At 39.2% G+C, this 72,089-nt stretch overlaps 2 protein-coding genes across 4 annotated transcripts; one reads left to right on the top strand and one right to left on the bottom strand.

The window, feature by feature from the left end:
- The first annotated feature begins 1,147 nt into the window (after window positions 1-1,147).
- LOC124127458 (receptor-type tyrosine-protein phosphatase epsilon-like) lies at window positions 1,148-35,087 on the top strand. The gene is made up of 25 exons (XM_046490853.2): window positions 1,148-1,290; window positions 8,362-8,508; window positions 9,480-9,626; window positions 9,977-10,123; window positions 10,458-10,604; window positions 15,763-15,900; window positions 16,365-16,502; window positions 17,544-17,655; window positions 18,965-19,032; window positions 19,639-19,922; window positions 20,089-20,176; window positions 20,293-20,369; window positions 20,643-20,679; window positions 20,991-21,088; window positions 21,200-21,325; window positions 27,399-27,544; window positions 28,255-28,390; window positions 28,645-28,791; window positions 29,153-29,177; window positions 29,958-30,022; window positions 30,310-30,429; window positions 30,742-30,861; window positions 31,633-31,769; window positions 31,877-32,015; window positions 32,881-35,087. Exons 1-25 carry the CDS (start codon window positions 1,230-1,232, stop codon window positions 32,959-32,961), a joined length of 2,931 nt encoding a protein of 976 aa, XP_046346809.2. The 5' UTR covers window positions 1,148-1,229; the 3' UTR covers window positions 32,962-35,087.
- A 4,249-nt stretch (window positions 35,088-39,336) lies between these two features.
- LOC124125563 lies at window positions 39,337-50,518 on the bottom strand. Of its 3 annotated transcripts, none has more exons than XM_048399931.1 (11): window positions 50,317-50,518; window positions 49,629-49,841; window positions 48,619-48,927; window positions 44,873-45,091; window positions 44,490-44,717; window positions 43,235-43,414; window positions 42,492-42,629; window positions 41,756-41,881; window positions 41,186-41,323; window positions 40,875-41,022; window positions 39,337-39,925 (listed from the first exon to the last, which is right to left on the bottom strand). In XM_048399931.1, the coding sequence occupies exons 1-11, from the start codon at window positions 50,369-50,371 to the stop codon at window positions 39,832-39,834; spliced, it is 1,848 nt and encodes a 615-aa protein (XP_048255888.1). In that variant the 5' UTR covers window positions 50,372-50,518; the 3' UTR covers window positions 39,337-39,831. The 3 variants fall into 3 exon arrangements, with proteins under 3 accessions (XP_048255888.1, XP_048255887.1, XP_048255886.1); XM_048399930.1 differs by having other exon boundaries at window positions 41,186-41,311; window positions 41,756-41,893; XM_048399929.1 differs by having other exon boundaries at window positions 41,756-41,893.
- Window positions 50,519-72,089: the final 21,571 nt, after the last annotated feature.

The following is a 72,089-nucleotide window of genomic DNA, read 5'->3' on the forward strand; positions in this document are numbered from 1 at the left end:
ACGGTTTTCAAAAGGCTTCTCCCGACACTCGGTTGTGTTTACATTGTCAGTCACTGTTTGAAACTGAAACATCGCCGCCTTTCGGGCTATTTACAGTCAGGGTGGGGCTTTTACTGATAACACAAACTCATTGGATTACTCTTGGTATAAATTAAAGTTCAATACCGAATACTACATCGTAGCCCTAACATGTATAAATTTAAAAACGCAATGGCACAGTTTAGATCAGAAAGAGAGAAGATAGCATATGTATTATTTGTAAAGAGAACTATACACAAGACGAATATCATTTTATTTTGAAGTGTAAAACATATGATGATCTAAGAGCCTAATTTACAACACCAACATATTATACCTATGCTAGATTACAACATTTCGAAATACTTCTACTGATTTAACAAAAATCATCATCATGATAATAAAACCACAGCATATAACATAGAATTGTTATCATTTAATATTTGATTGAACCAAAAAACATATCGAACAGTCAGATGTTACCCCTTCACTTATTTTTGCGTGCTCCGTTGGCATTTATGGAGTCAACTGTAACAAGAGCTGTAACTCTCGCCACTGCAGTGCTTCACCGGACTCGTGTGATTCCATCACCGATCTTGTTTGAATACGGTTTTCAAAAGGCTTCTCCCGACACTCGGTTGTGTTTACATTGTCAGTCACTGTTCGAAACTGAAACATCGCCGCCTTTCGGGCTATTTACAGTCAGGGTGGGGCTTTTACTGATAACACAAACTCATTGGATTACTCTTGGTATAAATTAAAGTTCAATACCGAATACTACATCGTAGCTCTAACATGTATAAATTTAAAAACGCAATGGCACAGTTTAGATCAGAAAGAGAGAAGATAGCATATGTATTATTTGTAAAGAGAACTATATACACGAGACGAATATCATTTTATTTTGAAGTGTAAAACATTTGATGATCTAAGAGCCTAATTTACAAAACCAACATATTATACCTATGCTAGATTACAAAATTTCGAAATACTTCAACTGATTTAACAAAAATCATCATAATGATGATAAAACTACAGCATATAACATAGCATTGTTATCATTTAATATGTGATTGAACCAATAACATATCGAACAGTCAGATGTTACCCCTTCACTTATTATAGCGTGCTCCGTTGGTATTTATGGAGTCAACTGTAACAAGAACTGTAACTCTCGCCACTGCAGTGGTTCACCGGACTCGTGTGATTCCATGACCGGGGCGTGTTCAAGTGGACAGTGCCAGACAGGATGGGCAGGAACAGACTGTGCAGGTGAGAGTATTATAATTAATAAATTGGATGTAGATGACCAAATAGTGTCTTGGTTTGACTCAGGATGGCACTAAACGTTGAAAACGTTAGAAAATAAATGGAAGCGTCAATAAACATTTGTGACATGTGTGGCATTCGTGGTTACATTTTGTAAAAGATACTAAAAGATTTTGTACTAGTAAAATTCATTTTACAATACGAAATTTTGAAAAATTCCTACTGATTTCACAAAAATCATGATGATGATGATGTTAAAACCACAACATATAACATAGCATTGTTATCATTTAATATTTGATTGAACCAATAACATATCGAACAGTCAGATGTTACCCCTTCACTTATTCTTGCGTGCTCCGTTGGCATTTATGGAGTCAACTGTAACAAGAGCTGTAACTCTCGCCACTGCAGTGCTTCACCGGACTCGTGTGATTCCATCACCGATCTTGTTTGCGTACGGTTTTCAAAAGGCTTCTCCCGACACTCGGTTGTGTTTACATTGTCAGTCACTGTTTGAAACTGAAACATCGCCGCCTTTCGGGCTATTTACAGTCAGGGTGGGGCTTTTACTGATAGCACAAACTCATTGGATTACTCTTGGTATAAATTAAAGTTCAATACCGAATACTACATCGTAGCCCTAACATGTATAAATTTAAAAACGCAATGGCACAGTTTAGATCAGAAAGAGAGAAGATAGCATATGTATTATTTGTAAAGAGAACTATACACAAGACGAATATCATTTTATTTTGAAGTGTAAAACATATGATGATCTAAGAGCCTAATTTACAACACCAACTTATCCCGCGATATGCCAAGGAGAGGCACGGGCCACCGAGCCGTGGGTGCCCGTGCCTATAATAAAAACAGAAGATGAGGTTGGGTTAAATGGCCGAGGGTGTGCAGGTACTAATGGACTACTTAGCTGCTAATTGTGTATACGAAAATGCTACCGTTGCCATGGCCACGCGCGTGGCCGACGGCGATTGCAGCTAGCGCTGCTGGCCTGGGACTGCTACCGCTGTCCGGCCCCCACGGTAGCATATTTAAACGCTACCATTGCTTGGCAACTCCCACGCTGCCAAAAGCAGCTCCACGCTGCTGGCCTAAGTCAGACTGCCGCTGCCCGGCCCCAGGTAGCCGGCCAAAGCAGATCACACTGCCCGGCCCCATTAGCAAAACCATTGTGCGGCCCCCGCCGCGGACCCAACTGTCAGCTACCGCTTGACAAGACGACTTCCGCCGCCGGGCCCATATACGTGGCAATTGTTTGCCCCAACGTATGTTATTTTACGATTCCCCGGCTGAAAAGTCGGGAAAGACAAGGTTCCCACTGAGAAGCAGGTAACCCCGGAAAGGTTCCCGCTGAAAAGCAGGTAGCCTTAAGCACGAGTATTAATTTGGAAGCAAGTTAATTTGTTACTAGCAGTGTAGCCCACAAGAACCCCGCCACAAAGCACCCGAGTGCTACCCCACACCCACGGCCACGCGATACGCGGAGATAGCATTGTTGCCCGGCTTGCCTATGTACTGAAAGGAAACACTAACCTGTGGAGATAATATCCTTACTGGCGCAAAACGAGCGCCAGGGCATGCAATAAATTGTCCGTAAACACACACAGTCCTTTGTCGCTGAGGTGGACGCCCTCCCAGGCGTACCATGTCTTGTCTGATGCCAGGATCTGGGGATGTGGCACCATTGTACCGCCGAGCTCTTTGACTCGGTTGGCCAGTCGGCGGTTGATATTCTTCCGCATCCCCTCGATCTTTAGTGGGTCCCTGGCATCGTGCCAGTAGCGCCTGGGCAGCATTGAGGATACGATGATCCTGGTGTCAGGAAGCTGGAGTTGTATCCGAAGGATTGATGCCACCATGTCAAGGTAGAGTTGGCTGCCCTTGACCGAGCACAGGTCGTTGGAGCCCAGGTGAATGATGAGGGCTCTGGGGCTGCGCCGTGTCGCCTTGACCTGTGCATCCAGAATGGTGTCCAGCTCCTTCCACCTCATCCCCCCTCGTGCCAGCCATAGCATCCTCGGTTGGTTCGGACTGGTGCCCTTCAGGAGCAAGTACTGCCGTGCCCTGGCCATGTAGCTGGATCCCACCATCCAAACTGTAAACAATAAGAAGTGTAGTAAGTACCATGAAAGACTATTTGAATTAATTGTGCAACGTTGAATTTGTTGGTAGGCGTATGTAAGCATTGTAGCAATCTGATTTCCACCTGCCGTATTGTTGTATGAGGTGTTCGGGCACCCCGTTCATGGCTGCTGATGTGGCTGCCCCAATGCGGAAGGAGTGCGAAGAATAGCAGGCCGTGTTTATGTTGCTGTGTGCTAAGGCCTTTTTTAGGAGTGCCTGGAATTGGTACCTTGTAACGGGGAATGGTCAAAGTGGACGAATGCATGTTGTGGACCGGAGAGGCGCGCCTCCAGGTAGTGCTTGATGGCGACTACCGGACATAGCGGGTTACCTGGTATAGGTGACATTGTAACTGTTGTCCCCATCCTGTACTGATCGGACTTTGAGTGTGGTAAATGGATTGCAAGCTGCTGGGGGTTGCCCGAGAAGCTTAGATTCTGGATGGCGCAACCTGTTTTTGAGGGTCCAGTTTGGACCAGTTCGCTAACCCTAAAGAAACCGAAGAAGGCTGTGCAGTAGACTGCCTTGAACAGCCTGGCTTCATATGCTGATGAGCATACGTGAGGCAGATTGTTGGTTACTACCTGCAGCAGATCTGCAGTGATCGGTTTTCTGGTGTCTGGACGGCCCGCTGATTTGTGTAAGCCAGTTACAATCTTGCCTACCAGGAAATGGTTTGTACAGTCGGTGAGCCCGTGGAATTTGTGGTGCGAAGACAGCGCTGCAATGTAAGTCTTGACTGTGTTGGGGGAGTGGTGAGTGACTGACAGATAAGCAATAAAGTTTACGACCTGATCCAGCGGGACTGGCCACACCCCTTGTAGCTGGTGTGCGGACCGGAACTGGTGCAAGGCATTGATGCCTGTTTGGTAAGTGGCCCATGTATTAGTAGACAGAGATTGTTGTAGGAGTCTGCCGGCTTCCTGCCTCGGATCAGCCATATGTTGCACGGGATAGGTGTGGGGTTCTGGTCCGCGGCTGGTGCTGCCTCTCGGAAGCGTTTGAGCTGAAACCTCGAGAGAGCATCGGCAATAGTGTTAGCAGTGGAACATACATACTTTCCCTTAAACATAATATTATATCGGAGGCACTGCAGGATTAGGCGACGGAGTAGGCTCATCACTCTGGGGGCCTTGGTTGACTGCTTGTTGTTTATTGTTACGACGGCTTGGTTGTCGCAGTAAAAGAGGACCTTTTTGTTTGCGAGTTGCTTGCCCAAGATTTGGATGGCCAGTGTGATGGGGAACAGCTCCAGGAGCGTCAAGTCCCGTGTAGTTCCATCCGTCACCCACTGGGTTGGCCATGCGCCGTTAAACCATTTGCCCTGCATGTAGGCCCAAAAGCCGGCGCCGCCCGCTGCGTCTGAAAACAGCTGGAGGAAATCGCTGTCCACCCATAGTTGGTCCTGAAACACTGAAATGCCGTTGTAACTCGTAAGAAATGTTAACCACATTTGTAGGTCTTCCTTGACCCAGCTGGTAATCCTAATGTGGTGAAATGGTTGCTTACCTTTGCTAAGCAGATCGATTAGCCTGCGGCTGAATGCCCTTGCCATTGGTATAGCCCTGCACATAAAGTTAAGCTTGCCTATGAGGGACTGAAGGGCCCTTTTTGTGACCTTGATGTTACCTGTTGACAGGATGTCTTGGATTTCCCTTGTTGCCTCCTTGATCTTGGGATCTGGGATTCTGATCTGCATTGCAATGGTGTCGATTTCCAGCCCTAGGAATGTCAGTTTGGTTGTGGGGCCCACCGTCTTGTCGTGCGCAATAGGAACCCCAAGCTGTTCAAGTGTATTCACGCATCCGTTGAGGTTGTCTGAGCAGTGGCTGGAGCCTGCTGTGCCTCCCGTTAGGAAGTCGTCCAGGTAATGCATGATCGGACGCGTTGGAAGATGCGATTGCATGCACCATTGCAAGAAGGTACTAAACGTTTCAAATATGGCGCAAGATATGGAGCAGCCAAATGGTAAGCATTTATCGAAATAGAACTCACCTTCGAATCTGATGCCTAGCAGCTCGAAATCGTATTGGTGGACTGGTATAATTCTAAAGGCCGACTGAATGTCGAATTTTGCTAGTAGTGCTCCCTTTCCCAGTTGTTGAACCATATGGGTAGCTTCATCAAATCTGGCGTACACGACGGAGCAGGCCTCTGTGTCTATGAAGTCATTTATAGATTTACCCCTGGGATAGGATAGATGGTGAATTAGACGGAATTCCTCCGCATGCTTACCCAGGTGCTGACCATATCTTGGCTGCTTCTTGGGCACCAGGCCTATTGGGGATACTTGGAGGTTGTCTAGGGGGGTGTCCTTGAAGGGGCCCGCCATCCTGCCAAGGTCGACTTCCTTTTGTAGTTTTTGTTTCACGTAGCCTGCCGTGTCTTGGTGCGTGGCTGATCGCAAGTTTCGTGCCAGGCGACCCGTGCGGCTTCCCTGGAACTCGAGCTTAAAGCCAAAGCTAAAACCTACCCATAAATAATTTGCATCTCTGTAATTGACCCTAGCGTATTGGCGTAACCAAGGTGCCATTTCATTGAGGTCCACGGGGGAAGGGGCCATTGAATTTACCTGCCTTGCCGGGTTGTTTTCTGTTAGGAAAAGGCTTATTGGGCTTGTATGGGGTCGATTGGACCCCATTCCCTCGAAAGCAGGTCCTAGAGCTATGGGAATGTTTGCCACACTTACCGCATTTGTGAGTGTACTTACAGTTAACCCTGCTACAGCCAAATTTATTGAAATCCCAGCATGCCTGACTGGCGATGTCCCCCTGTACGCGTGTCATTGCGCCCCGTCCGCCTGATTCTGGTTGTCGTACCGGCTGTGTTACCATGTACTTCAGCCACAACTCCCCGTCGATGTTGTCCCAGCGTCGTGAGGGGTCCCTTGACATTCTGTGTCGGAATTGTTGGTCGTAGGTTGACCAGGCATCCCCCCCGAATCGAAGTGCCGCCGTCCTTATGGTTTCCATGTAGGACAGCAACCCCTGGGTTGTGCGGACCTCGGAGTGCCTACTAACATATATACACATGAAAATGTGGAAAGCTGAAGTCCAGCTCGCCAGGGACAGACGCTTTGGTTGCTGCTTAATTGGTTTAAAAATTACCTTACCTGAGGAGTCGTACGCCATGGTAATCGTACCGTCCTCGTGACCTCCCTCGTTGTTTGGGAGTATTGTGCCGAGGTCGACATACTCGCCACGCCAGATTTTTTCCCTCACCTGTTGTTTGACGTGCGCGTCTATCCCGTCCGCACGGAAAGAAAGGGAATCCCCGTATCCTGCGGTGTGATTGGCTGGCCAAGCCGCGTCACCGTCGGCCTCGTTGAGGGCATCGGGGATTCTCCCTATGTTGGGCGAAATGGCGGGCGAACTAAAACCACGCCTTACCTGTTGGTTTGCGCTAACCGGGCCAGGCGCTGAATGTTCCAGCAACTGGAGTATTCTTTCCAGTTGCTCGTTTACCTGGGTAGCCGAGTTGGCAGCCTGTGCGGCATTTACAAGCTGCGCCGATTGTACGTTAATTCTGTTGCCACCTTCGATATTGCCGTAATTGGCAGACTCACCCTCAGCTGTTGCCTCCTGTACAATGTGTACTCCAGGGGTTTGTCTTCTGGTTGTCCTGGGCTGCTCGGCTCCCCTCACCAGCTTGTGGTTGACGGTTGCTCTTCTCTTGGGAGGCATCACGAAAGGTCGAGGTGGTGAGTTGGTATTCCACAAGCGTAAATTGTCCCGAGGGTGAAGTTCGGGAGTAGAACGGAATAAATGCGATACGGCGAGTGCTGAAAATAGATCGTATTTAAAGCGTAATCGGCGAAACGGTCGCGATTGTGTAAATGCGATACGGCGAGTGTTGGAATAGATGGTATTCGAAGCGTAATCGACAAAACGGTCGCGACTTGGTACAAAAGAAAGCGATTAGCTGCAGTGACACACGTGTGTACTTGGGGAAGGGTGTCTCGCGAATGACCGAACAAAGGGGCGGGATGATGCTTGCGCGGGATTATTCCCCGGGCACGGTGCCGAGTGGTGGCCCGGGGTGATTGGGTTACGAGGGGTGGTTGGGTTACAGACGTAATTAGCCCATGGTTTGGATACGCGCGATAAAGTCATTTAGTCGTTAGTACTAAATGTAAATATTATACCTATGCTAGATTACAAAATTTCGAAATACTTCTACTGATTTAACAAAAATCATCATCATGATGATAAAACCACAGCATATAACATAGAATTGTTATCATTTAATATTTGATTGAACCAAAAAACATATCGAACAATCAGATGTTACCCCTTCATTTATTTTTGCGTGCTCCGTTGGCATTTATGGAGTCAACTGTAACAAGAGCTGTAACTCTCGCCACTGCAGTGCTTCACCGGACTCGTGTGATTCCATCACCGATCTTGTTTGAATACGGTTTTCAAAAGGCTTCTCCCGACACTCGGTTGTGTTTACATTGTCAGTCACTGTTCGAAACTGAAACATCGCCGCCTTTCGGGCTATTTACAGTCAGGGTGGGGCTTTTACTGATAACACAAACTCATTGGATTACTCTTGGTATAAATTAAAGTTCAATACCGAATACTACATCGTAGCCCTAACATGTATAAATTTAAAAACGCAATGGCACAGTTTAGATCAGAAAGAGAGAAGATAGCATATGTATTATTTGTAAAGAGAACTATACACGAGACGAATATCATTTTATTTTGAAGTGTAAAACATTTGATGATCTAAGAGCCTAATTTACAAAACCAACATATTATACCTATGCTAGATTACAAAATTTCGAAATACTTCTACTGTTTTAACAAAAATATCATAATGAAGATAAAACTACAGCATATAACATAGCATTGTTATCATTTAATATGTGATTGAACCAATAACATATCGAACAGTCAGATGTTACCCCTTCACTTATTATAGCGTGCTCCGTTGGCATTTATGGAGTCAACTGTAACAAGAACTGTAACTCTCGCCACTGCAGTGGTTCACCGGACTCGTGTGATTCCATGACCGGGGCGTGTTCAAGTGGACAGTGCCAGACAGGATGGGCAGGAACAGACTGTGCAGGTGAGAGTATTATAATTAATAAATTGGATGTAGATGACCAAATAGTGTCTTGGTTTGACTCAGATTGGCACTAAACGTTGAAAACGTTAGAAAATAAATGGAAACGTCAATAAACATTTGTGACATGTGTGGCATTCGTGGTTACATTTTGTAAAAGATACTAAAAGATTTTGTACTAGTAAAATTCATTTTACAATACCAAATTTTGAAATTCCTACTGATTTCACAAAAATCATGATGATGATGATGTTAAAACCACAACATATAACATAGCATTGTTATCATTTAATATTTGATTGAACCAAAAAACATATCGAACAGTCAGATGTTACCCCTTCACTTATTTTTGCGTGCTCCGTTGGCATTTATGGAGTCAACTGTAACAAGAGCTGTAACTCTCGCCACTGCAGTGCTTCACCGGACTCGTGTGATTCCATCACCGATCTTGTTTGCGTACGGTTTTCCAAAGGCCTCCCCCGGCACTCGGTTGTGTTTACATTGTCAGTCACTGTTCGAAACTGAAACATCGCCGCCTTTCGGGCTATTTACAGTCAGGGTGGGGCTTTTACTGATAGCACAAACTCATTGGATTACTCTTGGTATCAATTAAAGTTCAATACCGAATACTACATCGTAGCCCTAACATGTATAAATTTAAAAACGCAATGGCACAGTTTAGATAAAAAAGAGAGAAGATAGCATATGTATTATTTGTAAAGAGAACTATACACAAGACGAATATCATTTTATTTTGAAGTGTAAAACATATGATGATCTAAGAGCCTAATTTACAAAACCAACATATTATACCTATGCTAGATTACAAAATTTCGAAATACTTCTACTGATTTAACAAAAATCATCATAATGATGATAAAACCACAGCATATAATATAGCATTGTTATCATTTAATATTTGATTGAACCAATAATATAACGAAAAGTTAGATGTTACCCTTCACTTATTCTAGCGTGCTCCGTTGGCATTTATGGAGTCAACTGTAACAAGAACTGTAACTCTCGCCACTGCAGTGGTTCACCGGACTCGTGTGATTCCATGACCGGGTTGTGTTCAAGTGGACAGTGCCAGACAGGATGGGCAGGAACAGACTGTGCAGGTGAGAGTATTATAATTAATAAATTGGATGTAGATGACCAAATAGTGTCTTGGTTTGACTCAGGATGGGACTAAACGTTGAAAACGTTAGAAAATAAGTGGAAACGTCAATAAACAATATTTGTGACATGTGTGGCATTCGTGGTTACATTTTGTAAAATATACTAAAAGATTTTGTACTAGTAAAATTCATTTAACAATACCAAATTTTGAAAAATTCCTACTGATTTCACAAAAATCATGATGATGATGTTAAAACCACAACATATAACATAGCATTGTTATCATATAATATTTGATTGAACCAATAACATATCGAACAGTCAGATGATACCCCTTCACTTATTCTAGCGTGCTCCGTTGGCATTTATGGAGTCAACTGTAACAAGAACTGTAACTCTCGCCGCTGCAGTGGTTCACCGGACTCGTGTGATTCCATGACCGGGGCGTGTCCAGGTGGACAGTGCCAGACAGGATGGGCAGGAACAGACTGTGCAGGTGAGAGTATTATAATTAATAAATGGAATGACCAAATAGTGTCTTGTTTTGACTCAGAGTGGGCCTAAACGTTGAAAACGTTTTCTAACGTTACATAAGTAGAAACGTCAATAAACATCTGTGACATGTGTGGCATTTCTGGTTACATTTTGTAAAAACGTATCAGTACAATTTATTTTACAATACCAAATTTGAAAATACTCCTACTGACTTCACAAAAATCAACATCATGATGTTAAAACCACAACATATAACATAGCATTGTTATCATTTAATATGTGATTGAACGAATAACATATCGAACAGTTAGATGTTACCCCTTCACTTATTATAGCGTGCTCCGTTGGCATTTATGGAGTCAACTGTAACAAGAACTGTAACTCTCGCCACTGCAGTGGTTCACCGGACTCGTGTGATTCCATGACCGGGGCGTGTTCAAGTGGACAGTGCCAGACAGGATGGGCAGGAACAGACTGTGCAGGTGAGAGTATTATAATTAATAAATTGGATGTAGATGACCAAATAGTGTCTTGGTTTGACTCAGGATGGCACTAAACGTTGAAAACGTTAGAAAATAAGTGGAAACGTCAATAAACATTTGTGACATGTGTGGCATTCGTGGTTACATTTTGTAAAAGATACTAAAAGATTTTGTACTAGTAAAATTCATTTTACAATACCAAATTTTGAAAAAGTCCTACTGATTTCACAAAAATCATGATTATGATGTTAAAAACACAACATATAACATAGCATTGTTATCATTTAATATTTGATGGAACCAATAACATATCGAACAGTCAGATGTTACCCCTTCACTTATTTTTGCGTGCTCCGTTGGCATTTATGGAGTCAACTGTAACAAGAGCTGTAACTCTCGCCACTGCAGTGCTTCACCGGACTCGTGTGATTCCATCACCGATCTTGTTTGCGTACGGTTTTCAAAAGGCTTCTCCCGACACTCGGTTGTGTTTACATTGTCAGTCACTGTTCGAAAATGAAACATCGCCGCCTTTCGGGCTATTTACAGTCAGGGTGGGGCTTTTACTGATAGCACAAACTCATTGGATTACTCTTGGTATAAATTAAAGTTCAATACCGAATACTACATCGTAGCCCTAACATGTATAAATTTAAAAACGCAATGGCACAGTTTAGATCAGAAAGAGAGAAGATAGCATATGTATTATTTGTAAAGAGAACTATACACAAGACGAATATCATTTTATTTTGAAGTGAAAAACATATGATGATCTAAGAGCCTAATTTACAACACCAACATATAATACCTATGCTAGATTACAAAATTTCGAAATACTCCTACTGACTTCACAAAAATCATCATCATGATGTTAAAACCACAACATATAATATAGCATTGTTATCATTTAATATTTGATTGAACCAAAAAACATATCGAACAGTCAGATGTTACCCTTTACTTATTCTAGCGTGCTCCGTTGGCATTTATGGCGTCAACTGTAACAAGAACTGTAACTCTCGTTTTATATCAGATGTATATACGACAGGAAACTGATTTTTTGTGACCAGTTATCTGAATTAATTGATTTGGCGAAACATTAGTGTCATTCAACTTTTACAAAGGTGTTTACACGCAGAGTGATTAGTGACTCGTTTCGATGTGTGGCGGTATCACATATGTTTTTCATGTGAGAACAAAGTTTGTTTTCCCATTACGATATCGGATAAACCACTGATCACCAGGTTTAGGCATGCCTAAAGTGTGTGTGCCAATTTATAAGGGATCGTTATCTGGACAGAAGTCGAGCGGACGCGTGGAGTCATACAACCTATACACCTGCGCCAGGGCACGTCGTGACAATCAAGAGAAGTCTTGTTTCATGGACAGTACAAGATACTCTTTATCGCCTCCATCAACATGCAAAGTGATGCCCTTTTACTGTTAGATGATTGGATGCTCAGTGTCTGAAATGGGACGTCACATTCAAATTCACTAACCATTGAACGATTGATATAAAGACACTGTTCACATATTCACACGGATCCTTTAGAAGATAGTTCTTTTGTATCTTGAAATAAACGGGTAATCATGCATTTTTGATATTTTAGTTTTGATATGATAGTTATATTTACCAGCATGCGCCTCTAAGTATTATCGAGCTAGCTGTAACTAATCATGTGCTGCACGTCACTGCAAGATAACGGCGAACTGTGATGATAAGATACAAGGGCAGTGTTTTGGTGGATGTGCGGATGGGTGTAGACTGTACTCAAGGTAACCTTTTCAACATATTTCGTTACTTGAATAACATATTACAAAAATACATTACGAAGAAAAAAAGAAAACTTTATAGTGCTTTTATCGATTTTTAAAAAGGTGTTTGATTTTGTAAATAGACAACAATTACTGTACAATTTGTTTAATAATGGTATCCTTAGCAAGTTTTACAAGTTGTTGAAAATATGTATCTTAATGTTACATCCACAGTATTATGTAACCATGGGAAAAAGTTTTCCAAATACTTTACCTGCCAGTGGTGTTAAACAAGGCTGGATTATGAGTCCGATAATATAATTCTCTCTGTTTATAAAGAAATTGGCTCTGTATATAAATGATAGTTTTCAGGATGGGATTTTTATTTCGGAGGAAATGTTTAATATCATAGAATTACTATTTGCAGACGAACTTATTTTTGTCGCAGATAAGTGTACTGGTCTACAGAACAGATTACATGTTCTTTAACAATATTATGATAAATGGGGTATGGAAGTTGATGTAGATAAGACCGAAATTAATTTTTTTAATTACGGTGGGCCTTTGTCAAGATATGAAAATGATCATTAAATGACAACCAATTGAACACTGTAAGTAGTTATAAGTATTTAGGATTGATAGTCACCCCCAAATTGATATGGACGAAAGCTTGTATAATTTTTCAGAAAAGGCAAACAAAGCCAAATTTCCAGTAAAATCAATAATAAGGAAATTTGACATATCCTTGAATAATGCATTTGAAATATTTGACAGAAAAATAAGCCCCATCGTAATGTATGGTACTGAATTTTGGGGGTTTGTTTATAGAGACATTGTTGAAATTAACCACAGAACATTTCGTAAAGTTTTGTTTGGAGTTTGAAAAAGATTTCCGAATGCAGCTACATATTGGGAATGGGGGAGACTCCAGTTGAATAGTTCTATTTATTATTTTAGATGTATTATATATTGGTTACAGCTAATTATGATAGATAATGATAGATATCCTTTTCAATGTGATCTGGTGAAAAACTTGTGACAGACACCACCCAAATTGGTCCACCAATGTGAAACATTTACTTCATAGATATGGTTTTGGATATGCCTGGACAGCACATGTTGTAGGTAACACAGATTCGTTCATCCAATTATTTAAGCAAAGATATATAGATTGCAACGTCCAAGATTGGCACTCTTCAACGATAACTAATCCCTGCTTGGTATTTTATTCATGCCATTCAGCCATCCTTTCAACTTGAAAAAATATGTAGTAAATATTAACATCACCAAGTATAGAATTACACTGCTAAAATAAGAGTCGGTTATTTGCTATTCAGAAATATAAAAGCAGGTCTGGTGATGTAGAGAACGAGTTTCTGTGCCGAGAATATAAATTTACTTGAAGATGAAGCGCACGTAATTCTCAATTGTCCTCTGTAATCACAGATAAGAAGTTCATATTTGTCAGCATAAGAACATATCAACACATTAGTTTGTCATGACATGGTAAGCATGTTCAACTCTGATAATGATGTGATGGTCTTTGATATAGCAAAGTACCTTTTTACACATGTTCTGTATAAGAAAAGAATTGTAGTTTTTTTATGATTACTACATATATTGATGGATTGAATATTACAAGTGGTTATCATAATATGTATGCAGTCACACCTTACATATGCTGTAAATGTGTGAGTCACATGACTTTACATGACTTTATCTGTAAAATATTTGTAAAATATTGCCTCCTACTGCATATTTTGAAATAAGATGCTTATTATGAATTTAGCGATGGAAGAATGTTTTTATCTGAAAAAGTATAATTGGTACCCATCGATTGAAATAGGACTTGATGAACTACTTACAGTCTGCTTCAATGACACACTGGCTATTAGATCGTTAGATCGTGAAGATCTATAAGAAAATTAATAATAAGGAGAACACATGTTCTTTCTTGTCAGAAAGCATGTGCACCACTCGTAAAACAATATCAATTTTGTCAGGTCACTTGATGAGTTAACATGTTATTTGGCAAGAATAACTTTCTGAATACTTATACATATAAATGATTACCATTAATATCGGTAGCATGTCACAGTGATCTAATTTGAACATGTATCATGCTATAAGTTCGTTGCTGCACTGAGACATCACTTTGGGCTTACATGCTGTGTAGCACAAGGAAAACTGAAATTACCCCACAAGGTCATACACCTGTAACACTTCAAAACCAAGATAATGAATAAGAGAATGTTCAATATCACCATCTCATTCTTGATTGTCGAGGGTGCTACTGGTAGGGCAGGATATGTTACGTTGTTCCCTCCACACCTGATGTCATCACTTTTACTGCTCTCCGTGGGTAATCCTGTTTAGAAAAGGTCCCCAGCAACATATGCTGGTCGTTAGAGGCATTAAATAGATCTCGGGGTCAGGCTCTGTGACGAAATGATTGCATGTCATCGTACCCCGATCGCGTGTGACGTTGATCATACTGTCAGTCACCGAGTGTTCTGGTCAAGCTGGGATAGTGCTTGTTGTGGCGTTAAACCTTAAACTAACAAACACAGTAACATCATACTTCTTCATGAGCGAATGTGTCTTGCTGATCCCTCATGTTTTTGGTAACGAAAAAGGATTATATTGATGTTTACTATAAATTGTAGACTAATTATATTGATTTGTTAATGAGCGCCGCCATGTTAATCGTTATATATTCTGCTTGCAGTCAAGTTGTGATTCTATGGGCGCCCGTGTTAGAATAACGGAGAAATCTGACCATTTGGAAAATTAAATGTGAACTTGTTCTAGGGCGCAGATACATTCAATCAAATTCATTAAATTTTTTTATGCAAAGATCCAATATAATGTCCCTAGTCTTTATCCAAAAGTATATGATAAGCATTACGATATTATTTTGTTATTAAAGCACATTGCATTAAAGTGTTGTTTTTTTAAGTGAGTATATAGTTTGGTCCAATGTTTGATCTTTGATGAAGAAAATAGATAAGGTCGAAATAGTTATGGACGTATATATACATTATGATTGGTTTGTTTGTTTGTTGTTTAACGCCGCACTTTATGACGGCGGTCTGTAAAATAACCGAGTCTGGACCAGACAATCCAGTGATTGACACCATGAGCATCGATGCACGCACTTGAGATCGATGACATCCACCAAGTCATTGAGCCTGACCAACCGATCCCGTTAGTCGCCTCTTAAGACAAGCATAGTCGCCTTTTACGGCAAGCATGGGTTGCTGAAGACCTATTCTATCCCGGATCTCCACGGGTCTATACATGAAACACAAGGTCCAGTAATTGTATCTCAGCAATCCAACCGTTATACTATGCAATATGTAGCTGAAATATATACAGCTGTTGATCTTCTTATTATAATTAGGCTGTGACAATGGGAAATTCGGGTTGAACTGTGAGAGTGACTGCGGTCACTGTAACGGGACATGCGATGGTGTTGACGGAAGATGTCTCTGGGGATGTACTGAGGGATACAATGGTTCTCACTGCTCTGTAAAATTCAGTAAGTGATCTCATACAGCTCATAATCAATGGCATGATCCTCAGAGAACAGCTGCTGGTTACAAGGCATCAGGAATAAAATATATTTCTGAAATATTCCGAGCACAAGTTCGTGACACAATGTTTACGATGGTTTACATATATTATTTACAACCGAGCATGTAATACAATCTGTGATTTTATTGCCTTGGCCTATGTCAGACAGGTTAGAGTGAACCATACAGAAGAAACAAATTTCTTATTCTAAAGTTAAAGGTGGATTAAAACGAAAACAAAATACATAAACTATCCTGTCCCTTTCTGATTGGAAGAAAATTAGGAGCGCCTGCTAGTACCCAAAGCTTCCTCAAACAAAAGTTTGAAAATTCTTTTCAGAATCTATGGGTAATATCAGCAATCCAACTGTTATACTATGCAATATGTAGCTGAAATATATACAACTGTTGATTTTCTTATTATAATTAGGCTGTGACAATGGGAAATTCGGGTTGAACTGTGAGAGTGACTGCGGCCACTGTAACGGGACATGCGATGGTGTTGACGGAAGATGTCTCTGGGGATGTACTGAGGGATACAATGGTTCTCGCTGCTCTGTAAAATTCAGTAAGTGATCTCATACAGCTCATAATCAATGGCATGATCCTCAGAGAACAGCTGCTGGTTACAAGGCATCAGGAATAAAATATATTTCTGAAATATTACGAGCGCAAGTTCGTTTCACAATGTTTACGATGGTTTACATATATTATTAACAATCGAGCATGAGTAGAAAGCCATGATACCTCTGCAATGCTACATAAGACCATCGCATATTGGAGTATGGCATGCGGCTGATACAATCCATAGACGTTATTTCAATCCTATAACATCTGACGAATGACTGTGACAGTTATCCGCTGTTACCAACTTTGTGCAAGTCATGTTGAGCTAAGTTGTCCTCGGGGTCATATGTGTTGGCACTAGACAACATCAAGACACACAACAAGAAACTGATTCGTCACGCTCTTCATAAGAAATAGAACTTCTAACTGTCCACTTGGTAACTGTTGTATCAGTGACGAAAATAGCACAACTATCTTGGTACTGCTATTGCTATGCTAGTACATGCAAGCAGTTTGATGATGTATTTTAAGTTGTTCCTGAATATTATGTGTATACCAATACTGTGAATTAATATATTTTCCACCAGTGCCCAATCTTTCCAAATTATGTCCAAAGGATCCACCGTCTTTGGTATCAAGTGAACCTGGAATTAAAGACAGTTGTCCGGTGTTTCATCATATTCAACTGATGATGCAATGGTTTCACTGCTGTGTTAATTTCTTGTCAATGTGGACATTGCTGCTGGGACCAGGATAACCCTCAGCTTCGTCTGATCACGATCTCAAAAGTGCTCACGCTTCCAAATGTCATCATTAGCATATATTGATAAACATTTATGTAACGAGGCACAACTGTTTCTCACGTTATCGATTTAATATATAAAAACGTTTCATTAAAGTTTGTCTTTTTTAGGAATATGAATATGTAATCACTTTCTTATCTCCTCTTGTGGTGTAAGGGTTATATTAGCATTAGTGATATTGTCGTAATTGAACTTAACTATAATATACCAGTACATGTTGCACATAGCTCATTTTTCAGCTCGTCTTAATGGAAAAGACACACCAGAATTTCCTGGATCAGCTGTAGTGGGGACAGTCGCAGGAGTATTTGTTGCCATCATAATCGTGGTTGTTGTTGTCGTTGTCATAAGGTAAACCATCTACATCTAGAGCTTCGTCTACCTTCATATATGTATGTATATCCTGTTTATTCACGGGGCGGTCGGGTAGTGGTGAAAGCGTCACGCCGAAGACCCGGGTCCAATTTTCGACATGGGCACAATGTCTGAAGCCCATTTTTTTGTGATATTGCTGGAATATTGCAAAAAGCGGCGAAAAATTAAACTCACCCACTTACTGTTTGTTCATACGTATCTTCTTAGCTGTTGCACACTATTCTACAAAATACGTACTGTACGTTTCAATAGCGGCAATTAGTGGTCTAGAGATTGATGATACGATGATTTTAATAAAAGCAAGACTGAATATGTTCGACTTACTTTCTCTCACTCGGCGCCTTGACATACCTTTTATTTTACGTTTACAATGAGTAGATTAATATGTAAAACAATGAATCCAGATATTTGTGCTTGTCGAAACTCATTTTTGCACACACGATCTTTTGCCGCTCTACGACTTTTCAGATGTATGTATATATGGCGTGATAGAAAAATGCACCTACAAATGCCATGAAAAATGGATAATGGTGTTTCTGTAAGTGACATATGCAATAGGTAATTTGGTCTTAATGAGGTAATAAAACACGATTCGTTAGTATTCACATATTATATAATCTCTTCACGATTGATATAATCTCATATGCTAACAATGTATCAATACGCGCGCCTCACTAACAATAATATATATTGTCTAATTTGGAAACTGGATTGTGACTGGATAGTCTTTTTAATTTTTTCCAAGCAGAATGCACTGGCTATGGTATGTGCATCTACGAACTCTAATATTCTTCGTACATAATAGGCCTACGAAGTCCAATTAATACAATAATTAAATATCTATTCATCGACAGTCACATAATGGTGATAGACTATGTTACATCGTGTATCAAGTTTCTTGAGTTCTATTGGTACAACGACCATGCAGTTCATGAATTGAGCTTTTCCCATATGTACCAATTACTGTTGCAAGGCTTTCAGTACATCTTTGGTTCTTCTAGCCTTACGACCACACAATCATAGTTTACCTATAGAGCTGTTAGTGTATGTGTCAATTAATTGTAGGCCTACTGGGCTTGGTTATGACTTACTTACTGATGTAAGACCACTGGTCAGTACATTCTGTATTTTTACCCTTAGTTCATGATGGTCAGACAGTATTTTTTCTGCGGAGACGTTATTGCTAAAGATATCACCACAACCTCGGGTATTATAATCACTAATAATTTCATGTTGTTTCTAATATGTTACTACCGTATAACAAAATCTGATTTTATTGATGCAGGAGGAGGCAGAGGTTTCTTGACAGCAACAGCAATGAGCAAATTGCAGAGTTTCACCCTAAAGCACAAGGTTAGAACCGCTCAGGGAACTATAACTCTTTTGGTCCATCATGTCTACATAATTTATTAAATAAGGATCGAGACATGTTCATTTAAATGCGGGTTTGCACTAATTCTACAGTCGTGCTAAGGTGCGAATGAGATTTTCAGTGAGCTCATTTGTAAATATTTGAACACGAGTAAGTCTTTGAGTCAAGCTGTATATGTAGGAGGGGTAGGTTAACGAAGAAACAACGAATGGTGAAAAGGGTTTTCAACACAATACACGTGTTCGTTAGTTTCATCGATATGGTACACGTCTGAGACCTGCATGACATCGGGCTTTCCTCACACATTAAGCTGACACGTCGTGATGTAACTGTAATACTCTTCAAAACGGCGTAACACCCAACTCACTCTTAATTCCATGTAGTCAAAGGGATATGTGCTTCTTAGATGACTATGCTGCAGTTTCAGTGTTGAAAAATTTTGATTTAAGCACACCTTATTCAATGATGAAATGGATTACGTAAGAATTATCGCAATATCACACGAATTTTATAAAGGAAAAAGTACAAATTCCCTCTATCCATCGGACCTAATTTATTCATGTGATGATAACTTTCTATCTTTGAAGAGGACGGCACTTATGAAAACGTAACTCTAGATGACAGGAATGCAGTTAATCAGAAACCACTGATAAAGCCCAAACCTGCCACACAGGCCTCGTCAGATAAACAGCATAAATCTAATGACAAAGATCAGGAGGAAGAAGACTTTGATGAAGACGTTCAATCTCCTGAAAGCTGTTACTACAACGCAGACGCCGATGCCGCCATAAGAGACGTCGCTGTGTCAGAACTAGCTGCGACGGTTGCAACACTTAAGGACAGAACAGATGGATTTGAAAAAGAATATCACGTGGGTTTTATAGTTAGAAGTTCATCACATTACATTCCTAGGTTGTCTGAGTGATGTAAAGAGAAACTGTGTACCAAAGCATATTACACAACAATATTTGTCAGGGTGATTATTATTCATGACTTCTCAGATCTGCACTTCCTGTTTGTTTGTATTGTCCATACAGCGACTACCGACTGGATTCACGGCGCCCTATCGAGATTCCCAGAAACCCGAGAACAATGGCAAAAACAAGTTCAGAGGCTACTACCCCTGTAAGTAAAACTGAAATTTGTAATTTACATGAGAAGATATAGGGATTAAGGTTATGTTAAACTCCAATAAACGATGTAGATACCAACAGTTTAAGCAGCTAAATTCTACGTTTCAGACGACCATAACCGAGTCCGCCTGGCATCGTTCCCAGACACTCCCGGGTCTGACTACATCAACGCAAGTCTCATGCACGTCTGTATTGTACTGATATGTTCATATCATTTCATTAAATAGCATGTCGTACTAACTACTTCACTATTACGTTTGAAAGCTCGCTAATCCTGACACGAGAAAAAAATCATCAAGACCAACATATTTCTGGATTAACACCTAAAAGTGTAGCATATTAACTCCCTAAAACAATGTCAAAGCAGCGACTTGTCGGTACACACAATATATCTTCAGGTGATAAATGTGGATGGCTGCAAGGTTTAACTATCTGACTGCCCTGTTGCTTTGTTTCAGAGCTACAACCAGAGGAAGACATACATTGCATCTCAAGGTGAACTGTTTGTACTTGAATGTTTTAGGGTGTATTATTTTTATTTGACAGTTGCTTAATTTGTTGATAGTATCAGCTATACACAAACTTGTATACCTAACCACGATTAAAAAGTAGACAATCATCTTATCGTGTACTTATGTTCATGTTCATTATTATTGGGAAATAAGCCTTAAGGGGAGGTTTGACATGTGTATGGAATTATATCATATACTTAGAAAATAAAAGAAGATGTGAAATAATGTATTACAGTACACCAATCAATTGAAAGCGTTCCTCTTTGAAAACCACCCACCGTTTTGTGCATCTAGCTCCCAACAAGAAGACAGTGGGAGACTTCTGGAGAATGATCTGGGAACAGTCCTGCAGCCATGTAGTCATGTTGACTGGTCTGATGGAGGAGTGTAGGGTAAGATTGAATGTTATGTAAGATTCCATTTCAAATTTTACCAAACCAAACTATCAAAGCATATTAGGTAAAGAAACACCAATGGTCATTTCAATTATTTCTAAATTTTAGATCAAATGTGAACGATACTGGCCGACAGGTGGCGTCATGGACATTGGTCTCTTCAAAATAGAGGTGGAAGTAACACAAAGCCGCGCGAACTTCACAACGAGACACATGAAAGTCACGTCCAACACAGTGAGTGCTGACAAAACCGACTACACTGAATATCTTCAACTTTCCAGTAGTAGTATAGGTAATGATGGTTCTGCCGCAACTCCACTGGAGCTGGATTTATTTACCAATACTGCTACTACAGATGGAATTTTTTATGCTAACATGACTATGCGATTCAATGATAGTCATGATATTAAGTTAAATTGGCTCTAGCTCACCAATACCTGGGGCCAATCATTGCTTCAGATGAGTCTAAATGGTAATAAAAATATTCTTCATTATTTTTATCAATAAAGCGATATTCAACATTTTAATTAAGTTTTTCGTTCATTTTACTAGGAGACCAGACTATATAACTACACTCTTTTTGTAAATTGAATTTTTTTGAATAAAATGATAACCGTATTTGGTTGGTTTGACATCACTGATATAATAAAAACCTTGTGGTAATTCTCTCCATTTACTAGAGCGCATTTTTGGTTAGGGCTACCTTATTTTCGGCTACTTTTTTCTCCAACGAGTCTAAAAACCATATCCCCAAGTATCTACAAAATAGGCAGCAGTGTATAGCGAAAAACGGACCACAACCCCAATGCTAGCTAGAACAAGTAGCGAAGAATTTCCATATAGACATTTGGTAGCCCAAAGTATATAGAGCAACAATGGAGCAAAAAACAATGGAGACAACATACCAAAGTATGGGCCTACGAGCCGCAAAATCTGTAGCACCCAACCTATTGCTAGAAAATGCGTACCAGAGCAATCTAGTACCAGATATCGCCAATGTCGACTATTTGGCAGGAAATCTTGGTAGGACAAATCTACAACCGCTAGAAGGCCTACCAACATTTGTAGACGATTTGTACGCGTTTGGCTATCTACATCGCAAAGAATGTGCATACAGAAGCAGAAAATTGCTATGTACAACAGGAGAAGATAGTTCTGCACAATATATTGTATCGAGAATCTCTACAGCAGTACGAACAAGTATGGGAGAAACTCCAGATGGCGAAAAAAGAGGACATATCCATACAACAACTTTGCATACTATTTCTGCGCATACCGAAACCAAAAATAGTGCCATACGGAGTACAATTGCAAGAATAGAGCAAGATACAGAGCAGAAAGCGAAAAAGAAGTGGAAAGAACTATATCCAGAAGAAGAGGTACATGGTTTGTTTGTAGCAAAGATAGATGTTTCCGAAATACCTATAGACGAATTGCACTCTGCTTTGCCAGATTTCGAAAGACAACTACTAGCACACGGCTATGGTTTGTATTCTATAGACTACACGAGGGACTTTTCGGGTACACTAGATAGCCCTTGTCGAATATCTCTGCAAAGAACATGGTTTCCGAGAACAAGCCGACCTCGCAGCAGCTATGCAAGAAAATACTCCAACTATTCTCGCAAATACGGATAGCGTTGGAAAACACGTTTGTACATGGGTACACACCTACAGCAGCTATACAACAAGAACGAAGTTGTACAACAAAGTCGTGTCTAATTTCGAAGCAGTAGAAATACGAGAACAGCTTGGCGGACATCTTGCAGACTATGTAGACTGTCCAAACAAACATTTGGGCAAGACATTTCTACACCCACAGGTACAATCTAGAGGCTGCACACGTATAGAAGTTTCTTTGTATGCTTGCAACGACGAATTGCGAGATACAGAAACAGCAGACTATTTGGTAGAAGATGCTCTACGGATAGTTTCTCCAGCAAACAACCATTTGTTTTTAGTACAATATTTTGCTATATTTTGCTATATTTTTGCTATATTTTGCTACAAGCATTTGCTTGCTTTTCCTAGGTACAGGATTCTTGGTGCGTGGAATTTCTATGTATAGGATTCCTATTGGAGACAAGAAATCGTAGAATATGTATACGATGCCGCGAAAGAAAAATCTTTCCGAAGAAGAGTTGGAAGAAATTCGTGCCCTTCGTGGGAGCATCTCCGTGGAGGATGCGAAAAGAAAATATGGTATTGGAGTTGGGAGGTTGTATAGAATATGGAAAAACTCGGAGAACCCTGTAGAAAGCACGACACAGGTGGAACCATACAACCCTATAGAGCGTGTGTCTCGCGAAGATATATTGGGAGATATATATAGAGTATTGTTGGATATACGAAACAATATTGCGAAGGAGAAAGAAGAATTGGAGTCCTTGGGGATGGATGTGGAGGATATAGAAGAAGAAGTAGAGTCCTTGGAAAAGAATGTAGAGAAAGCGTAATGGTTTGCCAAATACACAAATATAGCGGGATATATTCCCCTTCCAAATGTTGTACTATGGAAGCTACGGAGAAAAAAGGAAGCTCCAATTGTTCCACCGCAGGACCCTCCCACAAAACAGGATGCTTTTCGAATGCTATAGATTTTCCATTTGGATATTTGCGATATATAGTATAGAATAGAAGAAAATTGTATATAGAATACAAGAAAGGCAATCCTCCACGTTTTCCTTTCGAGGAATTCCATACAGCAGAAGTAGAATATTGGAAGAATAGGCCCTTGGAATTTTCTTCTGTAGATAGAGAGAAACTACGAGATCTAGCCTCCAAAAGACCAGTAGACCATCCAGCATGTATTTTGGGGCACTACAATGTAGATAAAAAGGATTGCAAACTAGTTTTACGTTGTTTGCCTGGTGGTACAATTTGTTGGTAGAGAGAAAGTTGTATATATATAGATATTTGTAGGTTGTTTTTTTTTTCTGTGTATCTATTTGTATGTTGTTGCTGCTATAGGACTAGCTGTTTCCTCTAGAGGTCCAATCTGTTCTATTTCTTTTTCCAGGAAATAGCCGTATACTGGGATTTCTGCATCTGTAGTAGGTTCTCCATCTTCTCCAACTGGCAATAGGAATAGCAATGTGCTTGTGTTTCCTCTGTACGTTGTAGTGGCATATTTTCCGCAAATGTACTCTCCTGGAGGCATGTATAGAGCTTCTGGTGCTTTTTCTACAGAAATAGGATTCCAGGAGATTGTTTCCCCACCAGAATAGAATTATTTTGCAGGTTGTACGCATATATACAACCCTACTTGTTCGCTATCGTCTTTCTCTGGGTTGTTTTCTGCTGTATTCCCATTTTCTTCTACACGCCAAATGTCTCTTGGAATCCAACAAGTTTCTCTTTCGAATTTGTCTACACGGCTTTCTACAAAGTCGTGGCATTTGTCTAGCACTTTTGCAAGTTGTTTGTTCGACCAAAATACAACAACTTCTCCTCCTTCTTTGGGCACAACTACAACTCTGTAGCAGGAGTAATTTTTGTTTTGTCTTCGATATCCTAGGATAGTCCAAACAGTTTTTTCTTCTGCTATTTCTGCTATTTTCTTTGTTTTTGGAATTCGTAGTATATCTTCTACCAAGGTTCGTGTATTGTCCGAAATTTGTGTATATTCTTGCTTTTGGTGCAATAGGGAAGATAGAAGATCTAGTTCTTTTTGTTTTTGTTCTCTACAAGCTTCTTTTTGCTTTTGTTTTTCTTCTAGATAGTCCCATGCTTGTCTTTTCCATTCTTCTGTATGTAGACATTCTTTTATGTCTTGTAGATATTTTCCTCTATCTTTCGTAGACATGGTGTATACTTGTCTTCCTTTTGCAATTTCTGGTACTTCTTGCAGATTGTATTTGGACACATCTGCACCTATAGCATGGCATTTTGCTGTTCTCCATTCCCACTCTACTTTTTCTGTAGGTGGCAATAGAACGCTTGGAGACACAGCGTTTTTGTGTAGTTGTGTTGGCTTTTTGCTTGAGCACAAGATAGTTTTTGTATCTTTTGTTTTTGTATAGCAGCATAGAGGACCTAGCTCTACACCTTCTTCGTTTGCGGATAGAATTTCTACCTGGAATATTGGACAGTTTCGGAAACCAAAATCTCCTGTAGCCCATCGTATAGCTCTATTCCATTTTCTGTCGTCTTCTACAGACATTGTTGTTGGACAAATTCGTACTCCAGCTTTTCTTCCAGTCGTTGTATGCGCGTACCAAGCTACAAATATAGTTCCATGTGGGCGATCTGCAAGCACAAAGCAACGATCTAGGCGACTAGCAAGATTTTCCCATTGTTTTGCGGGTGGTTGTACTACAAACAAATGGCTGTTTGCTGGAGAAACTATCTGTAGAGCATCTTCTACCAAATAGTCTGCTGTTTCTGTATCTCGCAATTCGTCGTTGCAAGCATACAAAGAAACTTCTATACGTGTGCAGCCTCTAGATTGTACCTGTGGGTGTAGAAATGTCTTGCCCAAATGTTTGTTTGGACAGTCTACATAGTCTGCAAGATGTCCGCCAAGCTGTTCTCGTATTTCTACTGCTTCGAAATTAGACACGACTTTGTTGTACAACTTCGTTCTTGTTGTATAGCCACTGTAGGTGTGTACCCATGTACAAACGTGTTTTCCAACGCTATCCGTATTTGCAAGAATAGTTGGAGTATTTTCGTGCATAGCTGCTGCGAGGTCGGCTTGTTCTCGGAAACCATGTTCTTTGCAGAGATATTCGACAAGGGCTTCTCTATCTAGTGTACCCGAAAAGTCCCTCGTGTAGTCTATAGAATACAAACCATAGCCGTGTGCTAGTAGTTGTCTTTTCGAAATCTGGCAAAGCAGTGTGCAATTCGACTATAGGTATTTCGGAAACATCTATCTTTGCTACAAACAAACCATGTACCTCTTCTTCTGGATATAGTTCTTTCCGCTTCTTTTTCGCTTTCTGCTCTGTATCTTGCTCTATTCTTGCAATTGCACTCCGTATGGCACTATTTTTGGTTTCGGTATGCGCAGAAATAGTATGCAAAATTGTTGTATGGATATGTCCTCTTTTTTCGCCATCTGGAGTTTCTCCCATACTTGTTCGTACTGCTGTAGAGATTCTCGATACAATATATTGTGCAGAACTATCTTCTCCTGTTGTACATAGCAATTTTCTCCTTCTGTATACACATTCTTTGCGATGTAGATAGCCAAACGCGTACAAATCGTCTACAAATGTTGGTAGGCCTTCTAGCGGTTGTAGATTTGTCCTACCAAGATTTCCTGCCAAATAGTCGACATTGGCGATATCTGGTACTAGATTGCTCTGGTACGCATTTTCTAGCAATAGGTTGGGTGCTACAGATTTTGCGGCTCATAGGCCCATACTTTGGTATGTTGTCTCCATTGTTTTTTGCTCCATTGTTGCTCTATATACTTTGGGCTACCAAATGTCTATATGGAAATTCTTCGCTACTTGTTCTAGCTAGCATTGGGGTTGTGGTCCCTTTTTCGCTATACACTGCTGCCTATTTTGTAGATACTTGGGGATATGGTTTTTAGACTCGTTGGAGAAAAAAGTAGCCGAAAATAAGGTAGCCCTAACCAAAAATGCGCTCTAGTAATTGATCAAAATAATGAAGAATATTTTTATTACCACTTAGACGCATCTGAAGCAATGATTGGCCCCAGGTATTGGTGAGCTAGAGCCAATTTAACTTAATCTCATGACTATCATTGAATCGCATAGTCATTTTAGCATTTTAGTCATCTGTAGTAGCAGTATTGGTAAATAAATCCAGCTCCAGTGGAGTTGCGGCAGAACCATCATTACCTATGCTACTCCAGTTCATGTCAAGCAGTATTCCGGAGGTCCAGGTATCTCCATGTGTACAAAAGAACGTGCGCCTTCTACGAAGATTGGAAGGGCGTCATGCGACCAAACTTTTTATGGTAGACACGTGAAGAAGACAAATTGACACAAATCGGGGACAAAAATGATGCCCCATTCAATTCCCTTTTGACTTGGACAATATGTTCCCATTTTTTTTATTCAGTTGAATTGACTTGCCTTTAAGTGCTTTCGACAAGAACACCTTTCATCATCAATACTTGATAGTTGTTCATAAACACCTGCTTATGATATAATCGGAATCGTAAAATCAACTCTACTTTAGCAAGGACTTCTTATGCTTATTGAAAGGGTTTTGTCGTTGTTATTTACATTCGTTTTAAATAATAAAGTAGCTGAGCAGCAGCTGCAACATATGATTGACATTTGTTTCATGTTTGTTGTCACTAAAGACATACACATCTGATATCACAGACTGGAGAGTGTCGGTCAGTTGTCCAATTCCACTTCACATCCTGGCCTGACCACGGTGTTCCGGACACTCTCGCTCTCGTCAACTACATCTGGCTGGTCAGAGAGACAGTTGCAGAGACAGATGGACCTCTGCTTGTCCACTGCAGGTACGGTTATCTTGAGTTACATTGTCACTCGGATCACTGCTCGAACACTCTAGGGAGGACAGACAGTCTTCACACTTCATAAGTTGGAAATGTAACGGATACTATTTCTAAGTCGTGTGTACGTACACATATGCCTCATTAGTCTGGATCATTATTCTGGAAAACACGCAAGTAAACATCACCCATACAACACCGGTAAATGACATGCTGATAGGATCATTCATACATACATACATACATACATACATACATACATACATACATACATACATACATACGTACATATTCGTGGGGCCCATGCAGGAAGCAAAGGTGCTGTAAGTCCCCATGGTCCCTGGTGTGGTGATCTCCCTTTAGTTACTGACGATCTCTAGCCCATTTTTATATTGTGTTGTTCCTTATTACTTAATGCTTTTAAATGTTCCGCAACTAGTTTTAAACCTTTCTGTGATATTCTAGTTCTCATACTGTCCTTCGATGACAGATTTTTATAAAGTTTAAATATATGTATATTTCATGTATAACTTCTCGTCACGATATGGCTGAAATATTGCCGATGTGACGTAAAGCATTAACTCACTCACTCACTCACTCACATATTCGTGGACTCGGTGATGAGATTGGTTAAAATATATATTCAAATTTACAAACAAAATCAGAGACGGTATAGGCTGTACAATAACACATTTGCATACCAAAAACTCTTCCAGCGCGGGTATTGGACGTACAGGCACATACATCGCTGTGGACTCCCTGCTTGACCAAGCTCGGGGGGAAGGGGTGGTGGATGTTCTGGGGTACGTGTCCGTCATGAGGGGACAGAGGAAGAACATGATACAAACTCCGGTAGGTGTATTTATCAGTTATAATTGTCATGACAGAGAAAAAATTGTGGTGATAATAAACCCCTGATTTCTTGTACCTCCTGCTTTATATACTGATGGAAAGATTTAAAAATTGGAATTTAATCTATGAAACGTAAATATGTGTTCTTCTTTTGTATTAATATTATGGAGTCATGAGTCGACGTACTTATTACGATGCTGTTCAACGAAAGCAAGAAGAAACTCTTTCATTTATGTGGTCTTTCCCAATCACAGGCACAGTACGAGTGTGTCTTCCTCAGTCTGGTGGAGATGACGAAATATGGCTGCACCAGCATGGACGTCTCCAACTACACTAACAGCTACAGCTGCAGTGGCATGGACACCACCATGGACGGCAAGACTTTCAGACAAATGTCAGAGGTAGTCAGCGTTGAAACATTAAACATGATGTTTGTAACCTTATCAATATCATTTTAATCGTAATTGCCCCCTTTTAAAATTCAAAAGGAAAGAAGCTTCAGAAAGGAGTGAATATTTAAATCTTGTAAGCTTGTGTAGACCCCAGTTAAAAATAGAACTGTTTACTAAATCCCTGTGGTCAATATGTGCCTCATATTTAGCCGTGATGAAGTAATCGTATTACACAAAGGGGATTACAACTACGTATATTCATAAATAAAATGGTATCCGCGTTTCCAATCTATATCAGTGACTCTCCAACTGCACATTTGCATAATAAAGGCAAGTTGTAGTGTACATGTACATATATCTATTTTCACAGATACTGGAATCAGAGGCGCGAGAAGGTCAGAACACACGTGTTGTCAAATGCCAACATTCAATCTTATAAAATCAGCATTCTATGAAAGCAGCTCCAAGGACTCGTTAAACGCTTCTAAAGGTCATCTGGCACTACCTTCAAATGTTATTGTTCCGTTATTGTGCAAACTGCCATTTCTCAATAATCTCAAGCTTTTTCATGTTAAAATGCCTTTCCCTAATTGAGTGTGTTTAGATTGAAACACTATTTGAATTATATCACGGCGAATCAGCTTAATGTAGGAGGGATGGTCGAAGCGATTTTAGACGTGTCCTGCTTTGTGTCCGGTGCTAATCTTAGATAAGTTTCGATGGAAATCCGTAGAGCGTATTGCAGAACAGTTTCATCAACAGATGAAAAGAATTACTTACCTGGAATCAAGTCTGATCGTCCAATTCATTTGTTAGTCGACAGTATCTGCTGTTGACAGTTCACGTACATATAACACGATGAGTGAGTGAGGGAGTGAGTGAGCATGTATTTAGACCGCTTTTAGAAATATTCCAGCAATATCACGGCGGCGGACACCAGAAATGTGCTTCACAATTTTTGCCCATGAGGGAAATCGAACCCAGGCCTTCTGCCTGACGAGCGAACGCTTTAACCACTAGGCTAGCCCACCGCCCCATTATGCGATGAACACATGTAAACAAATCGTTGTATTTATTGGTGACAAGAGTATCTGGGCCATTCCCTAGACAGAGAACTATATGAGGAGACTATACAATTCTTGTATTCTTACTGTATGTGTTTAAACATTCTGCAGATGCTCCGACCCGACACAGAATGTGGGTGGACGGTAACCCTGACTTCATTGTCCGTGTAGGACCGGTAGGTGAACAATATGCGACAGCAATATCTCAAAATGTTTTGATTGATATTCACCCAAACATCGTTTTATTAAACATGTTGTAAATAACTGACATTTGTAAAGTTGCACGACAAAACTGAATGCACATTTCACTTCAAAGAAAGAAAATCTGATCAAATGACTCTTCTCATCTGTATTAAAGACCAACACATGGAAATAACACGCACAGTAAAGCTGTTAGGGTAGAACGAGAATATTTGTCGCATGTATTTCTGTCCATCGCATCCGTTAACATCCCTCTTTCTAGTCACTGACGTGTCTAAGGGGGTACCTGCAAGCCACTGCTCCGCCGCCGGGATTGGTAAAGTTGTTATGGAAACTGGTAGAAGAGAACGATGTCCACAACATCATCGTCGTCACTCCAGATGTATGTAAATTGTAGAATTTGAATTTTTTTAAGAAGGATGTTCTTTAAACTTGTACATCAATTTCTAGATTGAACGAGCGTGAACTCCACAGCAGTAAGAAGTCATTCATTCTGGATTTGATGTTTACTTAAAGTCGGTTTTGATGACAAGCGTTGTGTGTATCTTGGCTGACGTTATCGTGGATCTATAACCAGCACCATGTGGGAATGAAGATAACTTTATTTGTTTGAACATTCATTCCGTTAGTATACATGTCGATGTTACTATAACTGTTGGGAGGTTACTGAAATTGGGAAGGTTTTCTGTTTAAGATGGGGCTTGTGCAAGCAGAGGGCAGGTCAAAGACGCACGGGGAGATTACTGTGACAACAACGAGTCAAACCAGCCTGTCGACAGACCTCACCATGAACAACTTGCAGCTAGCTACAAAAGTAATATTCCATCAGCTTACAGTATTAGTACACGAGTCTACTGACAGATTTTCTTGCCTAACCACAAGCATCAAATAAGTAAATGAGCTATATTAAGTATATACATCGGTTAACTGAATACTGTGTTTGGTCACTGTCGATTGGCGAGTATTGCTTTCATTCATCATCATTAGACCACTGATAACATGATTTCAGTATATATGGACACCTTTACCGCTTTACCGCTTTACCGCTTTACCGCTTTACCGCTTTCTTATGAGGGAAATGTTGAACGATATCACACGTTGTTGAACGTGAATAGCACGGCCGATGTATATTGCAAGGAAGTGCACTCCGTTCTGTCAAAGGAAATTTATAACATTTACAATTTATATCTGTTGTTTCATTAGTTGAGAAAGGGTGACCTTCCTTAACATTGCTCGGAGACCAACACTGCCGTGCAGCAATCAAAAATACTTTGCCCTGTGTGATTAAGCCAATGGATTCAATGGTGAGAAATATGTTTAACCAATCAGCGAGAGTGTAACACGTGGCTTGTTGCTGCTCATAATCGTCTGTGACCTTCCGTGACAACTTATTCAACTATTGTTGAATTTGAAATATTGTTTTGTTTTTTAGTAATAGAACAATTATTGACCAAGTTTCAGTCAATATCGTGCTTTATGGGCCGTAAGTGGAAACTGATATTGGAATTTCTTGGGTCCATAAAACGTGGTATTGCCCTCATAAGTGCTAAATAGTTGGTATGTATTTGTCTAACGTGTTACACAGGCAGGCAGACCACGGCAAGTGAAGATGGTCGACGTTAATGCAAACTTAACTATGGAAGTTATGACATCGCACTTGTTGAACCACGCTCAACTGCAAGAAACATCAACTCAACCCCACCCTGTTGTTATTGTTCACAGGTGAGACTGACCGTAGACACATCATTTTTTCTGTTACATATACAGTTCCTTAATTGTGAAACACTATGACTGGAAATTGTACTTAAAATTTATCTATTCAATTGCAGTGAAAATGACCAAAAGCTTGCTGTCTCATTCTGCATTATGGGTAATATTCTGTCCGGTATTCGTGAGGACACTCGTGTTGACGTCATCGGTCACATGAGGACATTCCTCAGATGTTGCCCTGACCTGCAGTTCACCCAGGTAGAGACACTGGAGTCTTCATTTGACCGATATGTTCTATTTACGAAATATAATATGTCACGTGTAATCCAACACGGGGCCCAGCTTTGATATAAAGCACAACAGACGTATTTTACGATTCTACCAAAGCATTTATTTTCCTATAATTGATTTTATGAGATTTTTCATTGTTATTACTCTTACATATCCACAAACAGGGCCGTGCATCTGATTCAAAACCATTTAACAGCCGGTTAACGTTGGTTATCCGTTATATTAATCAAATAACAAGTATTTCGTGGGTAACGTGACCTTGCCCTTACTTGAGAAGTGCAGTCAGAACCACTGCAAAAGATTTTCATTCTGTCTATTGACATTGAAGTGAAAGTTAATGGGAATTCCCAAAATATGACAATAATGAAGGACATGTATACCCGCAAATGGAGCGTAGCACGCCTTGGAAAGTGCCAGGAACATTGAGTTGATAACAGATGTGACACAGAAGATTGGGTCGTAGATGGCAGATAGATGATCCCTGTTGACTAGAGCCATGAATGTCACTAAAGTTATTTAAAAGTTGCTGTACTTGTAAACTTCTTGGAATATGAACGCCACGAACGAATATACTTCCTAATGCTTTAATGTTGAGCATAGTGGTTTTTGCATCCTCTTGATAACTCATGCGTGTAGTTTGTGTGACATTATCCGTTGTGTAATACAAGATGGCCGTAACCTTTGATGATGCTTCGAACCATGGTAGAATGTGGTGTTATCTATGGCCATACATTTCATCAATAATCTAATATAAATCAGTTCAACTGAAGAAATTCATAAGATGTCTGATGAAACCACTTTCAATAACCAGAATTTGGTTTTGCTTTTCCAGAGTGATGTGCAGATGTTTCATGACTTCGCCCAGCAGTGTATTCTGAGAACGGACCCGGCAAATACCTATGCCAACACCTGAACTTTACACCACACTGTCTCAATGGACCACATAACAACAGCACACATGGTCCTAACTAATGACCAAACAGTGCGCTAACACCGATGCCGATTTACGAACGTTCTATTAGTCTAAATATGCGTATATAGCTTCCGACTCACAGACAGTAGGATTATGTGATATATATATATATAGTATTATTATAACAATTATTACTGCAGTGACAGTGCCTTGAAAGGAATCAAAGGAATGGATTGCCAGTGATGTCACGGAGACTAGTATATACAGACTCTACAAGAAATCGATGCTCTGTACATGTATGATAACATTTGTTTTCGCATTTTGACTGGCAGCATATTTAATATGAGTTGAGAATAATGGACTTCTTATTTAGACAGAAACTCATCTACCTATGCAAAACCATTAACCTATGTGTATTACTGCTAATTGTCTATATTGTTTCTTAAGTTGTGTATTATTTGTATGTGTCATTATCATAATGCATTCTTACAATGTTACCATGCAACAAATGTTTGATTTCTTATTTGTCTTGTTTAACTGCAAACTATACCACCTCTTATCACATGAAGCTGTTATCACTTAATCAAATCTCACGGACACAATAGGGAGACGAGTAGTCTTAGGCATGAACATCCTGTTTTTTTACGACACGGCGCTCAGTGACTAAAGGTCAAACGGCAAGAGCTGACGCTTCAGTGACAAAATGATGTGTGTTGCAATTCCCAATTTTGACTTGTATCACATATTCCATAATTATTTGTGTGAACTCTTAGCTTGGCTTTACATGTGTATGTGACCAGTGCCACTTTTGAAACACCTGGTTTCATCACGATTTGATTGTGATTCATAAACACATGCCTATGATACAACTTAAAAACTTAGTTTAAAACGAACTCTGTCCATAAATAATACGACTCCAAAGCATGGTATCTAATGAAAGAATATCACCTTTTAAGAATCCATATACAATTTAATGGAATCCATAATTTTATATAGATGCGTACTTCTTTCACAGGATTTCACATAATTTCGTACTAGTTCCACTGAATTGCACATACAACCGTACTAGTTCCACGGAATTGCACATACAACCGTAATAGTTCCACTGAATTGCACACACAACCGTACTTGTTCCACTGAATTGCACATACAACCGTACCGGTTCCACTGAATTGCACATACAACCGTACTCGTTCTAGAGAATTGCACATACAACCGTACCAGTTCCACTGAATTGCATATATATTCGTATTAGTCCTACCGAATTGCACATAGATTCGTACCAGTTCCACAGAAGTGCACATTCATTCGTACTACTTCCACAGAGTTGCACATACAAACGTACTTGTAGCTACACACTTTGTCAATATAAAGTCATGAACAGTATGCTGTAAAGGAGTACCAACAAGACCATCATCTAAATTTGAACAAAATATTTTGTCGCAGGCTATTATAAATGTTATAAAGTAACTGTTCATCAACATTGATGTATATAAGTGCACATTTTGACGCCGACATCATTATACTGTCTCGATTGGTTATCAACATTTTTAACAAAGTTGCATTAGGTAAAATAAAACGCCCTGCAAATGTATATATGTATCATACATGTATATAATGTATGCACATCGTATTTGTACGTTATTTATGCACATCGCTAATGTACGTCTATACGTCATATAAGCACAACATCAATGACATACTTCATGGATGCGCATAGTGGATGTACGTATAGATGTGGGCATAAGCAGCACCTCCCCCACCCCAACCACCCACCCCCCATCCCCATCCCTCCGAACCCCTTAGCTCAAGCCTGTAAACTTACCAGATGTTTTGTTTAGGTGAAGTTTGCCTCTCCTTCCCGATTACCAGTAAGATATCCGATATACGAAAGATTGCAATATTCCGGAGGAAGATGTGTAAAGGTTTGTTTTAGCTGGTTAATCTTTAAGCTGGTTAATGTTAAGATGTCAAAATGAGTCTGTGCTGATATTGAAACCAAAATATGATTTAAATATCATCACTATCAAATCGTTCTATTTTCTTTGATAAATTCTGTTTTTGTGTGCTTTGCCAAAAAAGATTGTTTGATTTGTAAATGTGACGTATAGTTCACTGGATATATATATATATATATATATATATATATATATATATATATATATATATATCAGAAATGTCATTTACTACCAGTGTGTCTATTTGCCACTCTTCGCTTTTTGCAATAAAAAAATAATTTATGCAATTTGGTCGTAATATTTTATTATGGAGTTTAGGCATGAATGACCTTGGCACTGCCAAGCATTGCTATGTTGTTATTTACTGACCAATTTATAATGACCAATAAATTACATCCGAGTATTCCACCAGTCACGTTCCTACATGAACATGGATCAGTTCTCACGAGTGCGTTTGCGCGATCCAGTTCTTTTTAAGAGCACACTTACACGTACATGTAAAATGCAGGTTCTGTTGCAAAACTTTCTGTGATCACGCTGACCTGAAAAACTTACATTGAAACAAAGATGCATTCACTGTCGAGGGAAAAGCTGGTACACTCTCTTCTGTCTGATAAAGAGAAACGGGTATATATTTCAGCAGTCGATCTAATGCGTAAATACTTACTTAACAAAGCGATGTTCTGTCAATGGTCTTGTACTAATTACATTTGATGATCACATTGTGTCAAAACGTGCATTATGATAATGTCGTACAGATTGTGGCCACATAGGATCGTCTAGGCAACGATATAGGATTTAATCATTCTACGGTAGTAATTCATTTTTTATCGTGGAGTATTACATACCCATATGGATAAGATAACTAACAGAAACGATTATATGCCTATTCAAGGCACCAGTAAGGCTATTGAAAAACGTATATGGCAAACATTAATTATGTGGAGGCCATTTGCAAATTTAATCGTACAACGGACTCTGCTTTCAGTTGGATTTTTTCGTACGATTATGGCAAGGGGAGTTTCGCATTATTTGCAAAAGCCATGTCAATTGTTTCATAAGAAGGCTTGGGAAGAACTTTGTGTTTACCTCTCAACCTCGTCATCATGTTTTTTTGCTGCTGTGTTATTTGTTTTAATGACTGTTGACATTAGCCATCCCACTTTATATATATACCTAGCCTAGAACATAATTGAGCACAACCATATTTCCTTTTAAAACACTAAGTTTGAACCGTATCCAGTACTATTTTGCTGAAGAAGCACACTTTTTGGTCTACACATTGACATACTCATATTGAGATGCAGAAATGGATTATAGTATAAATTGTCAACAAAAGGCATTCAACTCACATTTATGTATGTGTTCAGGTGGACAATTGACTTGTCCTTGCTTGTGTTTGTGACGGATGACACCGGTGAGACATGACACGTGCACCTTTTCGCGAACACCTGGTATTATCACGATCTGAAAGTGATTTATAGACACATACCTGTACATCTAGTGGGGATGTTTTAGTGGAAAGTTCTTATAACTATGGATATGTTTCTCGTATATATAAAGGCAACATTAGGGTTAACATATTTTAGTTTCCAAATTAAGATCGACATGTGTCAAATATTCTTTAAGTCATTATGTTCAATTGTTTTTTTACATACGTTCTATTCCCGCATATCACGTTATTTTGCAATATCTAATTATATATGTTTATGACATAATTAATGGTTTAAGAATTCCATATAGGTTCGCATTATTATTGTTCTAAACTAGACACGCTTTCGTTTAGCATTAGATGGATCATCAAAAGGTTCAAATCATTTTTTTTTATCATGACTGATAATCGGTTAAGTGGGGGTCTATGACAAGAATTATGTCGGGGCATACTTGTACCCTACTTTTAGCCCTGTAAGATACATTTCCCTTTTCTGCATATGCTAATGTTAGGTGTATCCTTGACCAAACACGCCATTGTCCTGTCCAATTAACTCCACTGCGGTGTACACGTGACTATAGTAATGTCAGTAGCCATCCTGGTGTATAGTTCAGTATGTTATAATGGCTGTGTCTTGTGTTATGCTGCTTGTCACCAGTCTTGTTGCGTACCAGAAGCATATAAACTTGTACTGTCTGCCATTTAAGACTTCCTTTCCTTCCTAAGACAAAATGCTACATTGATATTCGAATCTATACAACTTTTAACCGATGGGTGTGTAATATACTGGAATGCATAGGTATTCGATCAGAACTAATCTGAACTACTCTGCATTTCACAGGTGTGTTTAAGACCAACTATACAACGTAGTATGATAATTACGAAAGAACAAACTATTTAAACATTCAGTGTATAGTTTTAGTTTGTTGACCACATCTCCTAACATAAAGTACAGCCCGGTGACTCGGCAGGTTTTAGTGTTGTCTGTGTCAAACTATGTGAACCATTCATATTTACCCACGGATGTTGCGGCATTCAACCTCGTGGGCGGCAACAATTAGTGTGAATCTGTATAGAAACGTTTCCAGAACAGAAACATGCAGACATTGAAACAAACACACACGGAAGGAACTGAACAGTATTTACTCTACCTCACACACTCACTTCCACACGATGATTACAAATATTCACATTAACCGTACAGTATGCAATAGGTTCCTCTAGTTTTCTGTTGATAAAGATACAGTTATGCTACGAAAGGCATATTGTAAACTAAATGGGTTAATGAAGCGCGACTAAAACAGGAAATTAACTCAAGGGCGATAATAACTGTGACAGCATTAATCCAAATATCATCACCGGTGATTTCACGACAGCTGACAATATTTTCCTTTGCCAATTATTTCAGTGTATAATGCAAACTTAGTTGGAACTGTAGTTTAAAAATAAACATGGATTATGTTGATCATGAAGAGTAAGCTATCAGGGCAAAACGCTATAATGAACCAGTAAAGTGTGTTTCCCAGTGAGTAAACTTCATTCATAACATCGTTATTATCTTATATAACTCCGTTAGAATTCCGACGAGTACTAAAGACCATTGTCACAACCTTCAGTTCTTACAAATCTTGCTGTATGGCATGATACATTTACTATTGTTCCAACTGCCGGGGATCTGAGGATCGTCAGATTGTCTAACGTCACCTCTGTAACCGGTTTTGGAGGCTACATCAACCAGAAATGAACTGTTTAGGGGTAGACTGAGTGCGCAAACTGTTCGAAACCGTCTAAGAACTGCTCACCTTCAAGCACGACGGCCATACTGCGGGCCAATTCTGACTCAATTACACAGACGCCAACGTCAATTGTGGGCACATCGACACTTACGATGGACTCAGAGGAATTGGAATCAAGTCGTCTTCAGTGATGAATTCCGATTTTATCTTCGGTTTGCTGATGGTAGGTTGAGGTTGTGGAGGCGCCGTCATGAACGTTACGCCCAGTGTTGTGTACAGGAAGTTGACAGATTTCGAAGCGGAAATGTCATGGTGTGGGGTGATTTCTGTGGCAATGCACGTTCCAGGTTTCTTGTCATCCGTGGCAACCGAAACGCTGCTGCTTACCCCGACCAGGTACTGGCACCAGAACTACTGCCTTTTATGGCAGCACATGGGCCCGCTTTGATCTTCCAACACGACAATGCCAGACCCCACACAGCAATTTTGACAAGGAATTTCCTTCAGAATGCGGGAGTCAACGTCATGGACTGGCCGTCAAGGTCTCCCGACCTCAATCCCATCGAACACGTCTAGGATGCTCTTGGCAGAAGTCTGCGCACTCTCAAGAACCAACCACAGAATTTGCAAGATCTTGGCACCATTTTGCAGCAATAATGGCGTCGTCTTCCCAATCATGTGTTCACAAGCATCACACGGTCCATGCGGAGGCGTTATGTGGCAGTTGTCAACGCACATGATGGCCATACACACTACTGAACTTGTGTGCTATCATATTCTCGTGTTTGGGACTTATGATTTAAACTGTTAGTGTTATTACCGAATACCGTAGGTGCTTGGAACAAATTATGGTTACAACCGTTAATTAAAATCCTTCTTTGGACATTAATCATCACAATTTACCGTCTCTGTCCGTTGTATATCATATATGGAATTACATTAAAAAAAAATTTAAATTGACGCCATAAACTGTGGTTCTATTTCAAATATCACAGTCGAACATTTTAGATTGAAATATTGCAAACCATATAAAACGAATGCTAATATGACGTATATGTGTCGGCATGCAATTTGAAGTAATTAGTAAAAAGTTGTCATATAAAGGATAGAACATGTTTATATTTTGAATCTGTGCTGCTTTACATTTCAGGTAGTATAATGCCTCGGAAAGTAAATTTGAATGGATATTTATAAGAACATTCACGGCACACAAGTTCGACACATCAGAATAGACTGGACAAAGCCATAGTTTGTAACAAGAAATAATATGGTGCGCACACTTATTTATTGTCTTTTATTACACGCATATTTTATATGATATTAATATAACATTTTACTAACATTAAAACAAAAAGTACATAGGGGGAATCTTGGATTTGAAGCTCTGAGCAGCAGATGAGGGTACGGCCAAGGGCTACAACTACACAGTGCTGTGTTATTAAGCCTAGTGGTAGGCATTATAATGAGGAACATGCAGTAGCATGGCAATATCTTGGAACTGGTACAAGGTGGTACCAGTCAGTGAAAACCAGCTATGTCAATGAAGCATTCCGACACGAGAAACAGGCTGTGGAATGACCTGTAAGAATACTGTTTTAGAACAATGGGGGGAGATAAACTGGTATGTCTACATAAAATGCATCCTTTGTCAGTTTCAACATTCTTCAATTCCTGACGAATTCTTCATTTGTCAGCTTGTACTATTTGTAGTTCCCATAGCTATCAGTGGATGCCTTCAGATGTTCTAGACACAGGTCTCGATTCTTTTGACAATGGTATGCGATTCCTGTGTGTCTTTACTCTTCTCCGCCTCCACAGACCTGCGATTCAAGTACAACCTGCATGTTAAACGGGAGAAACACATGTTAATACCAAGACGAAATATTTCATAATTGTGCGTAAACATATTTATCATATAATGAGTATGTTTCTCGGCAGAATAAAGCCAACGTATATAAACGTTATCCGTTGGGGTCATATGCGGATAGAGATGCAACTATCAAAGGTCAAGTAGGAACTAGTTTCAGTGTTTACGAACAAACATGGCGTCGCCTTTGTCATAAGGCGATCGAGTCAGAATTAATCATTGGGAATCTGGAGAAACTACTGAGATAATTGTTATCATGATGAAAGGAATAGTCTCATATACTGCATTTAACAAGTTCAGAGACATAAATTGCGAAACAAGTTTGCGAGGGCACTAGACAAGCGAGATCAGTTTCTATATATCTGTGCTGCTAGACCTCTGTGGCTTGGAACTGCATAAATTAAAACAGTTGGACTTGGCCGAAATAGGTTTGAATTGTTAGCTTGTTTCGTTTAGTCGTTGTGTGTGCATCGGGACAGGCCGCCCGTCAATAACGTCTGACTGTGGCCGTGACGTCTCAAAGACTAGGGTTAGAGTAGCTTCCCTTTGATTATCCTATGGACTGATGGCTTGCCGCGATAGGTAAGTAAAAATAATTTGTATAGGCAATTGTTGTTTTGCATATATGTAGTTAAGCCACTGTAAAAGAAACAGGTTTCAGTTGGAACTATATTGGCTACTGTCATTATCCGACTGAGAAATCACTTACCCTCTGACGTAATATACTTTAAGGTACATTCAAGGAAAATTTGCAATGCTTAGGTATAAATGTTTGTGAGAGATGGAAAGATATTTTCGAGTACAAAATTGAAAAATGATATTGTATGGTAAAGAGGTCATCACGCTTATTCTTAATACAGGATATTTACCATCCCCAAACACACTCGCGTGATACCATCAGTGCTCTTTATCACACTTACCCACTTTTTCGGCAGCGTAAACATAGATACACTCCAACAGCTAGCATAAGTGTCAGCACCATACCCACAAGTCCACCAAGAAGAACCCCCAAACCAGTTATGTTGGTAAAAGATTGTGTCGATTTGTTGGGAAGTATGTTCGTTGTTTCTGAAAATAGATATCAGATTGACTCTTCCAAACATTAAATAATAATGTAGTTGATGACACAACATTGAAATGGCATTGTTAATACGAATGATCTCTTATGTTGTGAAGTCGGTCAAACTTAAGACAACGTTACAATGGAAAACAAGAGAATCGTGAATTCTACCAATGGCGCGTAGACAGCGAGGACCGATGTATCCATTTCTGCATCCGTGAAGACATCTCCCGTCCACCACGTCACACGTCCCATTACAGTGGCCGCAGTCAGACACACAGTTCACTCCGTACTTCCCTTTAGGACAGGCTAAATGTGAAACACTGTTGTCACATGAATTATATCGGACATTATAAATATATGTAACCACATTGACCTCACAACCACATGCATTTGACATCCATGTGCACATATTGTTTTTCTCGACTGGTACATGAAATTGAATGTGATCCATAACGGATTAAAATGTAAGTTTTGTTATAATTCAGTTGACGGAAGAATTTCCTCGTTCCAGTTAATATATGAGATGAAATTAGAGTCGACGAGTACGTTTTGATACATCTTAATAGAGACAAACTTTTGTGGCCTTAGACTAGATCGCGAGTTGTGTGGCATTCAATTATAAATGTTGATGACACAACTTTCAACGAGCATTACCAATGCGAATGATCTTCTTTGTTGCGAAGTCGATCAGACTTAAGACAAAGTTATAATGGAAAACCAGAGCAATTGATAATATACCAATGGCGCGTAGACAACGAGGACCGATGTATCCATTACTGCATCCGTGAAGACATCTCCCGTCCACCACGTCACACGTCCGATTACAGTGACCGCAGTCAGACACACAGTTCACTCCGTACTTCCCTTTAGGACAGGCTAAATGTGAAACACTGTTGTCACATAAATTATATCGGACATTATATATATGTGTAACCAAATTGACTTCAAAGTCACATGCATTTGACATCCATGTGCACATATTGTTTTTCTCGACTGGTAAATGGAATTGAATTTTTCAATAATGGATTTTAAGGTAAGAGTTGTTATATTTCAGTTGACAAAGGTGTTTCCTCGTTGCAGTTGATATATGAGATGAACTTAGTCGACGTGTACGTTTTGATACATCTTAATAGAGACAAACTTGTGTGGCCTTAGACTAGATCGCGAGTTGTGTGGCATTCAATTATAAATGTTGATGACACAACTTTCAACGAGCATTACAAATGCGAATGATCTCCTTTGTTGCGAAGTCGATCAGACTTAAGACAAAGTTATAATAGAAAACCAGAGCAATGGATAATATACCAATGGCGTGTTATTTTTCTGTTGAAAAAAAGGTTTCTTTATTTCAGTGGATAAATTGAATATGCTTGAAGTTGACGAGCAAGGTTTGGCAAGTTTAGTCTTAGTAAAACCAATTGTTTGTAGCTTTAAACTAAACTGTGAGTTGTGCAGGTCACGGTTATTAACCCACCTTCTTTGCATAGATCCAACTGCCACCCCGTCTCACATCCTTCTGGACAGATTCCGGTCACGTGGTGACACGAACTGTTGTTACCACACCTACCACACCCATTGCTGCAGTCGACACCGTAGACACCACCAGGGCAAACTAGGCACATCATACCATAAGTAAATTTACTTAGTTTTACAGGGTAAATATGTAACCCAAAGCCAGAGAACAGCTAGACTACTGAGCATAAAAGGCAAAACAGCGATGAGAACCACATGATTGGAGCACTGACGATTAGTGATGACGCCAGGTGCTCGCAGACAGGGTAAGGATATTCTGCTCTACCGGTAGCATCTGTGTCTCCCACCTGCCATCTACAAAACGTAACTGTTTGTTGCCTAACGCCGCACAACAGTGGTCCTGTCGACAGGTCATGTGTGACTAATGTCATTGTATAAAAGTCAAGCTATTACAGGAACCATAGTTATGACATAGTACTTAGTAAACATAACGCTACCATTCCAAAATGTGATTTGTTACCTGAAGAACCCTTGTTCACTCATGTTTCATGTGTTTTTAGTTTTGTTTGTATACTTCCTGGTAAAACTGACATTTAACAATTTCACATAGTTTCGGAAGGACTCTTAAATTTTCACTAGTTCACAAACAAGTTCCAGAAATGAATTCCAAAAGTGAATGTCATATCATGCTGCCTTCCAGTGATTCAACCAAAATCATGCCTGCTGATAATTAGACAGTTTTACCCTGTGTGCAGTCTGTTCCACGCCATCCAGCCTTGCATCCACCGTCACACGCACCTTGTGTCACATCACAACTGGACGCCATTCTACAGTGCCGAGCAATGCATGACTTCCTACAATTAGGTCCATACCTCTGTCCTGTCGCACAGCCTGGGGGGACTGTCGTTAACGTTGACTTTGGAACTATATAGAACAACTAACGTACTTCATAAGTTGAAATATATAATGACTCTATTGAGCCAACTGGAAATGACATTGTTCTATTTTTAAAATGTCGTGAAAGTTATCAGACATGTTCATCTGACTTGCAACTAGCTGAACATATAACATTGTGAAATTAAGACGAATGGTAAAGATTAACCCTTCAGGACAAAGTCTAACTTTGATCAAGTGTCTAACCTCATCTGTTTGTATCGTTTAAACCTTAGTCTCCTAACAAAATTATCTTGGATCAAACATTCGAAAACTCATTGGGGAATAAAACCCTACAACAACTCGATGTATAGATGAGGTTGAAATAGCACATGTTGATTGGTCCGTAGTATCACAGTGTTATGGTCACATCCTCGATTGTCCTATTTCATAAGGTCTATATTTGCTGTTCAGCGTACAATGCATGCTGGTGACCATGTATTATTGATGTGACGTGAAACTAGATCCCCCAGATAGTTTAGCCTATTAAACAATAAGCAAAAAAATGACTCATAATGTAAAATTGTGCGATTTGTCTCATTTAATATGACAAAAATGGAGGAAATGCATTTTTATATTCTTAATTTTGGATCATACAGTTATAACTAAAAAAACAATAATGACGTCTGCTGAGACGTATTCCGAAAATCATCTACACAATGAAACAGAAGTACATCTATAGACTGTTTGGAAAAACGAAATGTAAACTAAAATTTATGATGATAACAAAAATACCAAGGACTATTAGAATGCAGCTAAAAAGCTAAAACTAAAAATATCATCAAAATGCCATGCAAGGTGTTTTTCAAGGACAATGGGGTTTTCAGATGAGGTTTGTCGGTTGTCATTATAAGTCATGAGGTATTTTCAGTTTTGGACATAATATCCTAAATTTGGCAACCAGCAACATTGTTTCTTTCAGTTAGATTTGATTCTATATGGATGCCAACATGAAATATATACATCATTTTATTTCATAGTTTCAACCTTTATAGAACTATAATTGAATCGCTATATCAGTCAAATCTACTGGAAGTAAATATGAACTTTCATAAAACATGCTTACTCCACACTTCTACTTCAGCAAAGTCTAAAACAGCACCACCTCCATCATTATTTGTTTCTGTATAGACGGTCAAGTAGCGCCAGGCACCAGAACAGTTCACATACAGTACATCCGGGATGTCTCTACCATCCGCACGTCCTGTGACAGTGTAGCACAAATCACCTTCCTTGGGATCAGGGGAATCCGTTTGTGATGTGTAGAACTGTATGCCTTTACGCCGTTTCATATCTAATAAATGTGAGTATTTGCGTTACACATGACATGCTTGATGAGACTGATACTTTTGTCACAACATGCAATCGATACAAATGTAAATATTAATTACAAACAATTAAAAATATCAAGAACCGTTATATTTGATTCTTCAATGAAATATTACTTACAGTCATACCTGAAGAAGAGTCTAACCAAGGGAGAATGTACCTCCATCTCGAGGTCTACCTTCCACCATGCATTGGGTTTGTCTTCCTTGGTGTGTATTGTCATTGACTCGTCATTACCATCAGTTACTCCGTCAACAGCTCTCCGGGAATATTGAACTCTCCTTGTACTGCTCATCGATGTTTCTTTATTCAGTGCAACGTTTCGGCCATTACCTGTGACTGCGCACACTCGCAATATATATTTCTTGCATACATAAAGAGTTAAGGACAAGATTTTATTAACCATAAAACATGACAATAATGTAAATTATTGTTCTCCTCTATTTCTCCACCACACGTTTGCAGCCACCTGAAAAACATGCTTGTCATATAAGAGTCGACTAACCAGATTGTGTGGTCAGGCGTGCGTATTTGGTTTTTGGTCCAGACTCGTTTATTTACAGACAGTAGTAATATAACTGGATTATTTCTAGGTGCGGTACACAAGAAACAAAAAATAAAAATAAATCATTTCAATAATCATATGAAAAGAATGTTTCACAGACTGTTGCTATTGAAATATCGAGTGAATATCGATGTTTTGAAGTTTTTCAGTTACAAGGATTTATATCGAAAATCCAGGTGAAAAAAAAAATCGATCGAAAACAGCAAGTTCAGTTTTTTTGTAAGTCAAAATAAGGGAAGTCTGAAACGAACTATACTCATACGCAAAAGAAACACAAGTCGAGTATGCAGTATACATGTTATTTATTTTCAACAGTAAAGACAAGAAATACTAATAGGGCAAGATTGACAAAAAGTGGACTGAAGACAGTTTAATGGATTAAAAGGCAGATGACATAATTGTTTTCATTTCAAATGTTAAGGGCTTACACAGTTTCGGGTCAATACCCAAAATGTCAGTCAATACCTAGTGTGACCACCATTAGCACTGATCACTGCCACACATCTCCTGTACATTGAGTGGATCAGGCGATTTGTGAAGGCCCAATGGATCCTCCTGCACACATCCAGAGCAGCTATGCGTAGCTCATCGGCAGTTGTAGGGACTGGGCGCACATTGTGCAGACGCCTTTGAACCTCATCCCACAAGTGTTCAATGGGGTTCAGATCAGGGCTGAGGGCTGGCCACGTTGGAACACGGATGTTGTGTTGTTGCAGAAAGGTCATGGTAGCTCTGGCAACATGGGGACGAGCGTTGTCCTGCTGGAAAATGTACATATGTTGTTGATGTTGTGCAAAAAATGGAACAACGCGGGGTCTGATCACTTGGTCGATATACCGCTGAGCAGTGACGCCGTGTCCCCGACCTTGACCAACATTCACATGGGTCAAATACCTGCTCATATCATGACGCTAGGCCCATCCCATGGATCCCTTTCCACAACGTTTCTGTCAGCGAAACGATCACCTCGACGCCGCCAAATTCTGACTCTTCCGTCTGCATGCGAGACACAAAGGCGACTTTCATCAGAGAAGATGTCACGCCTCCACGCCTGATGACCCTGTGCCCACTGAAGTCGTGCTTGTCGACGCCCTGGTTGGAGAACAGGACGTCGTGCTGGTCGGCGACATCTGAGGTTATTGGAACGGAGACGTCGGATCACAGTGTCCCGGCTAATGTGTCGATTATGTATTCCTATGGTCTCTCGAGCAGTTTCACTTGCAGTTAGGAACGGATGTCGCTGGAGTTGACGGGTAATCTGCCGATCTTGTCGAGGTGTGGTGACCCGAGGAAGAACGCTCTGAGGAAGGTCATCTGTGGTCTGTGTTGCATTGTGTCGATGCAGGAGACGGTAAATTGTGGTTATGTTAACGTTGACGGACAACATCTTGGACAGACTCTCCAGCTTCCAAACGTCCGATAGCCTGGTTTCTCTGAATTTGAGTTAGACTTGGCTTTGTTGAACAAGGAGTGGTAGGTCCAAGAATCGGCCACAGTTGTATACCCTCTACAGTTCGTGACAGTTCGTGCATTTTCGATTTCGCGAGAAATGGGTGCATGATACCCACATAGTCATTGAAATGGTGCGTTTTAGCGATTCGTTTTTTATGTTGCGTTTTTACTCGGGGCTTCCAAAATGCAACCAAAAATATTTATAACGCCATCAGGCTTCACTACATGCTAAAACTCGTATCAATTGATGGTTTCGTGTTTGTTACCTATTTGCGTTAAACCACTTGCGTTTCTTTTGCGTGTGAGTACACATATACAGTAAAGTCAATTGGAGAAAATTCTAGTTGCGCATCTTGGAAAAATAATGACAAAGCGTTTGTTTTTGACAACACTGCTCCCATGATGCATGTTGCCATAGCCATGGTGCACAACACGGAGCCTGTTGTAGGAAATATATACAAGTTCTTGATACTTGAGAGAGATAGAGGGGAACCAATTATAAGTTGAGGTAGGGTGTATTACCGAACTGACCAAGCTCTCGGGTTTCCATACCAACAAGTTAAGGAAGGGTCGTCCCAAAAACAGGCCGAGACAGAAAAGGATATAAGACAGCTATTAAACAGGGGTTGTAAGACGTAGAATTCTGGAGAAAATTAAAGACACAAAGTTTCCCGGACTACATTAATTATTGCTCTCCACAAGATAGGATTTCGGTACACTGCACGTGGCGATGACCGAGCAGTTTTCAGGGGAAAATATTCCATCCTGTCCTTGATGTCTCATTATCTCCGCACCATCCATGACTATATTGCAGTCATGGCTTCCAGATCATGGGACCTCGACCTCAACCTTGATGGGACCTCGATGAATAAGAATCACTTCACTGTTTGTTTGTTTGTTTGTTTGTTTCAGCTATTTGATGGTGTTAAATAAATAATCGAGTCTGGACCAGACAATCCAGTGATTGGCATCATGGGCATCTATCTAAGCAATTGGGATTCGATTACTCATCGACCAAGTCGTGGAGCCTGACCATCCGATCCCGTTAGTCGCCTCTTATTATGACAAACATAGCCGCCTCCTACGGAAAGCATGCGTTGCTGAAGACCTATTCCCTACCCGGATCTTCACGTTTTCCTTTCACTGACTACATGTGGCTACCATCAGATGGACTAAAACCACCCATGATACTGTCAGGTAAAGTTAATCGTGATGTTTTTGTGGGGCTTATTGATGGATGTTTTCGTGGAGTAAAAGAAACCTGGTGAATATCATAAGAAAATGAATACTGATGTGTTCATGGACTGGTTAGGACATCTGCTACCGTGTTTTGATTTTGCAAATTCGAGTAAAAATTCCGATGTATATGCATAAATCAGCAAGAAGGGACGCACAATTGGTGCCTATGGGATAGTTACTTCTTGCCATAATGTATTATCCCCAAATTTGACATTGATGTTAGCAATGAAGAAGTCCACTTAATAAACTTCAGATGTCATTTACTTTCGTGTGTTAAAAATGTTTAAATGTTTTGCCTCTGCAGCATATTATTTTGAAGGATTGCAAACATTTTAAATCAGGGACACATTTTAAAGCATGCAATGCAAGAACTCCATTCACAAACACGACAGGTTGGTATAACGGTAACGCTATTTTTCAGGGCATTATCATTTGCAGAAACCCGAGGTCAAGCAATATGAGGGCATTATCAAGTTACAGTGGCCCGCTCATTTTTGATAACATGCGGGCGGTTTAATGATAATTCTATCCATTCTTGCTATAAAGCATGATAATGATATACTGTAGACACATTGAATGGGAAAGTGAAATTGATGTGTTATTTACTTACCCAAAGCCTTTATATTTGCAAATTGTGTGTGAGTATCATCAACGTCATCTCCTGTGAATGGGCTGTATGATTGGTACGTATTCCACACCTGTACTTCAGCAAAGTCTAACACAGGGCCACTGTGGTCATTGGCTGTCTCAGTGTATAGAGTCAGGTAACGAAAGGTTTCATCACAGGTAACGTTCAGAATATCAGGAATATCTCTGCCGTCACTCCGTCCTCTGACCGTGTAACATAGATTTCCGTCTTTTGGAGTAACAGGATTTGTAACAGAAGTATAAAATTGTATCCCATTACGGCGAGCCTTGTCTGAAAATAATGCACTTGTTTACTCTTCTAAGTGAGTATGCATACGAAAACAATTTTCAGTAGGTTTCTTTACATTACAAAGAGCATCAGTCGGTGCCTGCGATGTATATACTGTTGGGAATGACCAACACAACTCTACAAAAGCTTGGATGTCATACATTTTCGATATTCTCTTGTCATCTTAACCTGCTGGCAGTAATAGCCAGGATCAGAAACATGACAGTCGCCATGCAGTATATTTATGATATGCGTGTATGATTACAACGGATGTAAGCTTCAATTTAATTAAATCATTATTGTAACAAATATTTAGGTTAAAGCTAAGTATTTGAGAAATGAGTGAGTGAATGTTGCCTAACGCCGCAATAATACAGCTATTCACGGCGATGACATTTTACAATATTATTATATACACTTACTATTTTGATGATTTGTTTAAATTCAGTTCGCAGAATGTTAGCCTTAGTAACTTATAGAAAAGAATCTAAAACTGAACACATGAAAAGGTAAACCCTAAGTGTTTCATTAACTGTTGGCTTCTGTTGCAACTTCTAAATCTGCAACGTCTAGAAACGTATGGGTATGGTAGTGGCATATCATCGTTATGCACATCGTACTTTACAGGTATCAGTGGCAGTATGTATCAACTACTTATTTAACAAAGTACTGAAGAGACAGATATCTAACACAACATTACTTACAGTCAGATCTGAAATAGAGGATGATCAGTGGAGACTGAACCTCCGTCTCAAGGTCAACCTTCCACCAGGCACTGGGCTCATTCAGCTTGGTGTGGATTGTCAGTGACTCGTTGTACGCGTCAGTCTCCCCATCTACCGCTGTGTGGGCGTATTGTACTCTCCTGGTACTACTCATCCATGTTGGTTTGTTTAGTGCAGTGTTTTGTCCACTTCCTATAACAGTGTGTGTATATTAGAAGCATTGTAAAAGAACCCAATGAAAATATAACGTCAATGATTAGTCGCTAATCTCGAGGTAAATACATCATGTGTGTTGATTGTGTTTGTTATGTTTGTGTTTTGTTGTTTGACGCAGCACTCAGCAATATTTCAGCCATGTGACAGCGGTGTTTGTTATGCAGGCTAATCACATTTATACAATATATTCGCCAACAAGTCTACATAGTTGTGCTTATGTCTAGCTGTAGTCTACTTTGTGTCAAATATCATTTAATTTCTTCTCATATGTTACATCTGTCTGTTTAGAGGCCGTTTGTACATGAAAGCACAATCATTAGCTCATGGTTCAATCCATGCCAAGTTTCAATATTCATCTGGATACGAACTAGATTTATTTCCTTATATAACCTCACACACCCTAAACACTACACTGATTTATACCAACACGATGACTTGCATGCTAACTTACCTAACGAGAGAATCACACACGTCCCTATTAGCCAAACGATGTTCCACGTAGCCATGGGGGGGGCAGGTTATTAGTTGCGCGACATTAGCTTGGTTCTTAGAGGTGCAGTCCCTTCCAATATAGTTTTTCATTCAAGATAGTGTTCCTGTGATAACTATCAAAGAGGGAATACGGCCAGAAGCGCGACAATGCCTTGTTGTCGTGTTGAAAACACACGCCAATACTGTCCCACTTTTCACAGCACGAGGGTTAAACTCCAAGTGGTCATAAGTATCTCATAAGGAGCTTTCAAAATGTAATTGTCATTACAGTGTACCGCACTCAAATGGTTATTTGTTTTAGGAATATTTTATTTCTATGATATAAGCAGAGGGGATAAGTTGAATCCAAGCAATCGCTTTATGTCTTTAATGTTATTGTCATGTGAGTCTTATTGTACCCGCACTTAAGCTAGTTTGTCATCTTTGGGATTCCTGTCAGAATAAATATATATAAATAATTCCAATACCATTTTAAAAGAATCATTAACATGGTAGTGATTCCAAGATATTTTGCAGATTATAGGAGCACGTTCTTTCCGGAGAAGGTTCGAGAAACAAGTTAAGCCTTATATGCTTTCCTGATAAAGTATGAACGTAGGGAGGGGGCATATGTGTTGACATATTTAACGTGCTCACCGGATTGTAAATGTTAACTCAGGAAAAAAGATACAAAGAGTCTATTTCGCGACAGAAAAGGTGAGTTATACTTTCTTTATTTTGCGACATATGAATTTTGCATCTGTTCATGAAATTGCTTTCTCTATATTTGCCATGATTTTCTTTAACTTCCGCCATCTCACAGTTGTGAGGCTTAGAGGGAGACGGTTCTTATTTAGGGCATTTTATTCGTGGAACAACAAATATCACACTTCTCTAAATTCAAAATCTGGAACTTTTCTGAAGTATAAACACATATTATGATCGATTACTTTTTTTTTAAAAAGTGTGCTCCTTTGTTCTTCAAAATATTCAATGGTGTTTTAATGACTGTAGAACATTTCCCAATTTCAATATGAACATGATACGATTTATACCACAGTTTTATTTTACAATTTAACAAACTGTAATAACATAAATGATACTTATCACTTGTCAAGTTCACTAAAATGTGACCCGTTATAATCTGTCACTGATTTTCTTTCACATTGAATTTCGCTATCCTATACCTTTATATTTCTATACTTTTATACCAGTAGAAGGCTAAGAGGAAATCTTGGACATGATGAAAGAATTAAAAACATGGTACTAAGCATTCTCTAGGATATTTCTCGAATGAAAGTGTTACTTCTAGTATCCTCAAGCACCAATACGCAGCATACCCACTAGGCAATTGTCAAAATCACAAACTCTAATGAGATCTTGAGTACATGGTCACGACCGGTGTTTCTTTAGCTCACAAATCCTATATACAGTCAGATAACATGACACTCGATGCTCATTTCCAACATCCCTTAATAATTATGGGCAAACACCACCTAAAAAGATATCCGAAGTCCCTCATCAAACGTCGTCTTATAAATTCTTACAAAAACCCAAAGGTAGTATGCGGGGAAGGTGCATTCCTAATTGTCCAGCAGCTGGCCAACATTTAATCCTCAGCGTGTTTGTGAGGTGGGGCCATTTAAAAAGTGTTTGGGATTAGTTGGCATGGGTCGGTCCCTTGGGGAACTTAACCCTACAGTGAACTGCATATGACTGATCCCACAATTGATACACACAATAAACCTCCCATCCATGTACCACGCGTCGGCTTCCTGAAGCATGTTCAACACATCATCAGTGGCAAAAACACAAGTAGCTTGTCATCGTCACCATCATTCACACACAACTGTACTTCCGACATAGACAATTTGCTTCTGTGACGGTAGAGTCCTGATTTCACACTTTCAAAATATGCAATGGTGGCTGGACCAGGCACTGAGTACAGCGCATCTTCATACAGCCTCTTGATTGGTGTTACATCTGATTTCGACCCGTGAAGATCCAGTGTAGAATTGATCTTCAGCCACCCATCTTGCCGTAAAAGACGACTATGCTTGTCGTAAATTAAGGCGACTAACGGGATCGGGTGATCAGGCGATCAGACTCGCTGACTTGGTTGATGCATGTCATCGTGTCCCAATTGCGTGGATCGATGCACATGATGTCAATCACTGGATTGTCTGGTCCAAATCGATTATTTACAGATCGCCGTCATATAGCTGGAATATTGCTGATTAAGGCGTAAAACAACAAACAAACAAAACAAGCATTTTACTTATGTTAATTGCATTGACCTCTGAAAGAAGGGAAAGTTTATACAATCATGTAATAGCACATTAACTTTGCTTAAGTTCCTGCTTGTTTGAACAACAGTGGATTGAACCGTAAATTCATATCATCGTAAAAGTATTTTATTGATCTGTGTTATTTTGTTGTTATCGTTTGTACAGTAACAGTAATAAGTATCTTATACTTCTTCTCCAGTCTTTTTTATTTACTGAATTTAGCGTTCATACAAATTTTATTTGGAACACAGGTGTGAATTTGTGCCAGTGCATTGAACTTGATTTTAGATCGGATCCTGACACGACTAAGAATGACAACTCTAGGAAAGTATATATATTTATTTGGTTCCGTTTGATTCCAACACAAAACTGATGAATTTACAACTGACTTTCCACTTTGAAAAACGCAACCGATGTTTCACTATATCTGTTAACTCTTAGAACCGTATTATTAGATTGTAACGTAAATGGCTTGATGCATGTTTGTTACTACAATTTTGTTTCTTTCAGCTCTACACAGCACGAGATTATATCCATCTATGTAGAGGTGGCATTAGTGTTACTATATGTGCGAGACATATACATGATTCAAGTACCTACTCAGACCTACTTAAAGAACTCGGACGGCCGCTTACAGAGACAATGCTCTTTTCCTGTTGGTGTAACCTCACAGAATAACTTGGCCTGAAAACGTTCGACCAATGTGATGAACCAAGTTGTCAGAAATACCAAACAACTGTTGATAGAATAGAAAATGGATGATCTACATACTGCTGCCATGAAAGATTACGTCATTCGACACCCCAAAACGAGACAATAAACTAGAGCAGATAACGTGTACTCGGAAGTATGTACTTACTATGTCGGGAGCTGCAGTCTCTGGTACAGTTAGGACCATATTTCCCCGAGAATCCCCAAGTATTTATGACAATATCCACACATTTACTATTAGAAATATGGATATTTATTTATCGAACGAGGGTATTCCGAATAGAGTATGAATGACACACTGACAATAGTACATTGTGCGATGTACAGTTTGAACATGCTTTATGGCAGTGTAATATATTGTTCAACAAAGTTGTAATTGTATTACATTGTTTCTATTAAGATTAAATAGAAGTTCAACACATTGTGTTTCAACAATAATTTGTTGCCAGGAATGTATTACCATTTAGTGTAAGAAGTGGTGTGGAAGCTACTATATTTGGATGCTTTTTGAGTCAAGTGTAATATGGAATCGTCTAGAACTGCAATGGACTAATCCAGCATGGTATGGAACTTTCTAGAAGGTATTTACACTTTATAAGTTAAAGCATGACTCTCTCTCAAATTGCATCAAAACTAGCAAAAAGATCGTGTCGTCACCCTGGATGTCCAGCCAAGGACTATTTTGGAAGCTTGACCACAGTTGCTGCTAGGTGATAATTACTATCACTGACTTTATTGCTATAACCTGCTATTGCATTTTATACTGCAATTGTAATTGTACTGCCATTTAATTTAAAATTTGAACATCCCCACCTTGCAGTGATTTATATTGATTGGTTAACCTACTGAATTTTATAGTAACATTGTTAATAACATTTCTTTGTTATTTCTTGATTTACTCTTAATTCTTAGGTAGATTACTCGGTAAACTTATAGCTTTACAGGCAACAAACCATATTTTACCCTAACAGTAATTGGTCCAAATAAGATTAAAATCAGGTGTCAAGTTGCATTTCACACCTCAAATTGAACAAGCGTCTTCGCGCAGAAAACCTTGCAGATGAAAACATCGATCGTCTATACATTCATGAATATCACAATGGCTGGCGAAAACCTTTTAGAAATGTAGACGTTCGATATCAGAAAAATAACTCTTCAAACGTAAAATAAACTATCTATTTTGTTGTTACACTTTCAGAGTGAAGTCAATCATTTACGGTTGCCACAAATAAACACTCAACAATATCACTTTATCACGTAACAACATTGACAGCCTGAAATACATTATCCCATTCATGCTTATTGAAAATACTTCGAATGTAAAGGATTTTCACTTTTCATATCATAGGTTACTGCATAACGAGTGTGTTTACCTACATTTAAAACATTTTTTCCTGCCAAACTGTCCCCCTACACTTGTTCACCAGTCTGCTGCAAGCCTCTAACAAATATATCGAATCATATGTAAACTTTTGAGTAGTTATTTATCATTAGCTTTTGTATCTAGTTTGTCAATTTCTAATGAGTTATCAGTTGCAGTATGATACATGGAGTCATATATCAAACATAAAATATAAAACGCCAAAGCCAGTCTCGACACATGGTATTCGCGAAAAGGGTAAGGATGTCTTGCCCCACCGGTAGCACCCGCCACACACAATTTGCATAAAGAGGTTGTTGAGTTGCCTGACACCGCACATTAGTATTCTTGTCATATACTCGAACACCATTTCATATGACAGGTGATGACATACTAGAATATAATATCTGTAAATCTCTATACTGTGCAGAACGTCTCTGAATAAATAAACATTAACTCATCCACATATGTTATGAATTTAAATGATGGAGTTATAAAATATTTCACAGATATTTACGAGGGTCTTCTTTCCCCACCGATGGCAAGCGCGTTCCCTTTGCTGTGGGTTCGCTGGAACGTATATAGGAAAATAGGAATCTCGTTAATCCATTCATGCACGTCACTTATTAGATAAGATGAAAGATTTTCATCCTGCAAACTCCTGTCGTCTGTTTTGTCAATATACAAATGCAATTTTGTCAATATTTTTTGCTCTGAACATTTATGTGAGTTGCAACTTACATTCAAATGTGCTTACCGACCGACTGACAAAGCAGCACTTTCTTAAATATTAGCTTCCCCAGTGATGTCGGTAGGTGGACAAGTTCAATTAGTTGATGTCGCTGTCATTTGAAACCTTTGAGTGACCAATCAGAATCAAGTATACTAATTCACGGCAAAATTGTGGTTTCACACGTCTCCATTAGTAAGGTAGAAAAGGCTTTCCACTATTATGTTGATCATAGGGTCGGTCATAAAGCCAAACTCACACAAGGAAGCATTCTCCCAGGTCATTTTAACATGATTGTCAACTTTGTAACGTGTTGGTATGTAAACCCTGCATTGTAGCTTTTTTTAAATCGATATAGTTGAAAAAAGATTACAGCTCTACCTTTACATGTCATTTTCTTTAACGTTTGTGACGTTGACAATCATATCTGGCTTCAAATCTAAACCACAATCCAGGTATTCTGCAGTTACAATGAAGAGAGTATTTTCCTCTGATGAGTCAAGCACATATCACATATTATATTGCTAGAGCTCAACAAAATTGGGGGCATGGTTTGCCAAGTCGTCTAAGGCCCCGCGATTCGCTGTGCAGAGTGGCGTCCCTTGTGCATGCCCGAAACCTATGATTGTTGGTTCGAATCCAGGCTCGCCCCGATCATGTTTCTAGGTTTGTCAGCACCATACCCGTGCGCATGAGTTTTACTGAAGTGGTAAACGTCTTAGACCTGCATCACTGCGGGGTTTCCTCCCACATTAAGCTGACACGCCGTGACATAACTGAAATACGGTTAAAAGAGGCGTTAAACCCAACTCACTCACTCCCTCACTCACCAAATCCAAAGCTTTAGCTTTCCCAATGTGTGTCTCCACGTTAGTGTTGCATGAATAAGAAATAATGTTTATCATCAGTTTGTTTGAAAATGACCGGTTCAACAGGTTTATTTTCTCCTTTTACATAGTTTTCAAAATATTTGTCTCAACCATCGCCGAAAGGTTTTCTGATGAAATAAGGATAGTCTTGACATTTCACGAGTGGGCGAATAAAAACATACAGACATTACGCCACACTTGATCACAATATGTGTCCCATCTTGACAGTAATGATGCTCTAGTATGTACATTATCACATAGGAAAATGAATCCATTGTCTAAATCACCGAATTAACTCATAAGTAGATTACTAATATACTTATTCATTTGAGGGGAAAGAGATATAAAGGTACAGACAGAATTACATCTGCAAAAGATAGGTTATGTATCTTTGTTGATATATTCACATTGAAACATATAGCATGGAGAACAACGAAATTTCACAGCTTGGATATTTTTCTTGATAAGTATACTTTTTCATCCATCCAAAATTCTTACAAATGTATTATTCGGCTTATCGAAATGGAAAATAGAAACGATAACTACATTTAAAAACTCAATAGCACCAGTACAAATGTACACATGTAAAGTTTATCTCCTAAATAATAAGTGCAACAACGTTTGAAGGCTTCTGTCATAAATTTACCTGCAGAGATTTCTATTTATACACAACCCAGTCTATATATTATAGTTATTGATTGGTGTGTAAGATGCAAAAGATCGTTGAGAGTCAGGATAAGTTGCAAACTAGTTGGAATGTAATCTCTTTTCCATAGGACTGTTGTATGGCATTCGGGTTAGCCGGTAGTTGAGTGATGTAGATGTTGTTATGTTATGAGGTGGAAAATGAAATTATGATTTATGAAGCAGTAACAAATAACTTTAAAGCATATGTGTCGAAAATTGTGTGGTACGACCTCAATTCGACAGGGTCACCCGTCAAAGATATGATCCTTCGACTGATTGCACTGCCTTTTGTGTTTCTAATTATCGGAAATGGTGTCATCTTGACCAATGAGGTATCAAGTGAACTTGTCCATGCACAAATATTGTCTAAGTGTTTGTAAAAATATGCCAAACTATGACACCAGTTGCCCGATCAACGAGTAAACCCTTTTAGAATCAAAGGTACAGTACATACAACATGCCACGGACTCCAAGAGATACTTGAACGACCCCAGGGTAGAGGCCTTCAGTAGGTGGGGCAACCTACTCATACATGGTGTGAGTGAAGATGTGAAAGAATCTTGCGATGTTGGTAAGCAGAAAGTAGTTGACCTACTCAATCCCACTACATCGTCAAGTCCGCTGACATCTGACATCCACGTCCACTAATCCAGGGGAGATAATGACCTCTCAAAACCAAGTTTAGAAACTCAGACCAGAAATTGGTGTCTCCATTATCTTATGTCACCTTACGTCAAATGGATAAATTAAGGGCTAAACAATCTGAACATTAGGAGAGGTTTTTTCACAGATGACAGACAAACTTCTACTTCAAACATCTACAGCGACTGCTTGGGACCGAAGCCTTGTGCTTCGTTCCAGATCCAAGTCAAGGTCTTACTCTGCCCGTGAGTCGGGAAGAGAGGAGTGTGGTAAAGGATGTGAACACAATGATAATGGTTTAGGTTCCTTTAACACTTCTTGTGGCATTATGTCTTTGTATGAAACATGGACATTCCCTGATTGCAAGGACTCTATTATACCAGTAAGTAAGACATGGGCGATACTCTGGGGTAACATTGGTTTAATTTAAAATTCCATTGATTTTGATTAGGAATTCGGGGAAAACTATATTATGTTTTTGTTTGACAAGGAAGGCAGTTTCTTTACGATATATATTGTGTGTATTTGGTTTCATCCATCCAGAATCTCTTCAGGTTATGACGATAAAAACACTCAAAATGGCGTGGTAACATTGGGTACATTTATTACTTGGTTTGCTGGAAAAGTGCCAAGTTATAGCTACATGGATGTTGATATTTAGTGAAGTCGCTCAGGCGATGAAGCAAATCAGCATAGTAGGCACCGGCAATCGTCTTTTGACTTTCTAAGTAATTAACAAGGATCACAGCGTTTGAATCCCAGAATACAGTGGCCATAACCTTATTCACTGATCTTGAAGACTTGAATTTCCTTGGTGCCAGGGAAGTGGAATGGTGCCATTCCATGGATTGACGTTTCAATTCGGGATCACCCGTTCCTAATCTCTCTTTTAATTTGACGAAATCGTCCTCAATTAGCTCTGAAACTTCTCTGGCAATGTCAGTTCTTTTTTCCTTAAGATCAAAATTTTGAAACTTTGGCACCCAACGAGCTTATATCTTATTCATCAGAAAATGTTCATGAATAATAGTTCAAATGGCTCCACGGCTTAGACCTGTGTCTTCCTCAAGTTCAGCAATGGTAATACGTCTATCTGACATTATAAGTTTTTTCTATCTCCTTGGTCACCATCAAGGCTTGTTCTCCCAGACCTAAACATAGCTGCCCAACGTTTAACAGTGGAATAGCTGGGGCACTTCTCCCCATACGCTTGTGACATGCGGTCATGAATTTCTTGGGGAGTACTTTTCTCTAATTTCAGAAACTTGAAGACCGCTCGGTACCCGTTCCAGTCCATTTCTGTATCCATTTGGACCCCCATCACGTTCAACTGGCTGTCACCAATATACGAACGGCCTCAACAGACCAAATACACCTGCATTAAAACTACTCAAACAATGTACTTCTTTGACTAGTTCACTTTGTTATGGCCAAGAGTGAAAAGGTAGTCAGACTTTGAACTTTTTTTTTTTTGACCAGCCCTCGTATTAATAGATCGCTGTAAAATAGCGTTGACTGTTTTGTACATGTAGTGTTTTGACCACTTTACTCCGCAGGCTGCCCTAAGCCCGGGGGTGGATGTGTGCCTCTGAATGAGACCTACGAACTAAGCCCCTGCTCCAATCTGACTTGCACAGTGGAGTCAAGTGTCTATTGGCTGCGCGGCACCATGGGTATGTTACATATAAATGTATAGCTTGTTTTAATCTCGTACTTGTACATATTATAACATGTCGAAATATGACAATTATTCTGTGATATACAGCTTCTTGTCTCTTTTCAATGCAAATACAAAACTGTACCTGTAAAATCACTGAAGCCTTATGTAATATTGATTCACTTTGAGCTTACATACAGTATACAATTCATCCATGTTGTTTATTTGAACTAAGTTGCTGCCATTTTACATTGTACATCTCTGTTGAAGGATGTGCCATCTCCAATGGAAACTGCGTGAACGTGGGCCAGGTACATTCATTCAACGCCTGTACAAATGTGACCTGCACGTTCTCCAACTCATCTCTCATATTCAAAGGCACTTATAGTACGTTCTTATGCACGTCATATCAAACATGTCAGAAGTAATATTGTCATTTCCGAATAATTAGACCAATGGTCTTGTATGCCAGTTTACATTTCTTCTATCAAAATCGACCCTATTTTCAGACTGTGCCCATGGTGACCCACTCTCGTGCTATGGAGAGGGCACAATTATGACCATTGAAGGCTGTAAGCACAGAAGTGTATTTAGTGGAAACACCATCGGCTTCATGAAAGTAAATTCCAGTAAGTCGTCGTGGTAATTCTGTGTAGATCTGAAATGTCACAAATGTCTTTCATTTCTCGCTTTCCTACTTTGTAGATTGTATTAAATTTGTAAAATCAGTCAATGTTTCAAACGACTGAAATTTTCACTTTGGCAATTTACAAAACGCCAAAATATTTAAGTCATTTTACACTTATTTTCCCGTCCGATTGACTAAAAGTTATAAAGAAGTTCAAAAGGGCTTAAAAACATCACAGCGGACTAATCATGCTATGATTAGTAGCCAAACAATTTATAACGTATACATTGACCCGTTTTCCTAAAATCCTATCATTTTCGATCACTTGATGATGAAATAGAGCATTAAAATGTTTGGAATGTGTTATCATGATATAACAAATGGAAAAATAATTGTAAAATGAGAGAAATGTTTTGGCGTTTTGTAAATAGCCTAAGTGAAAAGTCATTTTACACATTGATCTGGATGTTGTTATTTAATGAAGTAAAGTCGAAGCCATAGATGACGTCATGCGGAGTGGATTTATACGCATCTATTAATGCAGTTTGTTGTGAAAACAGCCTCCAGCGACCAAGTCGTAAATACCTTTGGCACATCTCTCTTGGAAATGAATTTCCTCTCTGACATACACAATGTTAATGGGAGGCTTGGATCAGATTAGATTGACTTTACATTCATTTGACAAATTAAGGATTCGAACCCCTTATCATTGGTTTCTTACAGCCTAAACACAATAAAGATGTTAATATAGATTGCCTGTATGATTTCATCAATAAAAACGTTGTTTTAAGTAATACAATAAATTAAACAATAAAATGATTTTAGATGAGACTCGACCATGTTAGCTAATATTAAACAATAATTGCAAGGGTAAATAAGTCGGTTTTTTTGTATGACCCTTTTCCTAATATGAACACAATGTACTGTGTATCATGTACACTATGAACGCGTTCTACCCGCAGGGCAGGACATGCTAACCCCTGAATACCTGGTGTCACACTGATTTTCAGTGCTCCGTTCCAATACTTTTCAGCTATTTTTGCCTTTTACACCCAGTGGAATCTGTTGACGTTGACGTTTTATATTTACGTTAACTGATTCGATGTTTCTGCTGGTTGACTGGAGAGTTTGAGCATACGTTCATGAGCATTTATCATTCAATCAGCGACAAAAGCAATTAAAAATGTTTCTTAACTTTTGAGCTTCTAGATTTCTGCATTTGTGCACAGACTTAGTTCAAAATATCGTTTTTATTTTCAACAATTGCAGTATCATGCCACTGAAACCCATCACTTGATTGCGTGGTTCTCTTAAAGGTGTCACGTAGACTTATTTCCAAATGTCAGGAAGAAATATTAAATAATTCAGTAAAATATGGAGATAAGATCTTACAAGCGGGAGGGACTATCTGGTTTATCAATCTGTACCTGTTAAAAAGACTGGTGATTAAAATTACTAATTTTTGGCGGAAAGGAAGAAGCCAAATCACAAGATGCCATTCTTAACTTCCCCATAAACTATTCATTGTTGCGTTTTGCACTTGCATTATCACATTTTGTTTTTCTTACCATGGATATAACCTGATTTCTAAGTTGTCTTAGCTTGTGCCAATTACTTGGTCCACGTATGTCACAAGATTTAACCGTCGATTTCTCTGTGGAGACAAACTTGGTCGCACAAAATTTAATCTAACGTCACACGTTTTGGTAAATCCTATCATTTACACGTGCATGCCTAAAGCGCAAAGGGGACATATAGCAAATATACTAGTACATAACGCTACATTTACATTATTCCATAATAGATTTTCATGGACCGAAATAAACGCTATTTTTTCATGACTATTTATTTTCTCACTTTTATGTATCTTTGCAGGTCGTATGCCAGCATGTTGTCCTATAGATGATGCAACAGTTAATAGTCTGAATACTATAGCTATTAGCATCACATTCATCTAACATGAGTACAATGAACAGTTAATAGTCTGAATACTATTGTTATTAGCATCACATTAATCTCATATAAGGACATGAACAGTCAATAGTCTGAATACTATGGCTATTAGCATCACATTAATCTCACAGGAGTACATGAACAGTTAATAGTCTGAATACTATAGTTATTAGCATCACATTAATCTCACATGAGTACATGAGCAGTTAATAGTCTGAATAGTATAGTTATTAGCATCACATTAATCTTACATGAGTACACGAACAATCAATAGTCTGAATACTAATTATATCCATAAACCTTTTGATATATTGTCGAAGTCGGCCTGACTTGTTCTCATCAGTGCACAGTTACGTTAAGCTCAAGCACAGCGGACACTCTTAATGGAGGACCATGAGCATAGGCTGCACGCTATTTTCAGATATGCTGGCGGTTGGGCTAAATATAGTTTGCAGTGTAATATACAAACCAACCTGACTGAGGTCAAGAGGTTAACGGCGTCTTATGATTACTAGTAGGTCCATAATGTTTCATGTCAAGAAAATAGACTGGGTGGAAATCGAGGAAAGAAATTTTAAGGTGCAGAACCCACTCTAATGTTTACGGTCAGATATACCGACTGTGTCTTTATCTAAATTCGAGTACTTGGATGTGAGAACGTATTCGGACTTTAAAAACATCGTCATGACAGGTGAGTGAGGGAGTTAATATCTATCGTCACGTTGGCCATGTTTCAGCCATATCGTGACAAGAAGATATACATTAATAATACATATATTTAGAGTAAATATAAACATGGCATCGATGGACAGTTAAAGAACTGGAAGATCACATATTTATATTTAAAACTAGCATACAATCACAACAAAGATATTACTTTATTACTTTACCTGTGATGGGTAGGTTTCTCGGCCAACGGATAAAAACGATATCTGTTGGGGTCATATGCAGATAAGATGCAAATATCAATTGTCAAGGAGGGGCTACTTTCAGTTTTTTTAAACAAACATGGCGTCGCCCTTGTCATTCGGCGATCGAGTCAGAATTAGCCATCGGGAATCTGGATAAACGACAGAGATAATTGCTATCACTATCAAAAGAACAGTCTAATATACCTAAAATCAGTGTCAAACTGTGACGTAGCTAAGGCGTTTTATAAGTTTTCGCAATTTTGGAGATATATATTCCTGAACAATCTAGCGAGGGCAATAGGCCTAGCCAAGCGGGATCAGTAGCCATACGTGCGTGTAGACCTCTGCCGCTTGACACCTTTTCCACAAATTTAAATAGTTGGAATTGGCCGAAATATGTTTGAATTATCACCTTGTTTCGTTTTGTCGCTGTCTGTAATCTGACTGCACTTCTTAACGTTTTAACAAATGTCAACAACGTCTGAACGTGGCCGTGACGTCTCATAGACTAGGGTTAGAGTAGCTTCCCTTTCATAAAGGGAAGTTACTCTATCGTACGGACCGATGGATTGCCGCAAAAGGGAAGTAAAAACAATTGTTGTTTTGCGTATATGTTGCTTCGCCACGGTATAAGGAACAGATTTGAGTTGGAACTATATTGGCTACTGTCACTGCCCGACTGACACATCACTTACCCTGTGACGTAAACAATATTAATGCGCGCATTCCAGGAAAACTCGCAATGTTTCGGTAATCTTTGTGAGAGAGGGAAAGCGATTTTCAAGCACAGAATTAAAGAATGATATTATATGTAACAATACAATTATACAAAATGCTATATAGATCACCAGCAACTGAAGGTAGATCACCTTAGGGTCTTATAGTACCTTTGCTACCTGCATTGACCCCAGCAGGATTTACACCATCCCTTAAGTGGCCGGCCCATGTCAGGTGAATAACACAAACACGCCCAATGCACAGTGAATGGTAGCCACAATAGTCATTCAGATAGGGTCTCTCCACCCCGTGTGACATAGGTAGACACGCGAAAACGGAAAAAGCAATAAGTTTCCTGGTGCACAGACTCGCCGCCATGGAAGGGGTCAGACTCGTTGTCCTGCTCTGTGTCTATGGGCTGCACATGACATCAGGTAAGTGTCTATCTTATAACTTAGAAGGAACACCTTTTACATTGTATAATAAAAATGGATTTGAATGACAATACTGACATTGGATCAGTGATGCGGTTTCGTTATTGCCTCCACTCCTGTGACACATAAAGCCCCTTTTTGTATGAGAACTCAAGTATATTAAGAAAAAGTGATTGAAATAGTTTGAAATGAAAGTCAAATTGTTTTATAAATAGCGTGAACACTATTTAGATTAGAAAAGCAGCCCTAAAAACAAAAATCAGTACAATCTCGAATGGCTTGTCTTTGTCACATCCGAATGTCTTGTATCCTGAAAACAGTGTTGGAAGCAGTCGGAAATGTCGGTGTTTTCGGACAGGTATGCCACCAGTATCAAGTAGCCAAGACGCAAGGAAGGGGAAAAAAGACGTCGAATCAACTTCGGCTCGCACTTATATAGTCAGCCTTTTAGAAATGGCTACCCGCAGGCGTCTAGAATAATTGTCGCAGTAACAAAAACAATCGCGGCCTGGCTGGTATGTCTCACATAAACCATGTGTTATTTAAACCAGTAATCAACAGTATATCATAATACAATATGTAGGTTTGGAACCAGCAACTATATTGTACATCAGGCAATTCTAATGCATGTTTCCCATAGTAGGTCTCTTTCAATATAAAAAACAAACAATTAATATCTAATTGTTATTATCTATGATTTAATTTACACTTGATAATAGACCTATTGCATGTTCAGATGCATCCACTGAAAAACTTTTAGTTATATCACAATTCAGCATTCACTCGACGCTCAAACCTGTGAATGTGCCAGTGCCCAGGATGTACCGGGCAGACAACAGGTGGTCTAAACAAATTACTTGCAAGAATTGTACGTGGTTAGTGACATAAATCATGATTAACATAAAACAGATTAGAGGCAAATTTAGCCTACGACATAATGTAGTTTGCCAGACGTTGATGCCAGTAAACAAGCCAGCTCCTCACAGCGAATCTCCCCATGACGAAGGTGTCAAGCGCTTGGACGAAGTTTTGTCTGTAAACACAAAAGGAGGTCGCTCCATCACACGAGTTTCCATGGGCTTCTAAAAGTAAAGACAACTGACCACAATTTTTTAGTTGTGTGATAGACATTACTTTGAAGGTGACGGATGACAAGATAGACACATTTTTAAGACTGTAAAGAGCGACGTTTCGGTATAGATCATTATACCGTTGTCAAGCAAGACTGAATGAGGGACATAGTACAGAAAATATATAGTAGGTGTAGGTTAACAGTAAAGGATTAACAATAACAAAAATTGCATACGTGAGTAGGATAACATAGGTAGGTGCTGACAACAAAGGGGTAATACCGTCACAACACGATGGACAGAGAACACATACATGTAGGTAGAAGCCAATGGGATTTGAAGCCAATTCAACAGGATAAGTGATTATTGCTTGATGAGTTCATAGTAGGCGGATTGGATGAAATAGCCCTGATCTCTGTTGATTGATGGCTTGTGGCGGTGAATGTGGACTGCTTCTGTTAGTTTTCTTTTTGTGAAATCATGGAGGTTGTTGGTGAGGATTTAGACGTTGTCCCAGTTGATGTTGTGATTAGGACAGTTGCTGATATGGTCCGAGATGGCCTGCCATGAACTCATCAAGCAATAATCACTTATTTACATACCGCCGTGATATAGCTGGAATATTGCCAAGTGAGGCGTAAAACAAAAAACAAACAACACAAAGGTGTTATCAGTGAGGAAGTGTCACATGATTGCATGTTTGCTAATAAAATGTAACTGCATTAAAATACCTGAAATCAACGTTAAGTAGAGGCTGTATAAAAGACATAATATAACATAATAATTTGGAAACAGTAAAGATAATATCAACTATAACAACAAATGTAGTTTCAAATACACAGGGTTTCATATCTGTATAACCGTTTATTATTAATGTATATAAAGGTATCCAGAATGTACGCTTGTGTGGGATCATTTCTATACAGATTATGAGGAAGTATTAAGATTATATTGTAATGCAATATCTGTTCGAGGATACTGAGGACCTCATATCGTCGTTGGCTTACCAAACGTCATTGATCATGAAGTGTTGAATAATGCCATACACATTTATGATTGGATACATTTTATATATCGACTGTCAAAAATGTCATTCTGGCTAGTAAAGGACAATAGACATCATAAAGTTAGCTGCTTTATACTTTATACTGAGAGTGCCAAAAGTGTACAGTTTACTTGCATCCGGGGACATTTTAAAGTTAACATTCAGATATTAATGCTCATTTGCATACTTTTTTTACGGCAGTGCCCATATATATTTGTAATATAAGTAACTGTTGCAATATGTAAGTCTTTTACAATTATGCAAGCCTCAAAAGTCGCGTTCAACTCATCTCAGGCACGCTTGCACGTTAAATAAAGTTCAAGTTGAATATGAGTGTTCACACACAATTAAAACAATCATACATTGAGTGAGTATAGTTTTACGCCGTTTTTAGAAATATTCCAGCAATATCAGGGCGGGGGACATCATTAAAGGGCTTCACACGTTGTACCCATGTGGGTAATCGAACCCGGGTCTTCGGCGTCACGAGCTTTTGTCGTTGGTACACGTATGTAGACAAGATTTAACTGTCGATTTCTCTGTGGAGACAAACTTGGGTCGCACAAGATAATAGCTAACGTTAAACGTTTTGTTAAATCTGATCATTCAACGTGCATGCCTAATTAAAGCGCAAGGCGGACATAAAGCAAAGATACTAGTATGTAACACTATATTTACATTAGTCGATAGTAGTTTTTTTATGGAACAAAATAAACGCCATTTTTTCATGACTATTTTATTCTCACCTTTATGTATCTTTGCAGGTCGTATACCGGCATGTTGTCCTATAGATTATGCAACAGTTAATTGTCTGAATACTATAGTTATTAGCATCACATTGATCTCACATGAATACATGAACAGTCAATAGTCTGCACGCTAGAAACAGATAAGCTGGCGGTTGGGCTAACAATAGTTAGCTCAATACACAGTGAAACAGCCACAATAGTCACATTCAGATAGCGCCTTTCAACTCTTTGTATGACATGGCAAGTCATCCGACAACGGAAAAAGGCAATAAGATTCCTGGGCCAACTTGCACAAAGCGATCTTAGCGCTAAGATGATCGTAACTCCCATACTTTAGCATAGGCTTACAATAGTCTTAGCGCTAAGATCGTTTTGTGCAAGTGGGCCCGGGTCGCCATGGAGTGGGTCAGACTCGCTGTCCTGCTCTCTGTCTATGTGCTGCACATTACATCAGGTAGGTAGGTGTCTATCTTATAACTAAGAAGGAAGATGTGGGATATATTGAGCATATCAAACGTCCACGAGTTTCTCAAGACAAGAGCATCAATAAGCGTGGACGTTCCCTAATTGATATGTGTAAACTAACAGGTCTACGATTATGTAACGGCAGACTTGGATAAAGATACAAATATCGGTCGTTTCGCATGTTTTGTAAATAATGGAAATAGTGTCGTGGACTAGGTTTTGTACCTTGAAAACCTGATCACTATTTTTGGAGGTACTTTCCATTCAAGTTGAAAGTTCGCACATGCCACTGACCTACTCTTTGAAATTGACACGGGGTCACGATGCTATTTCACAGGCAGAAATACCACCTCAACCTAGATACGTTTGGAATGAATCACTAGTTAACCGTTACCGTCAAAACTGGGATTGCTTACCAGAACAAAAACTGTAAGTACTTTCAATTCGTGTATATCCAACGATAACAATCAAAATGCCTTTTCAACATTTCAAAATTTGATTGAATGGTGTGCAGACTTTTGTAAAAAAAACACCCAGAGAAATTCGAAAACGCATAAGGATGGGACATAACTGGTTTGATCAAGAATGTTGGGACGCACGTGCAGCCGCTCGCCGTCTTCTCCGTGCATATCATGATTCTAGCAGTGACAACAACCGACAACGGTACATTGACTCCTATGTGAACAGAAATCGACATCTGTGTTTCAGTGTTATATCACAGACATTAACAATGCTTTATCAACGCATAACAGTTGACAGCTCTGGTCTCTTTTAATTTAAAAGTAATTCAGTTTCACCGGATTCTTGGTCATTGCATTTCAATCATTTGTTCCAAGGCACTAATTTTGCTGAATGTGAGAAACAGTTCTATACAGATGTTCAACATTTTGTAGAATCTATTAGTGAAGATTTGATCAACTCTACTGTAGATGACAAATGGTTAGATAGTAGAATAACATTAGATGAACTATTTAAGGCTGTTAATGATAATGGTAAACGTCCCAGGGTTTAGTGGTGTACTAATTGAATATTTTATGTATGCCCCTCCCATGTGTTTTGAAATGCTGTTATCCTTGTTTAATGAAATCTTATTGACTGGTATTTATCCTGAGGAGTGGACTTTAGGTGTCATCCTTCTTTTGCATAAAAATTGTAATGTAAATTACCCTAGTAATGACAGACCTATTACTCTTTGAGAAATATCTGGTAAAATCTGTACTAAAATTATATGTACTAGACTCACCATTTGGGCAACTGAATGAAATGTTATTATCCCTGACCAAGCAGGTTTTAGAAAGGGGTTGCAAACTGTGGATAATATATTTTTATCATATAATGAGTAGGTTTCTCGGCAGGATAAAGCCAACGGATAAAAACGATATCCGTTGGGGTCATATGCGGATAGAGATGCAAATATCAAAGGTCAAGTAGGGAATACTTTCACTGTTTATAAACAAACATGGCGTCGCCCTCGTCATTCGGGAATCGAGTCAGAATTAACCATCGGGAATCTGGATAAACTACAGAGATAATTGCTTTCATTATCAAAAGAACAGTCTAAAATACTGAAAATCAGTGTCTAACTGTGACGTAGCTAAGGCATTTAATAAGTTTTGGCAACTTTGGAGATATAAATTTCGACACAATTTTGCGAGGGCACGAGGCCTAGCCAAGCGGGATCAGTAGCCATATCTGTGCTTGTAGACCTCTGCGACTTGAACCTTTCTCCACAAATTAAAATAGTTAGATTTGGCCGAAATATGTTTGAATTGTTACCTTGTTTCGTTTTGTCGCTGTCTGTACATTTGACTACAATTCTTAACGTTATGACAGGACAGACCGACTGTCAACAACGTCTGACCGTGGCCGTGACGTCTCATAGACTAGGGTTAGAGTAGCTTACTCTAGCAGACAGACCGATCGATTGCCGCGAAAGTCAATTAAAAGCAATTGTTGTTTTACGTATATGTTGCTTCGCCACTGTATAAGAAAGAGATTTCAGTTGGAACTATTTTGGCTACTGTCACTGTCCGACTGACACATCACTTACCCTGTGACGTAATAAATATAAATGCGCGCATTCCAGGAAAACTTGCAATGCTTTGGTAATGCTTTTGAGAGAGGGAGAACGATTTTGAAGCACATAATTAAAGAATGACATCATATGATAAAGAGGTTTTCACGCTTGTGTGTTTGGGGATCGTAAATATCCTGTATTAGGAATAAACACTATGTATTTAGCTCGCCAAGGCTCGCTAAATACAATGTTTATTCCTAATGCAGGATATTTACCATACTCAAACACACTCGCGTGATAACCTCTATATACTTCAAACTATTATTGATAAATATCTAAGATTATATAAAGGTAGACTATAGTGTGCCTTTATTGATTTAATGGAGCTTTTGACTCTGTGTCACATAATGCTCTGATGTACAAACTTTGGACTGGTAATATTAAAGGTTAAAGGATTAAAGAAACTTTCCCAATATTGTGATAAATGGCAACTGCAAATAAATAATGTCAAGAGCAAGGTAATTGTCTTTTGCAAAGGTGGTCGATTAAAGAAATATGAAAACATTTCTCTAAATACATGTCCACTTGAAATTGTTTCAGTGTATAAATACTAAGGTGAACATTTTTCAAGCTCTCGTTCATGGTTTAATACACAGAAAACTTTTTACACTTTTTTCAAAAGTTTTGCAGTCACTAAAAAGAAACACTATTGATTTTCATAAGTTACCTTTACATGTATTGACTCATTTATTTGATGTCAAGCTTTTACCAATCTTGTTGTATGGCAGTGAAGTCTGGGGGTTTCATCCTTCACCTGATATTAATACATTCCATGATAATTACTGTAAACAGCTTTTACATTTACGACAGAGTACCCCTAATATTGTTGCAAGGGGAGATAGGTAGTTATTCACTCAATGTAAACCAATATATGAAAATTATTAAATATTGGTCTAGATTGATATTTCAAACTTGTAATCCTATTTTGAAACAGGTTTATGATTATCAAGTGTCCTTGGCTGATAAAGGTATTGAATGTTGGGCTTTTCATGTAAAACAAATCTTATCATCATATGGTTTTGGTTCTGTCTGGTGTAATCAAGATGTTCCAAATGTAAGTAAGTTTATTGTTTGTTTTGAGCAAAGATATCAATCAGCAAACTTGGTTAAGTAAATTATAAACATTTTCTAAACTTACAATGTATTCACAAATTAAACCATGCAATGTATTAGACAAATATTTAACATCAATACCTGTTAGAGTATATCAATTTGCTCTTAGTTTTTTCCTTTGTTCTAGCCAAAACCTAATGCTTGAAGAAGGTAGAAAAGTTGGTCTGTCTAGAGATGAACGCTTATGTCCATTTTGTGTAGTCCGTGTAATTGAAACTGAGTATCATTTCTGCATTGAATGTCAATTTTACTCAGATCAAAGAAATAGTCTTATACCTAAGTATTACCATTCACAACCTTCATTTGATATATTTTGCAGTCTTATGTCTTGGCAAAATAAACATGTAATTAATAAATAAGCTGAATATATTTTTCTTGCTTTAAGAAACGACAACAGTTTTTCAAATGTATGCAATAATTCAATTGTTTCACTATGTATATCATATATGATACTGGACATTACTCTTTTGTGGTTCAAAGTTGATGTAAAGCTGTGAAATATACATGCTTCATCAAACAGTACAGTCAGTACACAACCACGACCCATGTGGTCAATACACAAGGCTGTCCTCTCTAGTCAGTACACAAACTCGTCCACTCCAGATCTAGTCAGAACACAAGCACGTCCACTCTGGTCAGTACACATGGCAGTCCTCTCTAGTAAGTACACAATCACGCACTCTCTAATCAGTACATAACCACGTCCCGTGTGGTCAATACACACGACACTCCTCTCCAGTCAGTACACAAACTCGTCCTCTCTAGTCGGTACACATGGCAGTCCTCTCTAGTAAGTACACAACCACGTCCCCTATCGCCAGTACGCAAGACAGTCCTCTCTTGTACTCTCAGTACTCAAACGTTTCCTTCCAGTACATGTCCTCTCTAGTCAACACAAGGCAGTTCTTTCCAGTCAACACACAACCACGTCCTCTCTAGTTAGTACACAAGCACGCCCCCTCTAGTCAGTATACAAGTACGTCCTCTCTAGGCAACAAACAAGCACGTCCTCCCTAGTTTGTACACAAGCACGTCCCCTCCAGTCAGTACACAAGCACGTCCTCTCTGGGCAACACACAAGCACGTCCTCTCTAGTCAGTATACAAGCACGTCCTCTCTGGGCAACACACAAGCACGTCCTCTCTGGTCAGCACACAAGCACGTCCTCTCTGGGCAACACACAAGCACGTCCTCTCTGGTCAGCACACAAGCACGTCCCCTCTAGTACGTGCACAAGGACGTCCTCTCTAGTCAACAAACAAGCATATTTTTTCGTCAGCATGCATTGGTCATGACGTCCTCTCTGGTCAGCACACAAGCATATTCTTTCATCAGCATGCAATTGTCATGACGTCCTCTCTGGTCAGTACACAAGGACACGTTCACTCTTATTAAATGTCACATGGAACCATCACAATTTAGTGATTCATGATGAAGGTAACACCAAACATTTTAATAGATGTATTAGTATTCTAACAACCAGCCAGGGCAGGACTTGTACATAATTTTGATAGCATGGACTATTTGGTCCAGCCTCTTCACTCTGACGTGTAACATCATCACAGGGTTGACGTGTGATATTTCAGGTTTTAAAAACTCGCAAATTCGCAATGTGATCACGAGATAACCCCACCCCATTCCAGGATG

This window comes from Haliotis rufescens, unplaced genomic scaffold (genome assembly GCF_023055435.1).
Source record: "Haliotis rufescens isolate VD_foot unplaced genomic scaffold, xgHalRufe1.0.p SCAF_2, whole genome shotgun sequence".
Classification (NCBI taxonomy): domain Eukaryota; kingdom Metazoa; phylum Mollusca; class Gastropoda; order Lepetellida; family Haliotidae; genus Haliotis; species Haliotis rufescens.

Excerpts from the sequence above, each read along its gene's own strand:
- LOC124127458 (XM_046490853.2), top strand. The coding sequence starts at position 1,230 with ATGACCGGGGCGTGTTCAAGTGGACAGTGCCAGACAGGATGGGCAGGA. Across the intron at positions 19,923-20,088 it reads GATTTGAAAAAGAATATCAC|CGACTACCGACTGGATTCAC; the intron begins GTGGGTTTTATA and ends TTGTCCATACAG. Across the intron at positions 20,370-20,642 it reads TCAACGCAAGTCTCATGCAC|AGCTACAACCAGAGGAAGAC; the intron begins GTCTGTATTGTA and ends GCTTTGTTTCAG.
- LOC124125563 (XM_048399929.1), bottom strand. The coding sequence starts at position 50,371 with ATGGCTACGTGGAACATCGTTTGGCTAATAGGGACGTGTGTGATTCTC. Across the intron at positions 42,630-43,234 it reads TGGAACAGACTGCACACAGG|TTTGCCCTGGTGGTGTCTAC; the intron begins GTAAAACTGTCT and ends TGATGTGCCTAG. Across the intron at positions 41,894-42,491 it reads GTTGGATCTATGCAAAGAAG|CCTGTCCTAAAGGGAAGTAC; the intron begins GTGGGTTAATAA and ends TTTCACATTTAG.